Consider the following 67,257-nt stretch of genomic DNA (forward strand, 5'->3'; position numbering starts at 1 on the left):
AATCCATGCAGTTTATGGAAAGCACATTTTATTTAAGGTCATATGTTGTTTTAATCCCTTTTTACAGTAACTCCCAGTGAACCGTGCAGCGAGGGGAGCGGCTGCCAGACTGCAGGCGGCATCTGAATAACAGATCTGAACAAAGAAGCAGGTTAACCTTCAAGCTGCAGCCCACACTGATGCAGTGTTAAATATGCATTCAGAAGATTTATAGTCCTGCGTTGATAGGTCTGTGAAGTTGGACATACGCCACCAAAAGACGGTTTATCCCCTTGTCAACGCTCAGATCTACAATCAAGATAATCCATCATTGTGGCACATAATGCATGAAAAGATATTAAACTCACTCTAAGAAAATGTATTACCAGCTTCTGAAATGAAAATAAAATGCTGCTTAAGCGTTTAGTGAAGGTTAAAACAGGAGAGCTCTGCAGGTGACACGCCTCCAAACCTCACAATGAGAATACGAGTTAATTCATATTTTGATGGATGGATTTTAACTTGATTAAAATGATTTTGTATGTACTGAATCTGGTGACACACGTGTATAATCTGTCCTTAGAGATGACATGTTTATTGAAATAATCTGATGGTTAATCTCAGTACAATGATGTCTGTTTAAAACATGTAGCACAGATAAAACATTACAACCTGTTAGTAACTGTTATGAGGCCCAGTCTCTATCAGGACTCGAGCAAAATCTACATTAATGTGTCATATCTGATCAAATGTCGTACTTTCATTCTGAAATGAAGTGAAATAAATACAAATGGCTGCTAGAAGAAGACGATGCTCAACGTGAACATAATGAGGGAACAGATGGCGAGGCAGGAAATGAAGTGTGGAACAAGAAGGAATGACAGACGAGATCGGTCAAATGCAGATCGAGCAAACACACAACAAACTGGCCAACAACAATGCAGATGTTTTCAGACAGATGTTGGCAACTTGTGTCTGACATCACGAGGTGTGATCATTTGAAAACATGTATTCTTGACTCTGTTTATGAGGAAGATTCTCCTCAGAAATGTGTAAGAAGCAGAAGTACAGATCAATTACACCAGAACTATTTACAAAATATGAACGTGTGTGACTGTAAATACATCAAACAATGTGAGTGAGAATCACATTACTGTAGGCATGCATGAGGCTAGTATAGGTAGTATAAGTAAGTAGTATAGGTAGTATAAGTAAGTAGTATAGGTAGTATAAGTAAGTAGTATGGGTAGTATAAGTAAGTAGTATGGGTAGTATAAGTAAGTAGTATGGGTAGTATAAGTAAGTAGTATAGGTAGTATAAGTAAGTAGTATGGGTAGGTAGTAGGTAGTATAGGTAGGTGGTATAGGTAGGTAGTATGGGTAGAATAGGTAGTATAGGTAGGTAGGTAGGTAGGTAGGTAGCTAGGTAGGTAGTATAGGTAAGTAGGTAGGTATAAGTAGATAGGTAGTATAGGTAGGTATCAATAGGTATAGATAGGTAGGTAGCTAGCTAGCTAGCTAGGTAGCTAGTATAGGTTGGTAGGTAGGTATAGCTAGGTAGTATAGGTAGGTAGGTAGCTAGGTAGGTAGTATAGGTAAGTGGGTAGGTATAAGTAGATATGTAGTCTAGGTAGGGATAGGTACAGGTACTATATGCTGTAGGTAGGTATATACCTATACTAGCTGTCCTGTGGCTAAAGGAAACGCGGCCTTCCAGCTGTCTGCCCTGTTGCTCAACCCAGAGGCTCAGGTGTCACCTGACCTCTGACAGGTGTCCTGTGTGCCCATGAGCAAGAGACCAGCATGACATGCTGTGTTGAGGCCGTTGGGGTTGCACAGAGGCCGAGCAACAACATCTACTTCCTGACGTCAACGCTGCTGTTTACATGGAGCTGCACAGCAGCGTTCACGCTTTCAGTGGATTTCTTTTAGTGTTTTTTTCCCTTTCTGAATACAAATATGCAGACACACTCAACCGCAATCTGTTGGAGTCCATTTAGCTGCTGGATCGGAGAGGAAAGCTCAAAGAGCCCCAATGAAACCCACAGTTATGAGATGTCTGTGAGGAGTGAACAGCCATCAGCAGGACCCTGAGGCATCAAACTGAACCTTTTCCTTCATTGCTGAATCTTTTGATGAGGATGCAGCGCGGCCTTCACTGCTCAGCCAGAGACACGGCGAGCAACACGGCCACTGACGAGCTGCTCCTGTGAGCTCTAACCTGGCTGAAAACAACCACACAGTGTTTAATTTGTCTTTTCTCCAAATATCTACATGTTCAATGTCTGGGCTTCTGCCATGGAAACATCAAATACAAGTAAATAAAATACACTTGTTGTTTTTACAGAGATGCAGCGATGTCTGCTGCTTAGACACCAAACACACACAGATATCTATTGATGAGTTACAAAAACACATCATTTACTTAGTTAACACTATTATCTTTATCTCTGAACAATAGCTTTGTACAGATTATTCTTGTAGCATTTAAATTCTATATTATCTTTACATACATCATACACACATCATTAATATGTACATACATTGTGATCAGCGCTCAAGTCCTCAAGAATGTGTGTGTGTGTGTGTGTGTGTGTGTGTGTGTGTGTGTGTGTGTGTGTGTGTGTGTGTGTGTGCTTGTGGCTCCCAGAAAAAGTGCATCTGTGATTATTCATATCATTCAGAAGCGTGATTAAATATTCCTCATACCCTCGGAGCAGCGCAGCAAATGAACCGCGGCTTCCTTCTAACTGGAGCTGACAGATCTTTTAAATAATGTTTATTTATCGTCGGTAACATTTACGGCCTCGTTCGGCTCCTCTGGCAGGAGGCGCCGCCGCCCGGGGCCGGTGGCGCCTCCTCAGCCGACATCCCCTTCACTCTGCAAAGCTTTGTACAACTTTTCAGAACTTTGCGGTGTGTTTTTTCGGGGATTTTCTCCTCTTCAGTTCATCTTCAGAAAAGGATGTGAAAGAGAAGGAGAGAGGGTGAAGTGAAGGTGACACCGGGAAGGAAAGGACAAAGGAAGGAAAACACATATTCTACTGAGAAGTGGAGGAATGTCTCGTGTTTCTCATGTCTCTGGTTGAAATCCTACATTTTGAATTATCACACCAAACACACGATTCATGACATCAAAGAGAAGTTTTACGACTAAGTAACTAAATATAAAGGCAATCTAAATTGCAATTCAAACGTATAAATTAATAAATGAATATATGAACATATTCATCTGGTATCTACATGCAGATACATTATTCACTGCTTCCTCCTTTCCCCACCATGCAAGCAAGGGATATCATTATACTTCAATTAATACAAAGTACTCTTACCACTGCAGAACCAAACAGCTCTCTGCACAGGACTCGACTCTCAAGGAATGTCAGCCCTACTTGGGGTCAAAAGGATAATTTTGCAAGTTAAACCAGTATAAAAGCACAGCGGCGGGAGACGAGGACGCACACGGAGGCTGCCGGTGAGCAACAGGGATGTGCAACGTTACTCTGGAAGACTTCAGACTGTAATACAGAGCAAGAAAAGGATTGACTGTCGTCAAAGCTGCTGCGACATCTCAGAAGGAAACCAGAAGGTAAAGCACTCGTCTCTTTCTGCCTTTTATTGTGTTGCTTTTCTGTCTTTTAATTGTATATTCATGTCTGTTTTTGTATGGATGTACAACTTGTGCAGCTGTAGAAAACTGTGAAATGAACCTTTTATTTTGTAGTTTTTCGTTTCCTTGTCTCCTTGTTTCCTGACTTCTTGCTCCTGCAGCGCCGGCTGCGTTTCCTCCAACAACACCAGGAGGTTTTCTGCTCGTGTTGTTAAATCTCGGCTCAAGTTGAGCTGCAGCAACTTCAGCGAGACGTCGTCTGCGTTAACGTCCAGCCGCCGTGACGCTGATGTCTGTGCAGATGCAGCTGGAGTGTTAATAATGGGCCCGCATGTGCTTTGCTGCAATTTTAATACATAATACGTAATTTTCATAAATGTTACTCTAATGAAGTGAGGTTGCATATGAAGCAACTCTTATGAATACACATGAAGAGTGAAACAAAGGGAGTAGAAATCATTTCATGGTTACATTAGAATTGTATATTTCTTTTCTATTAAATATGGTAAACAGCGTTAGTGCTTGTTTATTTAATACATGCGCGCTGACATGCTTAAGACTAACAGATATGACAGGGCCCTCTTGTAAAGAGGCATTAATAAACATGTGTAACATTAAAAGTGACTGAGGCAGCAGAACAGAACAACGTTGTGTTGAGACGCACAAATGTGTGAAGCTGTGTGAAGTCAGGATGTAAAGAAACGCAGTTCAAACATTTTGCTCCTTAAAACATTGAATATATATACAAAAATATGGATAATCTGAATACTTAAAAAAAAAAGTTTAGAACGCTTGTTTTCTGTTAACATTGTAATAAATGTTTTTACATTGTAAGTGATGTAAAAATGAATTAATATGTTTAAGCTTACAGTTAAAGGTGCTTATAATTCACTTTGCATGAATGATTAAACATATAATTGTTTTAACATTAAATCATAAAAATAGACTTTATAAAACTGTTGTTTTGGATTTTACGAGACCGTACGGGTGTACCTAATAAAGTGGACAGTGGAAGTTAAATTCAATAATAGAAAAGTACATTTTAGAAAAACCCCAAATCAATATTTAGCAAAATAAGTCAAATTGAAAAGTCTTCCATGTATTACCTATAATGTCACGTTTCAGCGTGACGTCTCACTTCGTCAAATAAAAGAGCGTTTGGTTCAGACGGAGCGAGCGGCCTGACGTCTGCCTCTCCGGCGCCGGCGTGACAACGCTGCATAAGAAATGATATGCGAGAGGTGCGTTTGAATATTCATGAGCGACTCCATCGGCTGTTTGTACCGTAGCATTAATTAATTGCTGGAGGGGAAGCTACACCCGAATACTGAGCTGAAACAAAGCAAACCCCAAAAAATAATTAAAAGTGAGAGTGTGCAGAGCATCAACGCAGTATGGATCCCTCACGCAGCGGGAGATGCTCACGCTGGAAGATTTCAACAATATATTTAACACCCACGATAATAATTTAAGTGAAAAAGACGAAACTCTCTGAAGTGAAATAGTCTCTAACTCAGTCTTGAATGGAATCTCTTTGTTTAGGGTTTGAGAATACATATGTGTGTCATTTAAAAGGTATGAATATTCAGCAGGACGGCTGGTTGGAGAGTCCCCATCATCTCCTACACGGCAGCTGAAAGAGGGCCGCTGAGAGGAGAGGCATTAGCATGCCTTTGAAACAAGAGACCTTGAGTATGAACAAGGGCTTTCCATGCACACTTTGGAATGTAATTCATATGCACAAACTGAGGCGCGAGGCCAGAGGATGTGAGAGGGGCAGAAAGGATGCACTCAGTGCAGGTGGAGCGACCACGTTTTACCTGTTTTTACTGCTCTGCATCAGAGAGCTGTGAACTTACAGACTCCTCTGGAACTCAGCTGATCATATACATATATATATATATATATATATATATATATATATATATATATATATATATATATATATATATATATATATAGGTGCACAGATAATTGGTGCTCTGCTTGTACTTTCTTCATATTTCCTGTATGATCTTGAGGAATTTCTTTTCCTCATCAAAGATATTTCGTTGTCTCGAGCAGGCGACCGATGCAAAGTGTTGATAACTGTTTGTTTGATGACCTGAGTTACTTTTGGTGCCTCAGCCACCGGTGACCTATGCGTTCAACTCTTTGAATAATGCATGGTGATTATACAACGCGGCCCTCTGAATTGTAAATTCTCACAATTATACAGCCCATTGTCTATTCATTATTTCAAAACGAATGGGAAATTATGTAAAACTATCTCTAAAGAGGAAAGCAGCGTGTAATATGACTTGCCATATTGTTCATGCAATTCAAATACTTTGCTTTTTTTTCTCCGAGAGATGAAAGTAATCAGATTTGGATGAAATCTGACTTGCATGTCGTGTGGGATTATGATACATTTAGAAGATAAGCTATGATAACTGCAGCGTGCCGTGAGGTAAGCGCACTCAGGCAAAGAGTGTTTTCCAATTAACTTGAACTTCCTTCAAGGTTAAACATACAAGTGTTGACTGAGAGTCAAACTTCTGGTCTGAAGACGCAAACATTGTGGATTTAACTCACACGCCCCACATAGGACTTTCTTATGTTTGTGATGTTCGTTCAGGGTCTGTTCCTGCACACGTGTGTGAGCTGCAGACACACTTCAGGTGGAGCAGCAGCACTGTGCAGCCGTCTGCTCGTGCAGACTGAAAGCTCATTGGCTCTCAGGAGCTTCGGCTCTGCAACTGTTGAGCTTCATCCTGTTACTTCAGCCTCTAAATCTCTAACAGGATCCACTTTCTGTGTGTTTTTTGTTCTGCATTCGTTGATCTGCTTTCATGTCACTTTGAAAGAACTCCCTCAGAAAAGTGTTTTCTTTCCTCTGTTCAGAGTGATGAACGTGCAGTTGGACGATCCGTGTTCTCCATCTGCTGAACACGTGTGTGTGTGTGTGTGTGTGTGTGTGTGTGTGACATCACAGCGGTTTGGAAACGATCTCGGTTCAATATGCAGATGGGACACGAGGAGGTGGAAACCTGAGCCTCCTTTCTGATGTGCTGCTGCACATGAAGACACTTTTCTGTGACATCGTGTGCAGAAAACCTCTGAAATGAACAATATCAACTATTCAGACATTCTGGATTCAGCTTGAAAATAAACATAAAGCACTTTCAGTAACTTAAAAAGTACAAATAACGGTTACATTAAGTTTATAATGACTTGTTTTTGTACAATCTGAAGTCACATTTTCAAAACTCTCAATTAAAACGATTACAACAACGTCTGTTGTGGGTCAAACTATTAATGACATTTATGTTGTTTTTGACATTAAATGTTTTCGGTTAAGTTTCTAAAGTCATATAATTGTTATTTAATACAAACTAAACAAATACTAAAACCTTTCTTTCCTTTTCTTCTGCATGATTTTGACAAACAGGGAATTCTTTTTGTCAAAACACTCGACACAAATCAAACAACACAAGTGATGGAGAAGCTGAGATATTTTGCTAAATTAAAGAATAATTTGTGAAACCCTGATTGTGTCACCGTGTGACACACACACACACACACACACACACACACACACACACACACACACACACACACACACACACACACACACACACACACATACACACACACACACACACACACACACACACACACACACACACACAGTTCAAGGTCTCACACACTGCTCGTTCTACACACACTGTTAACATTTCTTTTTCTATAAGGATGTTGCTGGTTTGATTGACATGATGATCAATATGACTTTATTCCACATTGTAATATTAATCAATACGTCAATACATTTACAAAGTTTACATTTTGCACTAAACACGAAAAAAATAATGTGTGAATTACAATCACATGTAAATAAATAACACGTTATTTCAAACAGGCCTCTTGCTGCTTCTGGCAGCGATCACCTCGGTCTTTATTTATAGATTTTACATTCATGTCGAGGAGTTCATAATAATAAATCAGATGTTTGGCTCTGGCTGTTTTATAAAGAAGCAAATGACTTAATGACAGATTTCTGTTTTTATGCAGATAACTGTGTTAAAACACTTAGAGTTAGAACTAAAGGACGTGTTATTATAATAATTAATATTAATATTATGTTGGATTATTATTTAAATCATTGGCAATAATTTCATGTTGCTAATGCAGATGTTACCACAGAAATTATGTTACTGTACATTATATATAAAGTAAAAGATGATTTATTCACTTTTTGATCGTAACAGCCAGAAATGTTTTGCTTATTCACAGTAAAAGAAAAGAGAAATATAAAAAACTGGTAAAAAAAACATGAACTATGTGTAATTTTATCTTGCAGCTGTGATGAGTTTGGAGAAAGTAATAATATGAATATGATAATATATGTATATATATATATATATATATATATATATATATATATATATATATATATATATATATATATATATATATATATATATATATATATGCTATGCTAATCTGGAATAGCTTCATGAAGCTCCTCAGCGTCATGGCCTTCTGGCTTTGGTTGCATCAGGATCAGGTGTGAGCAGCTTCCTGTCTCTCCTCTGGAAGCGTTTCCTCTCCTCCTCCTCCTCCTCCTCCTCCTCTTCCTCCTCCTCTATCTCCCCTCATCCGCTATTCTCCTCCTCACCTGCAGCTGCACTCCATCCCTCTGCTGAGCAGCGCAGGTATTTGTTTAGGAATCTCTCAGTGGAAATTATACTCCATCTCGGGCGCTCCCTATCAACACACAATTATCACGGGCAATCATGCAGAACAGTGCTGGATTCAGCTGGGAGTCTGATGACATTACTGACTGAGAGGCTTCTGCTGCAGGTCGCCTGGACCACACCTGCATCCCCCCCCCCCCCCTCTCCATCACTCTCTCACTCTTGGATATGGATTGAGATTGTTTAAACATTTTGTTATCTTATTCGGTTTTCATTTAAAAAGGACCAGATGGAATCTGTCCTCCTCGGGGGAGTTGGGTGGAAGGACCGCTCTGACCTGACGAGAGCAATCCTGGGATCTTATCTCCATACCTGCCCACCTCTCTGGCCTCGTGCTCTCGCGCCTCACCTGGATGCACCTGCTCGTGTGGCCGAGCTGAAACTCGATGGCGCTCCTCTTCCCGGGGGCGTGGACAGAAGTTTGAACATTTCAGGAATTTGGAAGTGTGAATCTTGTCCCTCAGTGTCTTCTGTGAAGGCAAAGTCAATCTCACAAAGTAATCAATCCCGTACATTGTGTCGCCGCTCCTGCATTCTGACGCCAAGCACAGATGCATTTCTCTGTGTATGATAAGCATATTATGAAGCTGGAAAGGCACAGACTCGATACAGACGCATGAGAATCGACACAGGAGTCCATTCAGATCCTGATCAAATGCTCCATTCATGAGTGAAATTACCATCCGTCTGTCAGCCGAGGTGTGAACTCTTTCATCTACAGAACCAAACTCGGAAATTGTGATTAAATGCATAACGCCACACGCACGCCACATGGACTCCAGATAAGCACAATGGGATGGGTGGAGGCTGATGCGGGGCTGTAGCGCCCTCTGGTGGTGGTTCTGGTGAACGGTTTGTTTCCAGAGTTCATGGACGATCCCTCCAGGGCTCCTGGGTCTTCCCCCAGGTCTCCAACCAGATGGACGTGCAGGAAAACCTCTAATGGGAGGACAATATCCCACAATAATGAATTAATTTCATGTGTAAAAGTCCCTTTAATCGGTTATTGCTTCGTCTCACTTAGTGATGTCTAAATATCGATGGTCCTTTGACTGAAACGGTGTTTCTCTGAAATAACATCTACTATTTATCTGGATGGATCTGAAGCACACGTCCTTTCACAATCCTTGGCTCAATGACAAAAAGTATAAATGTTCTTACGTCAAAGCTTCGTCTCATCCTTTTTATTAGCAAAGAGAAAACAGAAAAACAAACAAATATCTGGACGGATGTGGAGTAAAATGTCAGAATCTCACAACACGTTGAGAAGAAACAGAAGACAGAAACCCAACAGATAAACATAACACATGAAAATAAATAAAGCTTCAAACATTAATAAGCTGTGAACACAGAAACCGGTTAAACAGTAAAAAATAAAATAAACAGTGCAGTTGCAGTTTTTTTTTAAAAATCCCCCCAAAAGGCCTTTGACATGTTCCTTTCTTACGATGGACTTTGTTATTTAAAACAATACAAACAAATGGGAGTGTTTTTTTCCCATTGCAGGAGTATGGTAATGTGTGTGGAGGTCTTTCTTCATTGACACAGCGGGGTGCGCTGAACACTGAGATATGCTGTCCTGTAAACACCAGAATATGAAACCAGTTCAGGCTGCAGATGAAAATAGTCCCCTTACTATGTGCTATCCTGTTGGAGAGAGAAGCGCCAAAGATGTTGGAGGACTATTGTTTGAACATTTCATCAGTTTTTAAATGTCTACAATATTCATTATTGAGCTTGGAGACGAGTGCCAAAGAAGTTTGGATTTGGTCTTTTCACAGGAATCGTGCACAACAGAAATGTAGAATATCGTCAGCTTTCCCCTTTAACTTGACTCAAGCTGCACACAAAAGCTTCTGCCAGGTGTCTTTGAACAAAAGCACACATTACTGTAAATGCAGAATATAAAAAAGCATCTCGCCACTTATGAGCCTTTTGCTCCTTTTAACGCTACATGTAAGATATATTAGAATAACTTGTTCAACCAGGAAACATCTTTTACTCAAGCAAACCAACAAATGCTCCATTTAACAGCAGCATTGATAACATTGGATTCCTGTGGAGCACACACTCATAACCCAATGATTCAAACAGCAACACGCAGGTATTTAAGCTGCCGCTGCAGGCTTCATGAGGAGAGCACAGAGCTGGATGTGCTGCGACGTCGCTCTAGTAGAAGGTTGTGATGTCATTTCTAAACTCAGTGGTTGCAATGATTTCATCCAACAGACTCAAAACAACCATCTCAAGCTCCCTCTAACCCGCGGCTGCTCCGAGTCAGCGGCAGTTAATCTGGACGGTTCGGCCGATGAGGAGGAAGAGGAGGCCGGCCAGGAAGCAGAAGAAGATGCCGACGGGCGCGAACATGAAGGACAGCCCGTAGTGGAGGGACAGCTGGAAGTCTGGACACAGCGCAGAGCGCTGGTGGTCCACGTAGACGTCCACCACATCCAGCACCTGCACCCACAGCACGTACATCACCACCACGCAGAGCAGGAAAAGACCTGGAGACAGGGCGGCACCGAGGCAGAGAGGAGCATGAACCAAAGGATCCAAAAGCATGAATACATATTGAATCAGTTCCTTCATGTCAGTACATCTTGTCCTCAACGTCTCACTTCAGGAGAAACACAGTATCGTCAGCTGGATACGATGTTCTGCTGAAAGAGGCCCGTGTGAGGGATTATATGAGATTATTAGGTTGTTAATACGCCTGCATCAGTGACTCAGGATGTGCTGGATTACAAACGGTCTCATGATGCATCTGTGAACGTTTGACTATCCTCAAATCTTTTCTCTTCCGTGAAATTTAACTGTTTCTTCTTCGGGCCGCGAACTTTAACGTGAAGTAAACCATCTGAGGAGTCTGCAGGGGAAGCGTCTCCTCTGTGGAAGTATTAATAACTCATAGATATCTGAGATGTGAGAAAGGGTCACTGCTTTGGAAAGTGTCACAAGTCAAAAGGTTTTAGGATCCACTGGTTCAAAACTAAACAGTGTCACAGATCTATGAACTTGTTATTGTCTAAAATCCTTATTTGAACATTAAATAGTTCCTATCTTAATAAAAGTCAATTACAAGTAGCTCAACGTGCTACTTAACAGGTGTACTTGGTCACTTTTCACCACTGAAATGAACAACATTTCCGTACCAGAAGCCAGGAAGAGGCCGCCTCCGGCCTTGTACAGGCGGTGGCTGGAGAACGGCGCCGCACAGATGATGAAGAACCCGCCGAGCACCACGGCGGCCACACCGATGAGCATGAAGATGCTCCAGAAGCCTCTGTAGACTGGACCACACAACCACATCACCGAGGAACATAAACTCAGAGAGACACATCCACACAGATGAGAAGACACTTACTGATGGCCGTGTCGTACTCGGTGGCGTTGTGGCTCTGGTGCGACACGGGGAAGGGGAAGAGGTAGGCGTGCACGCAAACCTTCGAGTGCGGCTGGTTTGCTGGAATAAAGAAACGCAGAAAATGAATTAAATGTAATGTTAATAGTGAACAAACACAGTTGGTTATGCGTTACAAGTCTCTCATGGATTAAGATGTGACTAAAGTGTGTCCATAGTGTGAACAGGTTGTGATACTATTGACTTTGTCTTGTATTTTTGTATATTCTTTCCTCCTCTCTTCTCTTCCACCATGTGAAGCTCCTCAGACCCTCACAAGGCCTTTAGTGCTGGAGGCTGTTTCTGACAATGAGCCACCATTCAAAGACCCATCAGAAGATGAAGGACTGCTTATCACCTGACAGACGACCAGGATAGCATCGCATGGCGCTTCCTCTAGCAGCCACATGAGAGGGTGTCTATCATTAATGCAGCGAGTAGGTTTTATACACAGAATAACAGGAAATAAAATGCTTTTATTTATTCTGCGTAGTGATGCCATGTGATCCTGAAGAAGCTAACGCTGGAGGGAGCGACTAGCTACTTCAATACTTCACTTCAATACTTCACAGATATACAGTGAGACAGTAAAGCCAGCGGCAACAACAAGCACAAGGTTCAACCATGAGAGCATGTGTTACTTACTGAACCAGAGCTTCCACATCAGGTCGTTGTCCTCCATGTCACCTCCAAACGAACACCTCCAGAAAAACCCTTCATGGTACAGAGTGACATCACCAGGGCCCTCCTGCACCACCACGTCTCCACGCTGAACGAAGGAGGAAAAGATAGAATAATGATTTATTTCCCAATATATTCTGATTCAACAAAGTCTGCAGAACAGGGTTGGTATGTGCAGCTTCATGGACGGATCTCCACGGTGTGTGTTGATGTGGTTAAAGCCTGGAAGCTGTCACCGGGCCATGCAGGCAGGTGTGGCGCCGCAGAGGCAAAGAGCAGCTGCTCGCTCAGGTCAAAGGTCGAGTTGAGCAAGCAGCTCCAACCTCATGTTGTACGGAGCTGAGCGGGCGCAGGCCAAGAGTGTTCCCATTCAGGAGGAAAGTATCTCTGGCGGTCGCTCTCTTTGCACGAGAGCAAAAGTCCTGAACTGTAACGTCCGTCCAACGCGTCTGATGGCAGCAGAACGAGCCGGCTGGGACGACGCTGGACCTCCAATGTCCACCTGTCCACATCAATCTAATCAGAGTTTTATTTTGAAATCAGCTTTGTTACACAAGGACAGAGGTTCCCGACCCGGAGGTCAAGAACCCCGAAAGGAAGGCGAGGTAAACCTGAGGGGTTAATGAAGTATTTATGTGATTGCAAAAAATGGTTATGTTTTTCTGACATCCTTTTTCCTATGAAATAAGTGAATAGTTTTAGCATTTTTGGCTATATATTTAAACAAAATTACTTAAGGGAAAATCACTTATTGAATGGTAGATTAAATAAAGTTGAGGACAAATGCTGCAGGATGCTAACCATGCTACTAAAGATGAAGAATCCTGTACTTTTTTTCATGTTACTGCACTACAAATAATACTTTAGTCAGTTATTAACTCAACATAACAAATACTCACATTGTTTTAAACTAAGTGCTACCACTCTGGTTTTATTGTGGCGGTATCATGTCTCCGTTCCAGTTTCAGTTCCCACCATAAAGAGCGAGGTATGTTTTCGTCGGTGATATTTAAGACAGGCTCGTACCACTGGGACTACTGGAATCTGTATCTCTATCACAGGGGCTCAAGCTATTTCTCAATCAGCCCATAGCTGCACACACACACTGCATTAAACAGTGTCTGATTACATGAAGCGGCCTGCAGGGATGCCGCTCCACCCTGCAGGGCCTTCACTGAAAGAACCATTAAAGCAACTGATCACAGTCTCTAAAATAGAAGAAGTGACTTTGATGCTGGTTTAAATATCCACCATTAGACCTTACACGTTTCAGAGAGGAATACTATATAATTACACTCTGTGGCCCAACAGTTGACCTTCTTTTAGTTGGTGGGTTTACAAATATGATCATGATAACTAATATTCAAGATGAGAAAGAGGCAACAAACAGTAAGTGAAGTCCAACACACACCTGGATGGTCACCCCACCCGGGCCCACAGAGCCCTCCGGGTCGGGCCGGCAGCTCTCCGAGGCCAACAGCCAGTAGTCGGTTCCAAAGGAGAGGAGGATGAACACGGCCGCCAGCGCCCCGAAGAGCCCGGCGAAAAACAAGGCCACGCTCAGCTTCATGGTCCGGGAGAGAGCAGCCTCTTGGCGCTCAGTCTGACTTTCTTCTCCAACGACAGTGAGCGCAGAGGAGGAAGCTCCTCGTACAGTTCATCCGCTGGTCCGCTCCAGCTCGGTGATGCTGATACCGGATCCTGACTCCTCTCCTGGCCCTGTGTCTGTGTTATGGGAGGACAAGGTTGAGCACATGACTCCTGTGCTGGGGTCTGCAGTCATCATCCCCCCCACTCACCCACACCCTGGTCTATTTTTGGGGCTCGACTCCCAACAACCCCGCCGTGGGGCTGAGTGTGTGCAGCAGTTGCAGAGTGTGAAGGGAGGAGATCATCGCAGAAATAACCGGAGGCAACTGGACACCCATCGCCTGCACGGGAATGTGAGGGAAGGGTGAGACTGAAAGGACAGAAGAAGAGTAAAGTATGTCCCACAACCCACATGACCCGCACGTAAACACACAGCAGTTTTCATTTCCTGTAAATGAGGCTGATACAAATTACAGTAAACGCAGCCTTACTTATTGTCAGTTATATCACAGCACTGGCTTTATGAACAGTTAAAATAATCATTATAGACATAATACTAAAACACATTGGGAGGATTTCTCAGAAAAAACTGCAATTTTACAGTTATTATGCACACAAATGACATAAATTGTAAATTACCGTGTCAATTTGAATCATAACAACAGTACAACTTGAATGGCCTTGACAAGCAAAGCTTTTTAGACATTTAGCCTTTAAGGTTATTTAGCTAGTGCCGTCAACACGTGTTGAAGGTATTAAAACAAACAGCCAGTAAAACAAACAGGCAGTGTAAATTGAAGGGAATCTCTGGTTTAATATCATCTTCAGGGGGACATTTAGCAGTAAACCTATATAGACACCGACACATTTACACACTGATGTGACGCAGGCTTTCCACTCTGCAGTGTGTGTGTGTTCAACGTGGTGAAAAGTGTGAGTGATAGGTTTATATATATATATATATATATATATATATATATATATATATATATATATATATATATATATATATATATATATATATATATATATATATATATATTTATCGTTTCCTAGTTTTAACTGCATTGCACTCAAATATTGTATATTGTTGTAAACACATGAAACTATATTTGTGGTAGTGATTGTACTACTTTAAATGCTTTATGAACTACAGTAAAGTATTACAAGTACTAACGTAGTAAAGTTGTTTTACTTTATGATACAATGTGTGGTTTTGCTGTAGAACAGAAATATTAGCCATAGCAGGACGTTACTATATATTAAATCTTTGCAGTGTGGTTCATGATGTGTTGAGTTTCCCAGTTAGTCCAGTAGGTGGTAGAAAAGAACCTCGGTCAGTCAAAATGTTACAGCTGAAAATAATATAATAAAAATCTATATTGTGTATATGTTAACAATAAAATAACTAAAATCTAAATTCAAGTCACATTGGTATTTCAATATTGCATATATTGTACATATGATTATAAACACACACACACACACACACACACACACACACACACACACACACACACACACACACACACACGCACACACACACACACACACACACGCACACACACGCACACACACACACACACATACACACGCACACACACACACGCACACACACGCACACGCACACAACGTTAATTTTTTTAATTTTAAAAATAAAAAAATACAAAATATTACAAAAGATGCAGATCAACATTTGGGTTATAATTCATCACAACGTGTTATATAAAAAATAAAAAAAAGTAAAAAAAATAAAAATCTGAATTTCGCTCATTTGTTGATGAATACGCTTGAACCCGTTCGGTTATGTGACGTCAGCGGGCGTCGGGCGATACCAACTGTCAGCGCAGTTGAGGGGTGTTCACACGAAGACAACGCGGCAGGTCAACTCCCGAGAAATCAACTACGACTGCAAAAGTCTGTGTCACCGCAGAACGTTTGTTGCCTCTTAAAAATCCGCCATATTTCACACCTGCCACATCCAGGAAGACGTTGACAACCGAGCCGTGTCCCTCCGCCTCCCGCCGGTGGCTCCTCCGCCGGGCGGGCAGACGAGCTGCGCGCTGCGTTCGGCTCGTTTACGGTCGTGCGGATGAACTTCCGCTTGTGCTGCAGCCGCGCTGTCACACCGGGAGGATGAAGGACCAGAAGTGTAGATGCAGCCCCTTATTCCAGAAACCAAGAGGACGCACGAGGATTATACGATGCATCTACGTGGTGGGCTTCATGGTGAGTAGCGAACGGAGACTTGACGGAGTGAAGTGAGGCTGTGTTTTCATAACTCAAAGGTATAATGTAAAAAAAAAAAAATCACATTTCACAATCAAGATATTAGAAATGAGCTTCATGTTCAAACTATACCAACTCTCCTCAAGGGGTTTGCAGGGGATTGAGATTGTATGTATGTCGTAAGCAGCAAAGACAGTGTATTATATTGCCTTTAAGCTACATCTTAGCCTCGCACTAGTGACAGGCCCCTTCACACCTGTCACTCTTACCTGCAGTACAGGTTTACATGTTAAAGTGCATGGTTTGTGACAACGTTTGTCTGGATTTGTGTTATGTCGACTGGTCGTATTTTCTATCTGCAACATAAAACGTCTTTCTATGGAAAGAGACTTTATGTATCGTGTGCTATAATAATAATGGAAAGTGGTTATAAACCCAGCATAGAGATCACATAGATTAACATTGGGCTGGGAAAAATGCGTCAAACATACTCTCTGCCCAAATTTCAATAAATGATATGTATGTAATCAAAACCACTTATATGCATGGACATATATCGCCCTCAACTCATCAGGTGTGTAAGGGAGCAGGTATTCTACATGCAGGCTGGTTTGACATCCAGGGTTTCCTCTTCGTTTCGTCACTGTCAGTAAACTGTGTTGCAAAGAGGACTGGCACTTCCTTGAGTTTAAAACATGTTGAAACCTCATGCCAGAAGGCATAGCAGTTATTCAATTAACATTTTTGTAACAGCTGATCTGCAGTAATTCTTCAGAGGACACATTTTACATTTCAGCCTGTTTTTCAAGGTCGTCTGATCAAGGTGACGACAATAATCCAGGCTTTTGGCAGACATTACCAGCTGAGGACAGTAATTCCTCTGACAGTTAAGCAGTTAGTGTAACGAGCAGTGCCAGAACTCTGCATGAACCGCTTCGTGACTTCAATAACGAGTTTGGCAAGAGCTTCACTTCTAACAGCAACGTGATGCGATTCTCAGGCTGCTGCAGCGTTCCTCTGCGTTCATCACTAGACAGGTTTTCAGGTGTTTCCTTCCCTCCACATGTGTGTGTGTGAGATACAGTCCTGATAACAACCGCTGGCTCTGAGCTCACCTCTGCTTTCTTTCTCCCTCACTTCCTGCTTTTCTTTAGGACTTGTTTGGCGTGAGCATGATCATACCGCAGCTGAGCCATCACGTGAAGGCCCTCGGAGCGAGCCCCACCGTGGCTGGGGTTGTAGGTAAATAGTCATTTGTTAAGTTACACCCAAAGGTATGCACGTTAAGGCAGCGAGCTGACGAGCTCTGAAAAGTGTTATGACCGACTAGTTATCTCCTTGACGGAGTTAACACGGCAAACAATCTAAAGCTGTGTCAAATTGTTTGCCTTTTGCAGGGAATTATTGTCATGAAGACGCAGATTAAAACATGTGTCTCCAACTGTAAATACTGGTGCTGAAACAACCGTTTATTTGTTCTATTTGCTATTTCCTTCTTCAGTTGCAGCGCGCCATCAGCGCTTCAGGCTGTTTGACCAAAACTAGTCATTTGTTGTTGTGATTAATCGTATAGTTAAATTATTATTACATGTGTAATCGAGAGGAAATAAATCCACGACAGAAAATAATAAGTTGATGCAGCGCAAATAAATATTATGTAAAAAAACATTGTGCTCCAAGCTTCAGTTAGATTTGACTTACTGTATGAAAGTGTGTGTGTGTGTGTGTGTGAGATAACCAATAATGTCCTGTGTTCCTGTGCTGTAATTGTTGGTATCTTTTATTGTGTGTGCTCTAACTGCATTAAACCAAACGTGGACCTGTTGCAGGCTCTACTTATGGGATGCTACAGCTCTTCTCCAGCACAATAGTTGTAAGTATTGACTTTCTTTCTTTCTGACTGGTCTCTGTCTCTCTCCTGCTACACACGGCATGCTCACAGTTAGCATCCCAAATATCACTATATCGTATCCTCCCACCCTCTGACTGGACGCAGCAGTCCTTTAACCTTTGTGTGAACGATGGAGGAACAATCACAGCCTCGATGATTGAAACCTCGTCCAACCTGTTAAGACGTTACCGAGACCCAGAAGAACGCAGCGACAGCACGTTACAATACGCATGGCGTCCGACACAAGACTCCCAGCCGTCCACGGCTCTCTCCTGCAGCCTGAAATGTGTGTAATTCTCAGGGGTCATGCGACAAATTAAAGAGATAAGGAGTGGACTGTTGGTTCCCGCGTGCAGACCGGCTGAATCCTGATGAACGGAGGGAAACATGAACAGCTGGGTCTCTGTGATAATCCCACCGGGCCGCACCGAACACAGCAAACTCAATTGGTCCTAATTTCGTTATTTCATCAAGTGTGTGTGTGTGTGTGTGTGACAGAGAGAGAGAGAGAGAGAGATTCAGGGCGAGACTAATAAAAGCTGCTTGCTTGAGAGGAGCTCAGGATTGTGGGATTTCTGCTTCATTTTAGTTTCCACATTCACGTCCAGTGTTGTGATTCGTTATTAATCCTTTTGAAGTTCAGGCCTCGTCTCCACCGGTCCAGATGTTTCATAAGAGGGTTCACAATCTTTCCACTAAGTGTATTTACTAAACGTTAATGCAATCCAAACCTTCCTCGATCTATCTGGTGATAGAGCTAAACATAGATCTATCACATCAGATGAATAGTTTCATATTCACGTAGTGAGCTGTAACTCTGTTACGTTGCTCCTTCTGGTCACATGACATCTGTTGCTTCTGTGCATCCTGGTAGAGGATCCTCTTCTGTTGCTCTATGAAGGTTTCTTCCCTTTTTTCCCTGTAAAAGGGAAGAAACTAAAAGTAAAAGGGAAGATATTATTCAGAATATAATGACAAATAACTAAAACAAATGATGAAGTAGACAAAGTTATCGTGTCGGGTAGAGGAAAGCCGACAGCGTCGTCCTCCGCCCGTGGGGACGCGCCCAGAAGCAGCTGATGGTCATTTCCTGTTTGCTCTGCAGGGGAGCTGGAGCGACGTGGTTGGCCGGCAGTCCTCGCTGCTCACCTGCCTGCTGCTGAGCGCCGTCGGCTACGCGCTGCTCGGCATGTCCAGCAGCATCGCTCTGTTTGTGCTGGCACGCATCCCCGTGGGTGAGTCCTGAACCGGGAAGACATGCTGTCATGTCACCCAGTAAATAATACAAACATTTAGCTCTTTATTGGTAATGTTGTGAGTAATATCTGTGCTGTTCATACTCGACAAGTCAACATGTGTCATCTGTGTCGGTCAAACAGGAATAAAAACTGTCTTTCCAAATAGTTTTGCAATAGATAAAAATGGAAATATTGATTTGACCTTCATGTTTTTTTTACTGTGTTGCTAAATGCACCAATATGTATTTTCACGTTATAAATAGACGATTAAATTCAATAATTTGGGAAAAGTTTACACTCATTTGATGAAGTTATGAACTGAAGATGTCAAATCTTCATTCAAGTTGTTAAAAACACCGTCGCTCTCTGTTCCTTTGCTCTTGGGGACAATAAAGTGAATGAATGAATGAAAAGTACTTTATTAATCCCCAAGGAGAAATTTTTTGTTGTAGTAGCAGCATCCCACACTTACTAAACTAAACTAAACACACAAAATAAAATAATAAAAGACAATAAATAAGAACAGGGATAACAGATACATACATAAATATATATATGTAAACAAATGAATATATAAAGTCCTGACTCGCGGCATGAGGACGTCTGTGACCACGTGCTCATGCTGAGCCCTGCAGCTGCGTCTTCTCACTGTGCGTCGACTGTTTCCCGTCTCAGGGCTGTTCAAGCACTCCCTGTCCATCTGCAGAGCGCTGCTGTCCGACCTGGTGAGCGAGTCGGAGCGCCCTCTGGTCATGGGACACTTCAACGCGGCCTCCAGCGTGGGCTTCATCCTGGGCCCCGTGGTGGGCGGCTACCTCACGGAGCGTGAAGGCGGCTTTTATACGTCCTCCTTCACCTGCGCCGTCATCTTCCTCACCAACGCCGGTGGGTGGACGGAGGAGGGAGACGACCGCTTCACTGCACTTGGAGTCTTTCTCTGACGGTGTTTTTTCTTGCAGGGCTGGTGCAGATGCTCCCGTGGAGCGAGGCGTTAATTCACCGCGAGGACGACGACGCGAGCAAAGGTTGCAGTAAGTCGGTTCGCAATGGCTCGCATGCTGAGCCCGGCTCCACAGGTCCAGAGAGGCTCCAACAGGATCTCAGGTGGTGGGAGGTGTCCCTGCTGCAGCCTGCCTGGAGGCAGCTGTCCTCGGTGGGCTCCAAGATCGCCACGCTGGCCTCCTCGGACATGTGGGACCTCTTCCTCATGCGCCTCCTGATGGCTGTCGCCATCATGCTTTACCACAGTAACTTTGCTCTGGCGATGGAGGAGCGCTTCTCGCTCAAGCCGAAGGTGACGGGCTACCTGATCAGCTACAGCAGCACCCTGGGGGCCCTGGCCGGGTTCCTGGTGGGTCCCGTCACGCGGCTGTACGGGAGCAACATGCCCGCTCTGCTGCTCCACTCCACAGTCCTCACCTGCTCGCTCATCTTCCTGTACGCGGCCGCGCCCAGCGTGTCGCAGGTGCTGCTCAGCTCCACCTTCTTCGCCATTTCCACCACCATCGGGCGGACGTGCATCACGGACCTGGAGCTGCAGAGGGGAGGGGCCCAGGCCAGCGGGACGCTGATCGGAGCCGGGCAGTCGGTCACGGCGGTCGGCCGCGTCCTGGCGCCTCTCCTCTCCGGTCTGGCGCAGGAGTTCAGCCCGTGCGGCCCCGCCAGCCTGGGCGTGGTCTTGGCGCTCGCGGCCGTGGGTTTGCTGCTCATCAGGATCCCCACGTGGGACAGGAAAGAGACGACGAGGAAAGCCCAACTCTGAGTGGCCGACTGACTTTACGATCCTTCCAGATCTACACACACAGAGCAGCGCTCTTATTTTGAAGGCAGCCAGTGTGACGATGAACAGCGAGAACACCTCTGGCCGTCGTCTCTGTGGACGGGACGGCGTCTCAGGGTCTGAACGGCTCGACACCACCAGCACTGATCTCTCAGGAAAAGCTGTTTGAAAACTCACGCACGCCTCTGAGGTGAAGTTCCAGCTGAGAAGTGTAGTCTGCGTGGTCCTGTCATGAGGTTTGACCCGACAGGACCATGTGGGCCTCGTGTCGGCTCACGCTCCTTAAAGCGACATGGAAACAACGCAGACTTTAATTTTAACTTCATTCTCTAACCACTACTTAGCACAAAGTCCCTGAAGTTATTGTCAACGTGCTGACGACACTAAAGATCAGAATAACTTCTGATTCATCCAAATACATGACGATCACCTTTCAGGCCGCATTGCTGAGATCATGATGAGCTCGTCCTCGTTGCTGTGAGGGATCAAGCCGCCGGGCCGCCTCGCTGTTATTTAGCAAGTTTTACCTCAAAGCCTCTCGTCTCCACGTCCAGATCGGTTCCCACGGTGGTACACGACCAAACGTTGGTTCTTCATTTTACTGTTCCAGGTTTGTTCATTTTTATTAGGATACGTTTCATAAACAGAATGTTTTCCTTTTGTTTGTTTTTTTTAAAACATCTTTTTCAGGCTCATACTTGTATTTTTGGTTTCTACTAGAATATTTTTTCATGCCGTCATGTTTAAAACACATCGTCTGTCTTAACATACCTGTTCTCCTCCTCTAAGCTTCGGTCTCTTTGAGCCTCCAGAGAAGCTCAGGTACTTTGTGAAGGTCGTTCTGGATGGAGACATGCAGGTTCTCCTGAGCCTGCATGTGACACAGGAAGTGATCCAAAGATCCAAATCTGAACGACGTTTAGTAATCTAAAGACTGACTGTTGTCTTTCTTCAGTTTGTGGGTGAAGGATTAAATGATCAGTCTGTTTAGTTGCAAACTGAGCTTCACTGTTTAAAGCTTCTCCTGTTCAGAGTGAGACTTTCATACATTTCTGCAAAGATGTCAGTTAATCCATGAAGTCCATGCCAGACTCACAGGAAATAATGTGTGTATGCAAGTCTGGAGTTGTAAATGAAGGATAAATGTGTCATGTGTCTTATAAACTGGTCTTTCTTCTACATTTCACATTAATAAACTTGCATCGTGTCCATAGTTTGATTGAGAACGCTTCCAACAACATAAAACATTTATTACAGATAAAGAACACAATAATAAAGTGAGCCCAGTGTGTGCGGTCCATCAGTGTAACAGACACACAAAAGGCCTCCAGTTAGTCCCAAGAGTACTTTGTACTGCGCAGCAATAGTTCCTCATGTTGAACTAATATGGCTTGTATATAAAAAACAACTCGTACCCTCAATTGTACAACTGTCACACAAAAGTATTTACATCCAAGGAGACAGAAATAATTACTAAAAATGAAATGTGTTAAATTACAGTCTTTAAAAATCCTACAAGATAAAGTATTGACAATCGTCCGTTAGTGAAACACCTGCACAGGTACAACATGCAGGAAGTCACTCGTTCACAGGAGCTTCACCAGGTGCGCTGTGCTTCTGTGCAGCCGACACGTCGAGGCTTCACTGTCACTCCTCTGAGGACGGCTCGCCCTCCATGAGGTCCATGATCAGCGTCTGTGGCGTCTGCAGCTTCTCTCGATGGGACGCGTTCACATCTTGGGGTTCCACTGCGGCCGCCTGAGCAGAGGGTTTCTGGCGGCGTGGTCTCTGGGTTCGGCGGCCCAGCCCGGAGGCGGCTGCTCGTCCTCCTGAGGCCCGCCTCCAACGCCACCAGCTGATCCCCGTCTGTCGTCCACGCGGCGGTGAGGAAGTGGAATGTGTGGACGAGCGGCGGCGGCGGCGGCGCCACGCCCCGACCTGCCGCCGTCCGGTTCCTCCCCGGCGCTCTCGTCCACCATGTTGACGGCGTGCACCTCCGTCAGCGTGTCCAGCCGGCGCAGAGGCATCATGGCTCTGGAGGAGGAGCGCGAGGGCTGGCCGAACCGAGAGCGTCTGGAGGGGAACGCCACCTCCGACATGGTTTCCTCATCTGGGACGAGACGACGCGATGAGGAAGAAATCATGAAGTGATGAAACCTCAATGTATTAAACCTCAATGAGCTGCAGGCGGGTCAGCCAAACGGTGTTAAAATGCTAACGTGTGCATGCTAACAGTACAGCTGAGGCTCATGGGAATGTCATCGGTTTTGCTGATATTTAGTCTTAAATTTAAATTCATCTTGTGAAGGGATGTGCATGTTTGTTAAGGTCATAGCTCCAGCTTGGCTAAAAAAAACACCTGATCCAGTTCCAGTTTCTGAGAAAAAACTAATCTTGTGTTTACAATAAGTGTTCCCACCTTAAAGCTATGCAAGAGACCTTGAAATGGAGGAAAGCTAAGAGAAGATAATCCTTTATTGGTCCCTCAGTGGGGACCTCAAGTGTTTTCTGAAGCTTACCCGTCGGCCTCACGGGGGGGAACTTTGAATCCAGACTCTTCCCAGCAGGAAGAGAGAAGTATTTGTGGGATTTGGGAACCACCTGATGACAACATGGGAATAACGAAGCAGAATGAAAAGAGAGAGAGAGAGAGAAAGGAGAACAAAGAGTCAGTAATGGGAATATAGAAAACAAACTTGTTTAATTTGGGACACTTTTCATCATCGCTGAGATAATTAACCTGCTTAGGTTCAGTTCTGTCCTCACTTTGAACTGAGAACATACTGTCTCCGGCTCATAATGCAGTACCAAGTACCTCGAGTACCTCGAGTACCTCAAGTACCTCGAGTACCTCGAGTCATCGCCAGCCTCAGTAAACGAGCCGCCTGCTTACCGATGACTGGAAGCTGCCCGGTCGGATGCTGCGGCGGATGCTGGCGTGGCGTCTTATCAAGATCTCTCTGCTGTGGCTGTCGTTGGGCAAGGCATGCTTCGTCGTGTACGCCACCGTCTGGTTACAAGACCAAAAGGTACAAAATACATTATTATTATTATTACTAGACAGCCGATTGAGACCTGAAGGGCTTGCTGCTCTCAGATGTTGGCATGCTGGACGTGTCCAGACGTGAAACATCAGCCAGGACGCCATTATTTACTGTGAAGGAAACTTCACTGTTAACTCGCTCTCAGAGGAGCCGGCGTTCTTTAAAGCTCGGATTACTCAACCAAAACTAGACCACGCCCGTCTGGTCTGAAAGGGTCCGTGTCTCTGTTTGACCTCTGTTCTCTGGAGACAGATAACACCGAGCTGAGCAGCAGCTCGGCCCAAAGCAAACACTGAGAACACTGAGAACAGTCTCATGTCAACAACAAGACAACAAGAGATCAACATCAGTTTGAACGTTCATCTAATAACACGTCTAATAAATATAAATGTTAAATTCCAGCACGGAGCTCTGAAGACAAGCAGATAAGAGCAGAAGCTGCATGTTCATGTCCACACATTAGAGCGTCTCTGTGGGTGATGTCATCGCTAATGGAAACAGTGCTGCAGGTCACAGTGTGTGTGTGTGTGTGTGTGTGTGTGTGTGTGTGTGTGTGTGTGTGTGTGTGTGTGTGTTTAGGCAAAGCAGCTCTGGCTTTCGGTCCTGCGGGTGAACACATGGTGTGTTTGGTGAAGGCGTCACAGGAGTTTGTCAAAAGGAGATGAAAATAAGATTTTACATAAGACTTCCTTTTCATGTAACTAGAACAAAGGATGTCAGGACTCCTGCATGTGGAACAAGTCCTCCATTAATGCAACTCTGGAAAACTTGCTTGAGTATTATGTGAAGAAGAAATGTACTCGTTTTGCAGAAATTACTTTTGTACTACTTAATATCCTGATCACCAGTTTAGTCAAATGCAGAATTTGCATTCATTTGTGTGGAACCTTTCTTCTACTATTTGCTGTTTTTATAAAATATTAAATTATTTGACCTTTTTAAGACCTAATAAGAATGAACCATGTTAAAATAAATACAGGAGAAATGTCTCTTTGTGAAATGTGAAATCTAAAAAGTGTTAAAGATCTAGTCAGAGTAACAACAATGCACTTTATATTCAATAAGCGTATCATTTGCTGCCAGGTGTATGGAGTAGTAAAAACAATAATGCAATATTTAACTCTGAAAAGTAGAAGTATAAGATAAATATAGTAAAGTACAAATATCTCAGAACTGTACTGAAATGTATATTTAAATACGAGTTACTTTCCACCACTGAGGCAAAACAAGACTAGACAGAAAAAGGGAGAAAAGTCAAATGGCGAGTTTTCCTGCAGGATTATGGGATGTCTCACCCGCTGCCGGATCCGGTACATGTTCTTGGACAGGAGGTCGTGCATGTGCTTCAGGTCCGGAGCCGGGAACTTCTTCCTGGGTTTCATCTTCTCCTCACTGGAGACAGAAGAGAGAAGAAGTTTTCTCTCTGAACTGCAGAGACGAGGTGTTGTGATGGAAACATGGTGATACGAGAGCGCCGTACGACAGCGAGACGATGGACGGAGCGGCGCTGACGTCTCCGGACACGGTGTCCAGGATCTCCATGGCGTTCTGCAGTTCCAGCTTCTTGTAAAGCGCCACGATGCTGGACTCGGCCCGGTTGTCCCGGATCAGGATCTTCCGCAGGACTCGATTGTTGAACTTCATGAACCTGAAACAGAAAGAAAGTTATCGTTAAATATATTAAGATGGACAGTTAATGGCGGTTAAAGAATAAGTCAACACGTTCGTGTTATTGGCAATTTTTAGTTGTCGTCGTAAACCACAAACTCTGCTGGAGAGAAATGTCCAATTCATTCTGACTACAGTGTGAACATGAACCCATTTCAACTCTAAATTAGGGTTTTCACAAAAATAGATGAATAAATATGAAGTTATTAGTTACTGCAGGAGAGTACCATGCACCAAAGCGTCAAAGAAAAGTCAAGTAAAACATTTCAGAGCTTTAAGAAGAAAAGCAGAAGCAACTCGACACCAAAGTCTGACGAGCCGTCAACGTTCACACAGTCTGTGTTTTGTTTGACGCTATTGTTCACAGCAGAGGAGGAAACGGAGAGCCGGGAAACTGAAACCGCCGTCGCTCTTCCAGTTTCACAGCTGATTCTTCCCCTCCAGCGTGACGAAGCAACGAGTCCTTCACGTCGTGACAGAGGAGGTTCTTACTTGTCCTTCCAGTAGAAGTGGCTCCACTGGCCACAGAGGTCCTCCAAGCCGGCCATGGTGTGCTCCATGAGCTGAGGGCCACAAGAGAGCCGTTAACGCTGAATAATGACAATAAAACACGCAGCGAAACACATTGACGGCAATGAGCAGCGCACCCGGCAGTGAACCTCCACGTTGATGGTGTCGAGGTTGCGGTTGGTTCTGCGGACGTTGATGAACTCAATCAAAGGCCGGATGCTGATGCCCTGAGGGGGAGGAAGAGAACCAGGACTTTTACAATCTGTCAGGAGATGGAGCGCTAAAGACATTAAAAGATAAAGAACCAAGAGGCCGGACTGCAGCAGCAAAACTGCCTGTTAGACATTATTTTAATCAGAAATTGAGCTGCAGTGCGAGATAATTATATGCAAAACCCACAAAAAAATGATAGATAATGAAATTAATTCTGGATAATGTCGTGAAAAGATTCTCTCTGACTGAAAGCATTTGATTCAATACCAAGAAAAGTTCAAAAGAAGCCGGCGTGAAAGGTCTGGAGTGTCTCCTCTCACCTGGAGGAAGACCGTGAAGAGGATGACAGCGATGGTGGCAGTGATGAAGAGCTGCTTGCGGCCGATGTTATCAGGAAGAGTGAAGACCAAGGCGAACGAAATTGCACCTCGCAGGCCACCGTAGGCCAGACCAAATTGATCTTTCAAGTTAAACGGGATGGTGCGGAAAGGGTTAATGATCTGAGTCAGCACCAGGACGCCTGAAGCAAAGACGGAAAGAAGAGCGGCGTCAGGATGATACTTAGATTATTAATCTGCATCAATGTTGTGTTTTTGTACACAAGAGCGATTTATTATGAAGAGGATGGAAAACTGTTCAGCTGCCGTCTAGTGTTGTTGTTGTTGTTGTTGTTGTTGTTGTTGTTGCATCACAAAGCCAAAAGCTTTTTAAATGTTTTGATATTTTAGATGAACAGTAAAAGAGTTTTCTTGTAGTCAATGTTCTTTACTGAAATGTTCTTAATGCTCGTCAAAGCAGTGGAATGCATTTTCTTTATTATATTTTAAATCTGACACTGCTGATTAGCAGTCTCCTTCCTCCTCGCCTTCATTGCAATGAAGCCAATCAAAGTGTGTGTGTGTGTCCTTGAGTGTGTGAGCGGCACACACTAAACATGGACCGGGTCGTAAACACTTTGCTTCGTGGGCTAACCCTGCGGTCCTGATGCAACAGGACCCCCAGACGGCGTCCTCACCCAGGCCCCTCCACACGAAGGCGAACAGCAGCGTGAACAGGATGTAGCCCCAGTTCCACTCGTGCTCCGTCGTTATGGTCACGACGCCGAGGAAGAAGAAGATGAGGGTCTCAGAGATGGAGCCCAGCATCTTCACCACGTGGCGGATGGTCGTGCAGGAGCGCTGGGAGACGTTTTCCTCCACGTAGTACTTCATGGTGAGCGCGCAGGTCACGATGCTGCAGGGAAACACCACGCATGACGTCCATGCAGCACCGGACCGTCTGCCTTTTAAATATCTAAACCAGGGCGATGTTCAGATCTACTCACGCCATGATGGAGGAGATGGCGAAGAGCTCGGCCACCAGGTAGGCCAGGTAGCTGTACATGAAGATGAAGAGCGGCTCGATCTCTCGCACCTTGGACGTGAACCTCGTGGTGAAGGCGGCCGTGAAGCCGAACAGGACGCCGAAGCCCATCCCGCCGAGCCCGACCACGAAGAAGCGCGCCACGCCGAGGAAAACGTCCACTGGCTCCACCACCGGCATCTCCGCCACAAAGTTGAACATGTTGTACAACACCTGAAAGCACACACACACACACACACACACACACACACACAACCATGAAGCGCTCATGTTGACGCACACAGTCCTCTCTGTGCACACACACTGCGAGGTCGCGGGTGGTGTCAGGGGCTGCGGCCTCTCACGACACAGTTGCAGATAACAGAGATTTGTTGGAATATTTACTCTGCGCTGTTTGCGATTTGATAATCTCATTTCAACAAGCGCCCGGAATGAGTCACGGGAACGCGGCAACAAGCGGCTTTGTTCCTTTTCCTCATGTTCTCACAGAGAACCAGAGCTGCTGCTTCAGGTCCACATGGAGCCGTCTGACTGCGCTGACTGAGGCTTCAAAGAAAGACAACGGTAAAGTATGTGGAAGACTGAAGCATTTTAAATGACACGCTGCATAGAGCACATTTAATGCGGTCGAACACAACCCAGGAAAAGACCAGACCAGTTCCACATCTTGTCAGTCTCCATTTGTTCCCCAATACACTTGACTTTGTTCCTTTAGAAGGCAGCAGTATGTCCTGTAACAGCTGGGCATTGCAGTGAGAGGAACATGCCAACAATGAGGCACGAGGCAACAAGCGTTGCTGGTTTTCAAAGATCCTGACACAATCTGCAGGGCGGAGCTATGAACTCTGGGACGTCAATGTTCAATAACAGGATCCTACTGGACGTCTCCGCCATCTTAACCCCGACGAGCGTCACCAGCTCTCCCCTGGCGAGAGGCCGCGGTGCTTATCGGAAGTTTTTCTTTACTTTTGGCAAACGTTGCATATTGTTGAACGGGTTCAATCCTGCAAAACAAAACGCCTTCCGTGCAGCCCAGAGCTGGAAATGTGTGTGTTCACGCTGTGCATCAGCTCTGCCACTGTGTACTAAACAAAAAGGAACACCACCGCTCAGAGCAGGGCGTCGTAGGCGTTGGTGTGTGTGTGTGTGTGTCTGTGTGAGCGAAACTTGAGCACGAGTTCAGTAAAGTTCCAGACGATGTCCTGTGTGTGTGTGTGTGTGTGTGTGTGTGTGTGTGTGTGTGTGTGTGTGTGTGTGTGTGTGTGTGTGTGTGAACTCCTCCCTCACAGCCAAAGCAACAGGAACCTCACAAACTGGTTTGGCAGCATCTGAGCCAACGAGCATCCGCGGCTCCGCTCTTCCTGCAGGCGTCCGGTTCTTCTCTCTCACAACATGACTTCACTTCCAGCTTTGAGTGTTTTTATCTGTTCAATCTTGCCAGAGCACAGACACACATGATGTCCTCATGCCGGCACACTAACCCGGAAAGGAGGGAACTAACTGTTCAGTATCCCGAAACCTGAGCCGAGCCGTTAGAGAAAGAAGAGAAAAGCTTCAACAAAACAATAATGGATCTGCAATTTTCATACAACAGCGGTCGAGGAATTAGGGATCCACACTGAATGGTAGGTGGAGTCCTGATGTGGGGAACAATAAGTGTGTGATTCTGACAACAGCTGCACTTTCCCAATGAACCTTTATTCAACCCTCCAGCTGCAGGGCCCGTGCTGGACTCCTGCAGGGCCTCCAGGTGGATCCAGTGCCTTCCATTAACACAACAAGAACAGTTTGTAACGACACCTTGCTCATTGTTCTCTGTGTTTTCATCACAAGCAGCAGGAGGAATTTAAAGTGGACCAACGCGTTGCAGAGTCTCAGTTTAGAGTGAAGACTCAACACCCTGACCCCTGACCCCCGGTGAGGCCTCCGCCTCGGCCCACTCACCACAGTGACGGCGTCGTTGAAGAGGCATTCTCCGAACACCACGATGTAGAGCTGCTCGTTCACGGACACGTCCTCGAACACGCTCAGCACGGCCACGGGGTCCACGGCCGAGATGATGGTGGCGAACAGCAGGTTCTCCTGGAGGTTGATGTCCTGCACGCCGAACGCCTCGATCTGGCAGATGGCGAACAGGGACATGCCGATGCCGATGCTGTTCCACAGCGTGCCCACCACCGCGAACCACAGCACCTGCACACACAGACAGGAAACACACACGTTGGAGAAGAAGACCTGGAATCCGGCTCAGGGGAACTGCGGCCGGTCGGCAACGGACCGTGCCGATGTTCTCGAAGAAAGGCCTGGTGGGCATGAAGTAGCCCGAGTCCAGGACGATCGGGGGCAGCATGTAGAGGAAGAAGACGTTGCTGCTGAGCACGGCAGGCGGCTCCTCGTGGACGGAGTGCATGATGCCTCCTACGATCAGGCCGATGGTGATGAGGAGGCAGGACTCCGGCACCCAGACGGTGATCTGTTTGTACACATGGAAACCTGAGGAAAGAGATTTGGTTCAGGAACATGGCCGCCTGAAAAGGTCACACCATGATCAGAGGCGTGGATATTAGTCCATCACTAGAATTATGTGTTACTGTTATTCACCAATTTTTGCGAATGAAGCCAGCAGCACCCACATGGTGATCTCAAAGGGGATCTGGATTCGAGGGTAATCCATTGTAAACACGGGCAGGTTCGCCTTTTCCGCGTCTGGAAAGGCCTGCGGGCCATTGTCGGGGTTCACCGGCGGCAGGATCGTGACACCGCCGGTTGGCTTGGGAGGGACCTCTCCTCTGGAGACGTGCACGAGACCCGAGCACGCGAGAAGGATGAGCAGAACTCCCGCTGGACTCGGACAGCTCGACTCCATTGCGCACCAACGCAAAGCCGCGAAGACGTGAATATCAATCAATGCATCCACGTGCAGGCGAAACGGGATGAAAACAGCTGGTAGGAACACGCGCAGCTTCTCCTCTGGAGGTGGATGGTGTAAACCTGCAGTCACTCCATCCCCCACAGGCACGCGGTCCTCCTCCGTCCTTCAGCTGCGTGGTCCGCAGAGCTCTCCTTCAGACTGCCGGACAGCGCACCTGTACCTGCTCTGCGCGTCCACCTGTACCTGCTCTGCGCGTCCACGAGTTCCGATACAGGCCGGGCACGGCCGCGAGCTCCGCTCTGATTGGGTGTCACCTTGACGCTGATAGAAAGGGTGTGTCCGCGGTGAGTCCGCGAGCCGTTCAGGGACCACTGAGGAGTTTCGGTGACGCGAGTTTCCTGAACAACTCGAGTTTCAACTTTGTGACTCAAGAAGTTTCACAGATTTATCTGAAGTGGTTCACACCGCAAAGGTTAAAAAGGACTAAAGTTTGCAGAATAAAACAAATTGAATAATGTGAAGCGTTTGTTTTATTCCTTTAAATATGAATTATTTAATCAGCTGACCTCTTGAATGCTGAACACGTGACCTCTGAAAGGAGTTTCAGCTTCATCTGTCTCAGCATGAAGGCACATTTTCACAAGAAATACAAAACAATCAGGTGTAAATGTTTGTATTAATCAAAGTATTGTAAGATATGTCAATATCAGAATGAAGTATCTCTAAAACATTGGTAGTTATAACCAGTAGAACTTTACAATGAAAGTTGATTTAATAACAATAATGTTGGAAACATCTCATGGTTTTTAAATCACTTTGAAAGTCTGAATGTTGACTTATTTTCATGAGGTTGCCTTTCAACTCAAATATTGTGATTTCCACATTTCCTTCAAAGAAATTGTTTACTAAATGTCGCAAATGTAATATTTAGAATCTAATCATTTTAATTCATTGAACATATTGACATTATTGATATGTGTACTGATGTTGAATCTCCTTTTTAATTTAATTTAAAAAGGAAGTCCCACTTTCTTTGGACCCTCATCTTGACATTACTCTCCTTCAATTTCTGAAATGGATCTTTTATGATAAACAACAATATAAAAAACGTATTTTTTAAAAAAGAGCTGTTTCATCCAGGTCAACAGTGAGTATTTATTATTCTCATCCATCGTGACTTTTGCTTCCTTCGTATTCAAATCACAGAGATGTTGTAATTTGAGTCAATGTGCAAATACCCACGCGTCCTCACGCACGCCCCCTACACAGCGGCAGGTTGTGTGCAGTGACGGCAGCGCTTCTGCAGACCGGGCCGACAGCGGCCCCCAGCGGCGGGAGGAGGAACTGCGGCCGGCGGAGCCATTACGTCTCTGTGTGTCAGAGGGAGTCAGGGCGAGTCCTGACTGCAGACATCGTCGAGCAGCAACCAGGACGCGCATCACTATGAGAAGACACCTTCACGTCTCTCTACACGGTATGACACCTTTACATTTGTGTGTGTTTCTCTTGTGACATCTCGTCATTTCTCGGTGTGTCGAGCGCGTTTGTTCATCCCGGCGGATGCTGACGCACAGAGACAACAGCGGCTCGCAGCAGGAGCGGAACAAGACGTGTTTACAGCCTCACGGCCACATCTCAAATGTCCATTTGTCTGTTTCTGTGTGGTGTGTGTTTCGGTGTGTGTTGCTCTGTGTCCTGCTGCACCATGCGGCAGCGCACCGAGCATCAGCAGACATCATGACGCAATAGTTGTTATTGTCCGAGTGTCAGAGGATAAACCCACACTAGAAGTATAATGTGTTACTGGCCAATGGTGCCATAAATAGATTCCCATTGGGCAGCTCTGGTGCACACACAGGCTGCCAGGAGGACGGGATGACACGCTGTGTCACGCAGACACACAACGGCTATAGAAGAGTGTTCATGTAGGATTATGGAGATAATGTGACATATATGTGTGTTTTTTGTTGTCATGCACGTTACGTCCACCGGATGTGTTGCTCTTGAAGCAACGTGTCACGCTGTCAGGCCTCCAGAGCAGAGAGGATTACAGCTGATCTGCTGTTTGTTTTCACTCCTTTCATGATGGAGAGGAACGAAATTACCTTTTGTGTGACTCGCATGCAACTGTCTCCTCTTTTTCCGTCTGTCTCTAGCATCTGTGTGTGTGTGCGTGTGTGCGCGTGTGTGTGTGTGCGTGTGTGTCTGTCTGTCTGTGTGTCTGTGTGTATGCTGATGTGTGTGTGTTGATGTGTGTGTGTTTCTCCTGATCCCTGCAGTAAAGACCCGCCTATTGTACAACTCTGTGTGAGATCCTGTAGCATCATTAAGGAGAGTTCATTCATCATCATCATCATCATCCTCATCATCAAAGGTTCCTCAGTGTATTGCTGTCGTCTTGGAAACAAGAGCGTTACTTCCTCCTCACACGTGTGTGTGTGTGTTTGTGCGTGTGGATACATGTTTCCCTCTTGGGGTATGAAGACTTTTGCATATTCTGCTCCACGATCCAGAGCGATGTGCAGCTGTGTGACGTCGTCAGGCGTCCACGTGTCCATGAAGTAGGCGACTGTAGATCAGACTCAGGGCGGCGGGTCAGCTCGTCGGCTGTGGACCGAACCACCGGATCAATAGATTGAAACGGAGAAGGACACACAGGGGAAGAGGAGACGGCTGCACAGCACAAAGCTGCAGGGATGATGACAACGCAGGAGAAGGAGGACATTCAGGGAGATTTAAAGGGATGAGGAGGAGGTGAGTTAAGGATGAGGACATGAGAGAGACGCTGCAGTGCAGCCGGTGCTGACAGCGTCTGCAGGGAGCCAGCTGTGCGCTAACTGGGTCAGTGTTGCGTCCACATGTTCCACCTGAACCCTCTCCTCCACTCCTACTCGCTCACTTGCATCCTTGCTGCCTGCATACTTTCTTTTCTTCTTCTTTTGTTGAAGCTGTGAAACCATCGCAGCCTCCCACTGACCTGTTTCCTGTCTGGGGTCAAAGGTCACCTTCAGGGCGGCGACTGTGACGCTGGTCAGCGTTCAGCCTTTCTGCTCAGCGGCTCTCCATCAGTGCGCAGCAGCCAATCAGAGATCAATCGTTTGTAATCGAATAATCAATTCAAGTTATTTTCAGCTTCTCATGGAAGAGAATGAGCTGCTCTGATAATTATAATAATAATGCGCTTCATTTATTTAACGCTTTTCATAATACTCACTTTACACAACATTTGTGCAATAAAACTAATAAAATAATAAAACAAATAAATAAAAACAATAAGAACATCCACTTTATAGATTAACTGATTAGTCAGGAAAATAATCAGCTGTTTAATGAATAAAAAAAGAAAATGTTAACATTTTCATTTATTTTACGATTGATTGATGTGATTAATTAATTAGTAATTTATTCCAGAGAATGTGACAGGATGTCTTCACTGTCCATAGATATTCAGATATATCTATAATAATGTAAAATAAAAGTTCTCGTTAATCAGTTTTACGTCCCCTGATCAATGAATGAAGACGTTCCCGCTCCGCTCTGCGGGCGTTTTGCCCTCCGTCACGCAGACTTGGGGGCTGACATGAGGAAGCCTGAGGAACATGAGGAAGAGGATGATGTCCTGCGGCCTCCATCAGATCTTCATCAGCTCTTCATCAGCTGCTCTGTGTTTCCTGGAGAGCTTCCTGCAGCTTCCTGCAGCTTTGAAGCGCCCACGCGGCGTAATGAGGCAGCGCATCGGCGCTGTGATTGTCATCAGTTCTGGTCTCCCACCAAGCTGCCAAAACAGAGATTACACTGGCAGCCAGCGTCACGCTCACACACCCTGTGTGTGTGTGTGTGTGTGTGTGTGTGTGTGTGTGTGTGTGTGTGATATATGCAGATGACGTTGAGTTCATGAGCGCGGTGCGTGACGTCAGAACACATTCACAACGTGTAAAAATAGACCTCCAATGGCGGAGCGCTTACACATGAATGCACAGTGGTACACACACACACACACACACACACACACACACACACACACACACACACACACACACACACACACACACACACACACACACACACACACACACACACACGCGCGCGCACACACACACACATTTGTTCTCCTTTTGTCAGTGTGACGGCAAATGAACAGAATAAACACAAAAGGCAGAAAGACACTCACGATACCAGAGATGCTCTCTGAGAGGCTGAGAGGGAGAGACAGCTGATCACTGAGATTACACACACACACACACACACACACACACACACACACACACACACACACACACACACACTCACAAGCCTGTAAGAGGAAATGTTAACAGGAATTGTAAACATTCACCAGTTTGAAGCCCCGTTCCGTTGTGTCTTGCAGAAACAGAGGATCAATAATCTGACAGATTGATCGTCTCGATGCTGATTCTCTCTGACTGCACGCCAGCGTTCACACTGGGCTCAGCCTGCGTTTCCTCTCTCTGGTGCTCATTTAACACGAGCAGCTCGACGCTGTGGCTGTGCAGCGTCGTTCAAAATGAGCGTCAGACTTTAAATCATTCAGCGAAGGTTGCACCTGGAACGGTTGAATAATGTGAATTAAAAGTGATTTTATTTAAATATCTGTCAGATGTTCAATACGGAGAGGTTTGAAGCATTTCTAGTCAGTTTCTTTAACATCAAGTCACTGTTTTAAAGCAGCATATTCACAAACTGCACGTCAGATCACATCACATTTGGTATTTATATTCATCTTTGGTGATTTCAGTGACCTCCCTTTCCTCAGGTCAACATGTCATGAGCACTAAGTCAGAGTATCACAGTACATTCATGTGACATTTTCATGTTTCCAGTGTTGCTCAAGGATTTGAAAAATGGGGCGTCAGAGAAAATCCATGTTCCTGGAAAGAAATCCTTCTGATTTGAATGACTTATTGTTATTTAGTTCACAGAAGGAACAACATGTACACACAACACATACGTCGTATACAACCGTTTAGTGTGTGCGTGTGTTGTTGTGGCTGCTGGAGGAGCTCTGATTTCATCATGTGGAGCGGAGTGGTTTAATGCATTCAATGCACTCCTTATAGATATAGATATATAGATATATATAGATATATGTGTGTGTTTGTTTGCTGTCAGTCCTCCACAGCACCAACAGGAGACAGGAGGTGACGACTCGGTGCTGCAGCGTCTGTTTCGCTTCCTGCAGCTGTGAGAAGTCTGATTTGTGTCTCTGCTTCTATTAGCACATGAGACGTCAGCCCTCACAGGAAACCACTCAGCGCTCCATCCTGCTCCTCTCAGGGCGGAGCCTCGTGCCAACACATCCACCTGCTGGTGATTCATGGCGTCCACCTCGCGTGTGGGAGCAGTGAGACGGCGGTGTCGTGGCCTCCATGCTCAACACCAGCAGCTCTCTCGTTCCTCTGCCGCCTCAACGAGGACGACGCCGGTCCGTCCGGTCTGATCCTCCGGGGGTGGATGGTGATCACTCCGTCGTCTTCTTCTTCCAGGCCCATCGTTGGTGAACGCGTGAGCGCTCGACGCACGAGGGGAACCAGACGGCGGCTCAGAGAACGGACTTCAGCCCCTTTTCGCTCTCGGCTCCGCCCTCGGCTCCGCCCGCCACCCCGCCATGTCCGGGAAGGAGCGCAGCCCCCGCCACCGGCCGTGGTCGGTCTACCGGGCCAACACCTTTGATCTCTCGGCTGAGATGATGGGGCTGGCTCTCTCGGGTAACTAAGTAACTGCTCCCATGGTAACCTGTTTACCACACCGCCGATGAAACGACCGGCGATAAAACATCTTCCCTTCTTCTCTCCATCCTGCAGGAAACAGTCAGGATCCAGACGAGCCCGTGCTGGAGTTTAGCGTGGGTAAGTTGAAGGAGACGAGTACGAGGTAACACACACACGACACGGGGACAACAACACACACACACACACACACTCACACACACCACCTTGCTGGTCTTCGTGGTCTATAAGGTGACGCGTGTGCAGGATTTGCCCTTTTTTTTCCGGTGAAATGAGTTGAGGATGAGGACCATGAATGCACCGCACACACTGGCTGTGTGTGTCAGCGTGTGTGTGTCAGCGTGTGTGTGTCAGCGTGTGTAGACAGAGTCCGCTTCGTTCACACACTCGGCCTCATGAGTGGAGGTAGTTGAGCGTGAACAACCACTCGGGCGCGTGTTGTCTGATGCAGCTCGTTGCTCTTCGTTGCTGCTCACAGGAACACACGAGCATCTTTATTCATTATGATGCGTTTACTCAACAGCTGTTGTGGTAAACACTGAATAGAGCACCAGATATTCATTAAGCTCCAGATAAAACATGGGCATGTCCTCTAGAAATGCACATTAATGAGGGTTTTTAGAAAGGAAAGGCAGATGAATGCAGCGTTGGTATGAATATGCAACAGTTTGCTAACATGTTCACCGTATTAGTTTAAATTAATAATATATCAATATTTACAGCTGGCCAGAATTAGGCAAAACACATAATGTGATGCTTTGGATGATGTTGACACGAGGCCACTGATTGGCTGAAGAGTCATTTGTGTGCCACGACGTGTTCAATGTGTCGTTGTTCAACGTGAGAGCATCCCTGTAAACAACTGAAACACACTGCGTTACAGTTCTCTCATGGAGGATTAGCATCCCACCGTTAAATCCCACCGTCTCTAATCCTGTGTGTCTGTGCAGCCTGCAGCGAGCTGCTCACGCCCTCTCTGGACCGGAAGCCCACCAGCTTCGTGGCCATCAGCTGCACCACGCCGCCTCAGGCCTTCTGGACCAAACACGCTCAGACTGAAATCATAGAGGTGCTCCAGGGTTCTCTTCCCTCCAGCTTCCTTCCTGCCGCTGCAGACGACACACCCGTTCACCTCCTTCTGTCTCCCTCTGCGTCCAGGGCACCAGCAACCCCATCTTCCTGAGCAGCGTGGCGTTCTTCCAGGACTCTCTGATCACGCAGCAGACTCAGGTCAAGCTGTCTGTGTACGACGTGAAGGACCGCTCTCAGGGAACGGTACGACGCCGCCGCTGTCTGAGTGTGTGTGTGTCAGCCGGTGAAGACGAGTCACGTCCACTAAATCCTGTGTGTGTGTTCATGTGACAGATGTACATGCTCGGGTCAGCCATGTTCTCTGTGAAAGAGCTGCTGCAGGACAAACACCACCGGCTGCACCTGATGCTAAGGTAACAGGCTAACACGACACACATCCCTCTTCGGGCGACTGCACTTTGGGTTTCGGGGATGTTTGATTTCCTCTCTGCGGGTCAGGTCGGCGGAGAACAACCGCGTGGGCAACATCACCGTCATCGCCTGGCAGATCGAGGAGAAGCGCGAGCAGAGAGCTCCTGTCGCTCGGCTGCAGAGAGGAGACACCGTGAACGGACGGGTGAGCGTCTGCAACATCAGCTTTAATATTGATATGAGACTCACCAGCGACACTTTTTTATATTCGATTCAGTGAAGTTATTGTTCTTGCAAAATAATAAACATGCAGTTCCAGCTTCTGCTTTTGTCTGATGTGATGGAACAAGTTTCTGTCTGTTGCTCGTACAAAACACACAACAATGACGTCACATAAAAGTGTGATTTTAACCCAAATTATGAAAATAATGTGCTGATTAATTGGTGATAAATATAAAAGTAGCAGACCGAGAAGATATCTTCAACCTCGCATTGTTTTGCCCGTCTGAGCATCACCACCCTGACTTTCATGACATGTTGTGTGTGCACGTGTGTGTCAGATGGTTCTCCCTGTTGATGAAAGCCTGACTGAGTCCATGGGCATCAAGTCCAAGTCCTCATCTCTGTGTAAAGACCCGTTGCTGAAGGCTGGTGAGTGTCCGTCCATTTGAACTAGATATCAACCTGCAAGCGAGCGTCCAGTAACCGTCTGCGCTGCGAGCTTTGTGACGGTGACGCCCGGCTGTGTGACGCCCGGCTGTGTGACACCGGCTGTGTGACGCCCGGCTGTGTGACGCCCGGCTGTGTGACGCCCGGCTGTGTGACGCCCGGCTGTGTGACACTCGGCTGTGTGACGCCCGGCTGTGTGACGCCCGGCTGTGTGACACTCGGCTGTGTGACACTCGGCTGTGTGACGCCCGGCTGTGTGACGCCCGGCTGTGTGACGCCCGGCTGTGTGTCGCCCGGCTGTGTGACACTGGCTGTGTGACGCCCGGCTGTGTGTCGCCCGGCTGTGTGACACTGGCTGTGTGACGCCCGGCTGTGTGACGCCCGGCTGTGTGACGCCCGGCTGTGTGACGCCCGGCTGTGTGACACCGGCTGTGTGACACCCGGCTGTGTGACACCGGCTGTGTGCTCTGGTCCTCTTCAGTGTTTGGGGGCGTCATGTCTCGGATGTACCGGCTTCCCACCACCGACGGGAACCACCTGCGCATCCTGGAGCAGATGGCGGAGAGCGCGCTCTCGCTGCACATCCCTCGGCAGTTTGTGAAGCTGCTGCTGGAGGAAGACGCCGTGAGGTAAAGTCTGAATGTTGTGGGTCAGATGAACGTCTGTGCAGAGCAGCAGCGACGCGTCACCGCAGAGCGATGTCTAGCTCACTGGGTCTGGTTGTTTAAACTACTCGACCGGCGAGTTTCACCTTTTACAGCCTTCGTCTTTTTATTTCTTTCTCTTTTTCCTTTTTTTTTATTTAACTTCTCGTGCACGGCTCATACTAACATCAACAAGTGCACAAAAGTGTAAAAAAACACATATTTGTGGTATAGTTTAAGTTGTTTAATTTGGGAAAAGAGAAATAGTTCATTCTTCATCTTGAAACCAAGAAATAAGGAAAAAAAAGAAAAAAGAAATCTACATAAACAGCTGTGAGGTCATCGGCTGGATGTCTTCATCCTGAATGTGTGTGTGTGTGTGTGTGTGTGTGTGTGTGTGTGTGTGTGTGTGTGCAGGGTGTGTGAGCTGGAGGAACTGGGCGAGCTGTCTGCATGCTGGGAGAACCTGCGGAGGCAGATCATCACTCAGTACCAGACCATCATCCTCACCTACCAGGAGACCATAAGCGACCTGCACGAGTACAAAGGTGAGCAACACAAACTGCACACAACAACATTTAAACTGCACCAACACAATGTCCAACATGCATGCCAGAGTCAGTCAGTCGCACTGCGAGCTTTGGGTTTGATGTCTGTATTCAGGGAAGGTCGAACGTAAAGATGCTTCTGAAGAGACTGTAGTGCCATCTAGTGGTGTGGCTGCAGATTGCAACCTATTGAATCGCCCGACGCTGATCTGTTTTTTTATTCTGAGATGAAAACACCGTCTTAGTTTCAGGAGATTAAACAATAGTGAATACACATAGTTACATTTCTGCAAAAGGTCCCTGAAAGATTCTCACATGATGGAAAGAGTAGAATTCAGTGTTTTTGGAGCTTAACCTTCATTTTGGGGCTGAGCTTCAGTCTTTTCCACAAAACAAAACAAGTTGTCTCTCACAAAGGTCAATACTCAGTTGTTGAGTTCTCTATTAAGTTCAATGTATAAATGCAATAACCAATGCAACAGCTTCCATATTTAAACTTGTGTTTACAGATATAAGAAACCTTTCTCTTACTTTCTGCTCAGGTCCTTCTTTTAAGTCCAGCACCTTGAAAGCTGAGAGGAAGTTGGAGTTTATTCCCACTAATCTGCACATCCAGAGGATGAGGGTGCAGGGAGAGTCTGGCTATGGTGAGTATTCATACTGCAAACACGTCTCAACAAGGTTTTACTACCATTGTTTGGTCTCTGTCTCATTCCCTCGTCTTCGTGCGGTCCTCCTGCAGACCGGACGTACGATGTGGTGAGCATCGGCGCTCCTGCAGCTCATCACCAGGGCTTCAAAGGCTGCGGCCTCCGAAAACTACTGCACCGCCTTGAAGAAGCCAGGAAGACGTGAGTAGAGGAAGAACAGACACCAGCAGCGAAAAGCACAGGAGAGTTTGATTATACGAGTGATTAATTCATCTTTTTGTTGTCGTTTTGCTTCACTGAATCAGCACTTTTGAGGAGGAAAGGTGAGGTGAAGGAGTGTCCTGTAAGATTCTGCTGTGTTTTAGTGGCCGCTGTCTCTTCCATACTGATCGTCTTCATCTCTCTCTTCACACCTGAAGCTCTGCTGCTTCTGGCTCTAAACGAATGGCCTACCAGCCGCAGGACGTCGTGAAAGCGAAGGAGCTGATCGCTCAAATAAACACTCTGAAGACACAAGTGTGTTACTACACCGAGCGTCTGTCCAGAGCCGCCAAGGAGCGCTCTGCCAACGCTCTGGAGAGAACGCTGGCCATCCTGACGGAGAAGGTAGAGGATGAGGACCATCATCCGGGGCTGAGATGTGCAGATTAATCCATCGAACTCTTTCACAACGTCTGCTTCTGGCTTCTTCCACCTCACTGTTGATGTTTTAATGTCCACACGTGTTGTCTGAATAGAAATGAGAAGCAGTCCTTTGGGCTAAAAATGTTTTTAAATGAAGTTTCTGCAGCTGAGTGGAGTAAAACAAAAGTACTGATAGAATACTGTGCAACAGATAAAACAGAAATGTTTTCAGTTTTGCAGACACAATAAGCGTCACCGACGTACTTAAGCCACAGAAACACTGTCGCACGAAGATATGTCATTTAATTTAATATCTTTTGGCACCATCGCGTCTGCTGCTGTGTCCTTTAGTGAACAGAAAGTTGTATTCTGCATTTTCTCCCTCATTTTAAAGTCTCGGTTATTAAACTTGAAAGAGCATTTTCCCCCTCAGAGTAACTTTAAAGCTCGTCCACGCTGCGGCGTCTCACCAGCCTCCATGTGTCCCTCGTCCTCCTGCAGACTCGTCAGCTGGTGACGGTGTGTGACTCCAAGCTGCTGTCCTCGGCCATCCTCGCGCTGGCGTCCGCCCGCCCAGAGTCGCCTCAGCCGGGCGTCCCGTCCCCGTCCTCGCTGTCGCCCTGCTCGCGCTCCCCGTCGCGCTCGCCGTCCCGCCACCCCGCCTCCCCGTCTCGAGCCGCCACCTCGCCTTCTCGCCTCGCGACTCCTCCAGAGGGCAGCGACGGGAGTAAAAACAAGCGCTCCTCCTTGCAGGCGGACGTGCACGAGGAGGAGTGGGTAAGAGAACGCCCCGCTGCCTTCTGGGACGCCGGTGTTCATGTGTTTGTGGACGTTAACGTGTCTTGTGTTTGTGTGCAGGATAAGGTTTGGCTCAACGTGACGAAGAGCCTGGAGAGTGTGATCCAGAGGGTGGACGGGCTGCTGCAGAGAGACAAGCTGCAGAGCGACAGCAGCTCGGAGGACGTCTTCCTGCTCGCCAGCGAGGAAACGGAGAACACGAAGAAAGGTGAACAGACTCACTGCTGTCATGAGGTAGAAACCAGCATCATCATCATCATCATCCTCTCTCCAGATGCCTGCATGCCGATCTCAAAGGCTGCTCCTCCTCGTCGTGCTCACCGCTTCAGTGTTGCTGCAAGTTTTGATTATGAAATATAATGTCGTGCAGAAGATGAATCTTGTCCTGATCTAAACAAACTCTCTCTCACTCGTAGACATCAGCCCAGAGGTAGAAAAAACATCCCCAGGTGAGAGTTTAAATGATACGAAAAAGAAAAGTCTTCCTGCTATTTGATTATTGTTTGAAATGATAAATTATGGCTTTATCAATATTGTACAAATATTTAAGAAAAGAAAAAGATGCATTTAAACATTATGTTGTGAATTTTAACTGATAACAAAAGAAGAAAATATTTCTACAAACGTGTCATAACAAATGTGCAAATTGAAGATGTTTGCAAAACCTGCTGAGTTCAGTGTCTGCCCCTCCCTGTGTGTGTGTGTGTGTGTGTGTGTGTGTGTGTGTGTAGCGGTGCGCGTGGCGTCTGCAGGCGAGTGGACCGACGCTCTGTCCCCGCTCCTCTCCTCGCTGACGGACTCTGCGTCTCTGATGAGCGACAAGGCCAAGAAGGCCATGGTGTTCCTGCTGATGCAGGACGGCGCCCCCACCATCGCCATGAGCCTCACGCTGCAGTACCGCCGCGACGTCGTCTTCTGTCAGACGGTCCGTCCTCGCGCGTCTTCCTCGACCTCCCCTCCCGTGTCTCTCACGCGTACGTGGGCTTTAAGGAGAACACGACCGCGTTGATGCCAGTTGTGCTTCTTGCAGCTGTCGGCGCTGATCTGCGGCTTCGTCATCAAGCTGAGGAACTCGCTCTGCGACGGCGGCTTCCTCAAGCAGCTGCACACCATCGGCTTGCTGGTGCAGTACGAGGGCCTGCTCAGCACCTACGGTAACCTCAGCCAGATACACGGTCCTCATGCTCACACCGAACGAGACCTTGATTATTCACAGTAGACTCTGTGAGATCGGCTCTTCTGCTTCTGCCTTTCAAAATAAAATACAGCCCTCAGCTCAACACAACTCGTGTCGAGCCTGCAGAGGGAAGCAGCTCATTGCAGCCACTAACACTGGCTCACATATCTGCACTAGCTTGTTTTCTTTGGCACAGGTTGCACGTTATTGTTATCTTGAAAAGATATTCAGTGCAAAACAGTTTCATTGCAAGCAAAATACGCTATTTTTTGGGCCAAATATTAGTTATTTTTTCCACAGATAACTTAATTTATATTGTTCTAACAAAGTTAGTTTGTTTTTCTTTGTTCTATTATTTGAAAAAGCACAGATGGAGGAGTCACAAAAAGTTAATTTAATAAAAATTCAGCATAACTTTTCACTGGAATCTGTCCAGCATGTTTTGTGAGAACCAAACCATAAGATTCCTCCCTGAGGTGATGACGTCAGTGTCCTCTGTGCTTCCTCTCTGTGATGCCTCCTCATGTCCTAAAGGAGAGGAGCTGGCCATGTTGGAGGACATGAGCGTCGGCGTGATGGACCTGAGGAACGTCACGTTCAAAGTCACTCAGGCGACCTCCGGCTTCGCCCCGGACATGCTGCCGGTCATCACGGGGAACAGGAACGGCTTCAACGTCAGGGTTCCCATGTCCGGGCCCATGTTCGACACGCTGCCGCGAGAGATCCAGAACGGGATGCTGCTGCGCGTCCAGCCCGTCCTCTTCAACGTGGGAATCAACGAGCAGCAGACGCTGGCCGAGAAGTGAGTCACTGAGATCTGAGGACGAGGGAGAGGAGGAAGGAGGAGGAGGAGGAGGAGGAGGAGGAAGGGAGAGGAGAGGAGGAAGGTAGAGGAGGAAGAGAGAAGAGGAAGGAGGAGAGGAAGGGAGAAGAGGAAGAGAGAGGAGGAAAGAAGAGGAGAAGAGGAGAGGAGGAAGGAGGCGGAAGAGAGAGGAGGAAAGAAGAGGAGAGGAGGAAGGAGGCGGAGGAGGAGGAGGAGGAGGAGGAAGGGAGAGGAGAAAGGGAGGAGGAAGGAAGAGGAGGAAGGTAGAGGAGAGGAAGGGAGAAGAGGAAGGGAGAGGAGGAAAGAAGAGGAGAGGAGGAAGGAGGCGGAGGAGGAAGGAAGGAAGAAGAGGAGAAGAGGACGGGAGAGGAGGAAGAGGAAGGGAGAGGAGGAAGGGAGAGGAGGAGGACGAGGAGGAGGAAGGAAAAGGAGAGGAGGAGGAAGGGAGAGGAGAGGAGGAAGGGAGAAGAAGAAGGGCGAGAAGGAAGAGAGAGGAGGAAGAGAGAGGAGGAAGGGTACCAGAGGGGGGAATGGTAAATGTCGCTGGATATGTACATCCAGGAGGTTGAAGTAGAGCGGTGACATATAAAGTGTGATCGTCATAAAATACGTCAACTCTAACATCTGGAGTGTTGGTCCAGGTTCGGGGACACGTCGCTCCAGGAGGTGATCAACAAGGAGAGCATGACTCGCCTCAGCTCGTACTACGACCAGTTCAAAGAGGTCCTGCCAGAAGACTGTGAGTCCTCCTGCGTGATGCAGACACTTTTCTCTGAAGGAAAGCGTATGTCCCTCTGGTGTAACTCACCTCTCTGCTCCTCTGCGCCCCCTGCAGGCCTGCCGCGCTCCTGCAGCAGCACCAGTGTGACCGAGCTGCTGAAACAGCTGAGCCACAACGTCGGCGCCAAGCGGAGCAAGAACGTGGAGATCTTGTGGCAAGCGGCCGAGGTGCGCCTGCCTCTCCTGTCTCCTCCGTGTTTATGCACAGGCTCCGCCTTCCTCCTCTGACGTCTTTTTCTCACCCCTGAAGGCTTGTCGCCGCCTGAACGGAGTGCGCTTCACCAGCTGCAAGAGTGCCAAGGACCGCACCGCCATGTCCCTGACCCTGGAGCAGTGTCAGATCCTGCAGCAGGACCACGCCCTGGCCCCGCAGGTCTTCTACCAGGCCTTGGACTGTATGCGCAGGTCAGCCCACGACCACGAAAGTCATGAATCTGCATTCATATCTGTGTCATTAGAAAAGTAAATGATGCACAGCTTGTGCTTCTCCACAGCGAGGGCTGCAGGAGAGAGAACACCATGAAGAACGTGGGATGTCGTAAATACGCCTTCAACGCTCTGCAGCTCAAGGCCTTCCCCAAACAGTACCGCCCTCCAGAGGGCACGTACGGGAAGGTGGAGACCTAAGCGGACCCCTCGGACCGGAGGAAAGACAAAAGACTGAAGGCGACGATGATGATGATGATGATGATGACAGCACCACACCAACAAAAAACACCAAACACTAAGTGGAACAACAGCTCTTTGTTTTGTGCTTAGTCACTGTTAAGATGATCCATGTCAGAGTGCCAGTGCTGCTGTACATAGTGTTCCAGCGGTTCCTCTCCTCCAGTAGCGCTAGAACCACACCGTTCACACGTCGGGCCAGAAGACGTCTCTCTGTGTTGCATCGTAGCGGCGTGCAGACGACAGCGTTGCTGCACCACTCGTAGCATCAGGAAGCGTTCAGATGACTCATTTTAACTCCCTGAGAAAGAAGATGTGCAAATGTCTCCGACTTCAGAACGACGAGGTGTTGCACGTCCTCACTGCTTTTATTTGATCTGATCAGATTCAGTTTCACTCATATGCAAAACCCAGACTTGCATTGAGTTGATCCTACTGGCTGACACAGTTATTTATTGCCACAAAGCTCTTCCTGCTTCATGGGACGCGTTGCAAACAACAGTGCCCGCTGTTTAGGAAACAACTCAAACTTGTACTACATGTGTTTCTGTTTGTGTTAGAAATGGTTCACATACGGGGCAGGGAAGTATAAAAGTATTGAGAAACGCACAATCCACTGTTGGCTTGACAATAAGAGAAATAAAGAATAATAACACCCTTTAGAACACTTTTTATAAAGGATTATTTCCAGCCCACAGGTCTGATCAGGACAAGAGGGGACACATTTAGGAAAATGATTTTTTGCAAATTTCTCCTATAAATATGTTTTAAAGTAAGAGACGTCGTCTTTCTGCCACGTGGAGCCGCTCCATGAGACGTTTCTCAGCTTTCCTTGATCAGACCCTCAGGTCAAAACACGTCTTTGCTTCTTAACTTTCTCTGGACCCAAAGTTAAAGTCTCTCCTTCCATCACACACATATCCTCCACTGCATCACTATATCAGCTCAGCTCTCCTACATATCTCACGCCACTTCCTGCCGTTAGTATCACAGCGACGTCTCGTTGCTTCTGCTGCTGCTGCGCTGGAAGCATCGACGGGTTCACAACACATCATTCTGTCAACATTTCTCCAGATATTAAAGACACTTCTGCAGGATGTATGCAGCACTATAGCCGTCCGATAGCCCTTCAAACTTTATGGTTTTTTATTCTTTATTTCAGTTTTACAGCACTCACATGAATTATGCAGAACTCTTTGATTGACATTGGATAAAAAAACTTTAAAAAGTGTGTTAATTTAAGATGCATGAAGAAAAGAAAACTACTACTTTATGCTATTGCAATTGTATACTGTTGCGATTACCCATGAGCACCTGGTGTTGTTTCTGAAGTGAAATAATGCACATTGTGTTTTTCTACCGTCAACAACACATCATCTGTTGTCGACCTCCTCTGTCAGTTTACCAGCTCCGGCCTCCAGTTTACTTAATTGTATAAAAGTTACATAGACAGAAATGTTATTTTGCTTCCAGGTATTTCTGTTATTTATGGCTGTTTTATTTCTCTCCGTCGCTACTGAGGTGAGAACCTCATCCTGATAACTTGTATGCACACAGATTGGACCTAGAAGTTACTTTGAGAGCCTGCACCCACAGAGCTGTGACCTGCAACTGAATAAAGGCTTGTCAATGCCAAGAGAGCGTGTCAGTGTATGAAATTAGAAAAGATGGTTTAGACTTTGAGCTTTTAAATTAGTTTTCAGTATTTATTCATGACTGATGCTTCATGTGGTTTCAGCCTCACTGTTTTTAGTTGACGCATCAGCGTCAGTCAAATTATTTAGTTTTCATGTATGAGCTTAGAAATAGAGATCTCAACAATATTAGTATGTTTTTTAATTAAACAATTTTTATTTAGAAAAAACAACAATAAAAATAATAACAATAGTGAAACATCAACAATATTAGCACCATGGATGAAAGGAGAAATATACATTTATTTTCCTTTAAAAGGTTGTGATGCTTTATGTCTTTGAATGCAGGTGATCATCAGCACAAAACACTTTATTTACATAACTGGTGTTATGAATTGCAGCAACATTCAATACTTCAAAACCTACTAACTGTAGCTCACCGAGGACGCTGTGAAATTTAATTTAGTCAAAACAAATCCCACCGCGGGGACTGAAGGCCCAATATTTGTAACTCTTATGAATAATTATACTGCCATTACAACTAAGAATGTATTACATTATTATTATTACTGCCTACAAAACAGTTACAGAACATCATCAGTTGAACTTCAGATTAAAAAGAGTAAGTAAGAATACATTTAATTTAATTTGTTTCTAAATAATGTTTTGCTTTAACAGATTATTTAACTGAAACACTGCTTGATCTCTGATGAGTATGGTGTCTTTATTTGACCTTTATTTGACCTTAAAGCAAACCTTAAAACATACAATTAATATTACATTCTTACTCTTTGAATCTCACTCGTTGGAGCAATTGTCAGTGAGCAACAAATATCCAATATAATGCGTTTTATTATTTCATTCTGACCCTCACATGTTGTGAGCTCATCACTTGCTGCATAAGAGTTCACCCCAAATCACAGCTGACCCGTCCATGCATACGTCTTTATAAGGTCGTGTAGGTTGATCGCACTCTGTATTTAGCCAATTTTGTAATGTTACAGTTATCAACGTGGGAGCTTGAGAGGTTTAGTCATTGCATGTTACACAATCAGATGTGTGTTAACTTCTAGACGTACAAACTGTTGTGATGCAAAGCTTCCAATGCATTGCCATTCTTAAGGTACATGCTTGCCACCATCAATCAAAAGAGAGAAACTGAATGCATACAAATGCTTGCACGCAAAACAAACATACATTTCAAAATGAATCTGCCTTCATGGTCATCTCCTGTATTTCACATTCTCTGCTGCATGGGGTAGCTGCCAGTTTTGAGGAGATGCAGGAACAAAATGTGCCTTTGTGTCACCAGAACTGTACAGTTGGTTTCATCCTCTTTGGCGTACACTTACCATGTTCCCTTTATATGTTTGGATAAATTGTACCCTTGTGGGTTTTTGGCATGCAAATACATCTGAGGACCCACCTTTGAGGTGTTCTTTCAATGCCTTTTTATACACGCTAAGCTGTTGGAAAACACCTTTGCTCTCCCATCACGCGGTTATAAGGCTACACAGTATCAAAGCTGCTGTGCATACAGACCGGCATACTCTCACTTCTCACCACAGCTGACAAGACGTCACGATTTTGTTGACTTTACATTACAAAGAAGTTGATTTCTGATCATGTTTTATATTCTACAAAAATACGCTCCCACTTCGTTCTCCCTGAAGCTTCTCGCTCGCTGCAGTTTGTGGTTTTACATCGGATATAACAAATACCCAGAAAAGGAGGAGTGCACATACTGCCCAGCATAAAGTCCTGAGGCCTGATCGGAGGGCAGCTGAATGTACACAGTGTCCCCAGGTTGTAGTGGTAGTACTGCACTCCCTGATGCTTGATCAAGGTATCCCTTTTTGTATTCATCGTAGGTATACATCACCGGCTCATTGTTCCTCATCAAAGCAACCCACACATTAGCTCCTTTGCAGTGAACGTGGTAGGCGAAATAATAAATGCCGGGCATGTCACAGGTGAAAATTCCTGTCTCAGGGTTGTAGTTTTGGCGACCATTGTACAAGAGCTTGTCAAAGATGACCGGCGTGCCCACGGGTGGAAAGGGAGTTGTGACTACTGCTGTGAAAGCTGGCATTTCCAATCCACTGGCACCCATGACTTCAGCCTCATTGCCTCCATACTTGCCCTTCTTACCATATCCACCAGCTTTAACACCATCTAGCTCAGGGCCCATCTCGGAGAGCACTCCTGACATGTCGGGAGACGCCCCGGACGCTCCAGGTGGGCCTGGTGGTCCAGGAAGGCCAGGTTTCCCAGGTTCTCCAGGGGTTCCTGGTGAGCCCTCTTTCCCTGGGGGTCCTATTGGTCCAGGGAGCCCCAGTTTCCCCTCACCGGCAATACCTGGTTGACCTGTTAGACCTCTATCTCCCTTTGGCCCAGGAACGCCAGGAGACCCGATCGGTCCAGCCGTGCCATCCATTCCAGGGATTCCTTTGGGACCTTGAGGGCCCACCTCACCAGGAAACCCCCCTTGTCCTTTTGGCCCGGGAAGTCCCGGAGTACCTGGGGTACCAGTTAGACCTTTATGTCCACCGTCTCCTTTGGCACCACTTGGTCCTGGTGGGCCTCTTTGTCCTGGCTCTCCATTCTCTCCAGGCAGACCATCGTTACCAGGGATCCCAGAGGTACCAGGCTCACCCTGGGCTCCGGTAAGCCCTTTAGGTCCTCCTACTCCACAGACTCCTTTAGGGCCAGGTAAACCTAAACCTCCTGGCGTTCCTATAGGGCCTGGAGGACCTGGTGGACCTTTTGGTCCAGGGGGTCCAAGCATACCGGGCAGTCCTCCGTGACCCTTATCTCCTTTTGGTCCAGGGAGTCCTGGGGACCCACCCATACCTTTATCACCCTTTGGCCCTGGTAGTCCTGGCTTACCAAAACCAGGAAGCCCTGGCTTTCCTGGCAAACCTGGTGGTCCTGGATGGCCCTTTCCACCGGGCATTCCTGGCTGGCCTGGCAGGCCATTTGGACCAGGCTTTCCATGACCAGGTTGACCTGGTGGGCCAGGCTGCCCTCCTTCACCACTTGGCCCAGCTGGCCCTAGCTCTCCAGGGTATCCTTTCACTCCTGGTGGTCCTTGTGGCCCTGGTGCCCCATTCAAGCCAGGTTTTCCAAAACCAGGCATCCCTCGTGGGCCAGCAGGTCCTGGGGTCCCTGGGAGCCCTTTGTGGCCAGGTTGTCCTGGCAGCCCTATTCCTTTATCACCTTTGGGTCCAGGTAATCCCGGTAGTCCTGGCAGACCTTTGTGACCTGGCTCTCCTTTGGACCCTGGTTGGCCTGGCAATCCCTGAACCCCTGGTTTACCTATTCCTGGCAGCCCAGGTGGCCCTGGGGGACCCTGAAGCCCCGGCTGCCCGTTTGGCCCTTCTTCACCCCTGGGACCCATTTCTCCTTGTGGTCCAGCCTCGCCGCTTCCTCCTGGCTTGCCTGACAGTCCTGGTGAACCTGGTTTTCCTATTCCCATCCCTCCTGGTGGACCAGGAGGTCCAGGTTGTCCTTCAGGTCCAGGCTGTCCATTCCCTGGAGGCCCAGGAGGTCCTGCAGGTCCCTCTGGTCCTGGTGGCCCAGCTGGACCTTGCTCTCCTTGGGGGATTCCCTCTGCCCCACGAGGGATCGTCAGACCTGTGAGGAATGAGATATTCAGCCAGAAATTATGAGTTAAAATATACACAGAAAACATTTTGATTATCAATTGTAACTGACACTAACTTGGGTACTTCCCTTTAATATTACTTTTTAAAATAAAAAACGATTGATCCCTTATTGGGTCTGAGCAGAAGTGTTCAGGATGTGAATATATGTTCATGGAAGATAGTTGATTACTCACCTTTATCTTGGCCGCCGTTATAGCCGCCTCCTTTATGGGAGGTTTCTTTGCCCTTGTGCATTGGCATCTGGGGCAGCTCCTTCCTGTAGTGGGGATACTGCATGTAGGGCACCTCTTTGCCATGGTACTGTTGTTGGGGAAAGTTTTCTTTGCCCATGTGCTGCAGGTGCTGCATCGGCTGGTATGGCTGAGGGTGCGGCTTGTGTCCGTAGTATGCCCCAGAACTCACATACGTCAGTACTGCAATCTGTAAAAGTGTCAGCAGCAGGGGGATGGGAAGGGGGAACATGGCCAAGGCCTGGATGGAAGGAAGAGAGGACCAAACATGAGCAAGCCATCTGTTTTTAAATCATTAGTGAGTAGATCAAACATTGCTATGCACTTCAGTATTTCATGAAATGTGATGAACCTTCAAGTTTATGAGACAAGTTGACAACCTTGTTTTCAAAATGCTGCTACAGGAGATTACACTGTGTCTCCCTCTGCTGGACATACATTTGAACTACACAATCAGTGTTTTTAGATAAACTGCATTGACTATAGTTGTCCACAAGAGGGAGCAAAATTTTAATGTCACATCAAATCTTTTATTTAATTTTTTCTTTCCATGTACACAAACTTGATGTAATGTGAACCTGTGATGCCCTGAGAGGCAACCGGCTGCAGAACCGTACATACCAGGCCCTTAATGAATCAGTAATAAATCCCACAGTCTGAGATGTGTGGCGACGTTATAATATGAATATTCATTCGTTGTCTGAGTATTTCTGCGATCTGCTAGTGAACTCAGAGGCGTCCTCACCGCTCCTGCAGCTATGGACCGATCCTACCAACACATTCTCATTCCCAACATGTCAAATACCAACTCTTGAACCGTGGCCTCCGGCCTCAAACCTCTACGCGCTGTACCTTTCTAGCCTCACGGCTGGTTTCCACTCATTACATGCATAGAGTCTTTTTCTAAATAAACTTCCGTCCTCACAGGAAGTTGGGTTTGGGCCATAAAACCACCGACAGGTTAAGGAATAGAGCTTCTTTGACTGACTAACAAGTGACAAACTAATCACTGACGCCACTGACAGCTCAAGACACCATTGTGACAAAATGTCAATGTTGACTATTAGTTTTGCACTAGACATGAGCAGCGGTCTCCTAGGTGAAAGTCCCATGTTTGTTTGACCCTTTGACCCCATGTGGACTGTATTGCTCTTCATTCTCTGACTGATGACGGTTCTGGTGGGTTCACAATGGAGCCAGTCGCAGTACGTTGGTATCAGACTCGTTACGCGCTGATCAAACAACAATATTTGACGAGTTGGGAGCGAGACCGGGATGTTTCCACGAAAGTGCATCGCTCGGCAACAGCTTGGGTCCGCGTTCACTTCCTGTCAGCGGACGCCGTTCACCAAGAGGCTGAAACCCGTTTGTAACGTCTACTTTTACAGCTGTGAAATGCTCTTTCAGCCCCGGCATTTGTTGTTGCTTCATTGCTGCAGAACCTTCAGTCAGTTATCGGACACAAAAAGGTCTTGAGACAAATCAAGTGAGGAGATTCAATGTGAAGACAGACACAGCGGAGTTGTGCTTTCAAACCGTATATTTATGTTTCAGCCAGAATAATAAAGCGCTCTGCTTTAAATGGTCAGTATCGGAGCGGTGCAAAGCAGTTTTATACACTCTGTATACACTTTAATACACTGTTTTATACGTGTTTTATATGTGTTTTATACTCTCATTCTTTAGCGTCACTTCCATCCCAGTGTCAGGTCACTTATCTCCTGCCACACTTCTTTTTTTTATTTCTAATTCACATCCTAAAGCCCGTCCTTAGTGTCCACTCCATCGCTGGCTCGTTGGATCTTTTCTGACCTTTGACCTTTTCTCAGTCGAATGGTATTTCTGACATATCCGTGCCACTGTCTGTCCCCATGAGAGCCGTTCTTTGACAGAGGTCCACCTCGTTCCCTCGGCGGCAGAAGCCAAACATGCCAAAGATTCAGAGGAATGCTGCTGAGCTTTTCCCAACGAGTAACCGGGCCTATTTTTATCTGCTCGGTGGAAGCTGTGGTCTGTTCCCAGTAACCCAATAAAACCTGTGAGGTCTGAAGGAAATACACGTAAAGAAATGGAAGAAAATAATGGATCTCTGAGCTTAACTGAGCATCAAACCTTTCCTATTATCTTCAGGATCCAGAGGTGTTACTAATAATCATCGATTATTAAGTCTGAAGAGAGACATATAAGAATCTCTCTTAAACTATTAATAGAGATCTATAACACTGCAGCACATTTAAAGTATGTAAATGAGGATGATTCTGGGTTTTAAAACAGATAACTAAGATGGATGCAGAGAGAATCACTAACCATGAACCTTAAGAGGCCGCTGCTTGTGGTTGTTAATAAAAGTTCACCGATCCTGAGACATTAGTCAGGTTAAAATATTCAGATACACTTTTACTAACAAATGGATTGTTGTGTCAGGAACAGACACTAATCTATGTTTTATACAACACAACAGAGAAACTCTTAACACAGCAGAATGATTTCAATGATAACAAACGTATAAAACATCTCTTTTGTTCATTTTAAATCTGATATTATTGCCGCTCCGCACACAGCAGCGGAAACAACTTTCAAAATGAAAAAAGCTTTTTAAATTATATTTAATTGTGATTAATTGTGATGGCACAGCAAGAAGTGCACTTTTTCATAAAAGATCACTTTACAAAAACATTTGTTGGATTTTCCGTGAAAATATATCATGTATGTATTGATGTACATATTTAACAAGGAAACATAAAGGACAGTTTTACTGCCTTTTAGGAACATCTCAGCACGGTGTTGGTATGTGTGTGTGTGTGTGTGTGTGTGTGTGTGTGTGTGTGTGTGTGTGTGTGGGAGGGGGGGATTTAAAGGGTTGGAAATATTCTGACAAAACCCTCGGCCACACAAGGAGGCTCTGTTCGGTGTCACATGACCACATGGAAACCGCCTGTGTCTTCACCTGCTGCGCTTTCCTCCATCACACACGCGTGTTTCCTGCAGAGAGGCGTGTTCATGCAGCCGGGCCGCTTTCAGACCGACAGAAACATTTACCAGCAAATTTCCACCTTTCAACAAAGTGACCATAAAGAAGTCTTTTGTGCCCGTCGACTTTAAAACGCACGCGTCCTCGTGCAGCGCAGGCGTCAGACATGAAGTCACTTATGAAGCTGTGAGCAACACGCCGGGTGCTCATTCTTTCATTTTGTGATATTTGCTGTTGTTTTTTTTACACCTTGACGTGAAGCTGACTGAAGAGCAGCGGCGGCCATGTTCTCTGTCTTCAGATCGATCACTTCACACAGATCACTCTCTCCGTACGGTTCATTCAGGAAGAGACACGTTACCATGAGATGCTGCTCAGCGTGCTAACAAGCTAATTAATGCTAAACACAAAGGACAGCTGAGGCTGATGGGATTGTCCGCAGTTTTATTGATATTTGGTCATAAAACAAACCCCTTGTGACCTGATGATGATGCTGCCAGAGGAGAGAGGAGTCTGTGTTTCACCAATATTCAATCTATCAGAAGGTCGTTGAGATGTTTCCTTCATCAGGAGTCTTCCTCTGGGGATCATGAATCCGTAGTCCAAATGTTTTTCAGATATTTCAAGCTGACATTGCATCCTTCGTACCGTGCATTGGCTCAGCTTATGAGAGCAACGATATAGAATATTCATTTGATATACATAGTAAAGTGAAACTGCATAATTACTCATAAACTTCTTTCCTTCAGCTCCGTCGCTCAAAGTCAAGCCAACACATGAGCGATGACAACGAGGGACAAATGTCCACGGACTCAGATCTTTTCAACATCTGCTGCCAAAATGTGGAGTCGCTGGTCATCCACCGCTGAGCGCCCAGCGTGGCCCGTCCGGCCCAGACGCTCCCACAAATAATCAAAACCTGAAAGTCGTGTACGTTGTGGATGGAGACGTGTGAATGTGTCCTCCTCTGTTTCCACAACTGCTTCCAGATGTCCATCTTCTTTTTTTTTTTACATTTCACATAAACGAAGAGCAAATTGTCCGTCCGGCGTCGACGTGAGAGGACTCACATCAGATGTTGATGTTGATGAGTCGGCTGCTATAGTTCAAACCTCCAGAATCTCATTAAAGCTGCAGCAGCTGTGCAGCCTGAACCAACGGGTCCCTGAGAACGAGGGATAGCGTCACTCTCTGGATATTAAGTTTCAATGCTTTGGAATAACTTCTGTGTTGTTTATCAATGTGTTTGTGGCACCAGCACAGCGACCATGAAACAGATTATTAACGTGGAGTTACAATGAGAGAGATGAAGTCAACAAGTCAGGAACATTACTTGGTTCGGCTAACTTATCCATTGTTAGCAAAACCAGAACTGTCTGATTGACATATTCAATGAGACAGATATGACGACGTTGCAGCTGAAAATGGAAACTCAAAAGACTTCCCAGTTAAAATATCAGCAGCTTAACTTCATCACACTTCACTGCGTCTGTGTAACACCATCGTCTCAAGTCGAGTTTTCTTTTTAATGCTGCACTTGAACTGGGAAGTTGGTAAAGTTCCCAGTTCAAAATGGAACTGGAACGCCGCCTGAAGCTGAAGCCTGAAGCTGAAGCCTGAAGTCTGAAGTAGGATGAATCCCACTAACCATGACTTATAAATCCAAGACAGTCGCTCAAAAGTAAAACACACTGCGACAATATTGTGTTTATTTGCATTTCTGTCTTGTTTGTGTCGTTAAATCTGTTGTGAATACTTTCCAACTTCTAACCCTGGAGATTTTTCTACAAAACACAATAAGTTACAGTAAACTCGTGATGCTAACAAAGGCTAACAATAGCTAACCTGGACTGTGCAACGCAGTACAGGTGTGTGACGCCGTCTCAGCTTCCCAGAAAGATTTATTGATAAGATACGTTCAGTTTTTTGGGAAAATAGCCTGCGATCACATTGCTAATGAACGTTAAAACCCAAGAAATAGCAACACACACACACACACACACACACACACACACACACACACACACACACACACACACACACCTCACAGTGTTGGACAGAAGCAAGAAGACTAGAAAACAATAGACACTAATGATTTAGAGCGGCTGCTGGCTGAGTCATCACTTGTGGAAACAAACCTGTCTCTGGTGTGCTGGCTTCATGTTGCTCACACACACACACACACACACACACACACACACACACACACACACACACACACACACACACACACACACACACAAACCCTGGAGCTCATCAGTGACAGAGTTGAGGCAGCGTTCTTCCTCAAAAGCAGCTTCTAATCTCTCCTCTGGTGCATCAGACTGAGACGGAAACATCCTCTCACGTCTGCGATCCTCGCGTCTGCAGACACATCTGTCTCTCCTCCCTCCTCTTCGTCGTCTCCCTTTCTTCCTCTGTGGGAACAGAGCAAAGACTGTTCTGCACCGTCTTCTCCCTCCGCCTCAGGTCTATCTGTCGGCCTTCTTCTCCCTCTGGAAACATCCGGGTTCAGCGACCTGCAGCCGCTCGCTGACCCTGCAGACTCGGTGTGGAGCTCAGAGTCTCTTTAAACCACAGAACCGAGACTGTAACTGCAGACAGGTCCAGTGGTGAGATGTGAGAAGTCACACGGCAATGAACACATGATGTGCTCAGATGGAACAATCCTTTTGGTGTTGAACTGTGTCCATGAGCGCACGCTGCATGTATTTATCTTTTACAGGAGCATTTAGCACCTGAACTATTCGTGTATTCAGCCGATTTAGGTCTCTCTCCTTCTGCAGCCCGACCCAAAGCCAGTGTTTAAATCACAGAGCAAACCGCGCTGCTTTCCTCTCTGCGCCGCAAACCATTTACAAACTCACACACAGGCCAGCGGTGCGCTCGCACTCAATCTTGGTGAGCGGCCTGACGATGTGGTTTCTCAGTGAAAGAGGGGGGAAAAACATTTGCAGCGCCGCGGCGCCCTAAACGCAGCTTTTATCACAAAGCAGCCCTCGTAAAATGAACACCTCCTCAAGTCACGCTGCAAACGTCCTCGTTCAAACAAACCTCGAACACACACCAGAGGAACGGAGCTGCACACACACACACAGACGGCCACAGCTGTGCAGCTCAATGAGCAAAGTGTTTACCTCCTCGCCACGCCATTACTCTGGCTTTTCATTGGGTCCTTTTGTCCGGCGCATTCCTGAAGCTGCTGGAATAATGTGTACAGGAGGAACAATGTGCACACACACAAGAGCAAGCACGCACTGCGTCTGAAAGGTTACTTATTGCACACGGGACCGGCTTCTGGAGCGCTTTCACACACTCAGGTCACTGGTGCTGGACCATGATGCAATGCAAAGATCACCATGTGAAGGATGGAGAAGCTTCATGTGCAACAATACGAGGTGAAGGATGTGTGATGAGGTGATGAGGAGTGATATGCACACAATATAATGTGTGTTTTATTTCAGGTCCCTGAACAACAATAAAGACAAAACTACACCGAGAAAAAACTAATCATCACGCAAACAAGAGAAGAGAAGAAGAAATAATTGATAGTAGTTTTCTGAGAGCAGATATGTGTTGATTCCATATATATATATATATATATATATATATATATATATATATATATAGTAAAAGGCTTTGCTTTGTGAGGCAGATCTCCTTGAATGGCTGAAGTCCTGAAGACACTGTGTGATATAAATGTGTTTCTAGATCAGAAGAAGAAACACACGTCAGCTGTAGCTTCACACTAACCGGCCTGAGGGATAAACATAATCTCATTGAAGATTCAAATGAATAGATTTCCTCCTGAAGCAGGTGAATTGTTTAATCGTCGCTGTGACAAGGCACCGAACCGACGAGCGACGTCAGAGAAGAGAGAGGCCGGAGAGACGGAGATGTTTGCTCTGCCGTCTCTTCTCACCACACTGCTGCTCTCGGCCGTCACACATCTGGCAGTTTGGCTTCAGGAGAAGCAGAGAAAGTATCAGGATGCAGCTCAGAAACAGCATGTGAGGAGATGTTCAGCTGCTCTGCAGGATGAGGAGCTGCAGCTAACTCCACGGACGAGGGTCACGTGTACGAGAGCTTTTAATCCACTGATGTTCTGTTTGTGTCACTGAGACACAAACACACGCCAGAGGACTTTAGACACAAATACAAGAATGATAAACATTCATGAACTTGTATCTGTTGTACCTATTATTCATCATGTCATATCTAAGTCACAGCTGTTTAAAGCGTACAGGTGTCAAAATGAATCCTCCCATTTTAAAAAAGAGTGAAAAGAGGAAACAACATGTTTTCACCATGCATTCCTGCCTCATTAGAGATGTGTATGAAAACACACTTTAAGTGAAGTAGTTAGAAGATGTATTGGATTATTTAGTGGAACAACAAAGAATAAATAAAAGCAATAAAACCACAGCATACAGATGCATTAATCATACAAATACAAGCTCAGAGTGTGAAGAGAGGAGCGCTTACCTTCAGGGGAGTTTTGAGTTTCAGGGAAATAATCAACCAGCCGGACGACAGAATAACACACAGAGGGAACCCTGAGATATGAGCTCATAACAGACACACACCTTGAGGACACAACTTATATCTGCTGGAGGGCGGAGCCACTCGGGTGGGAGGGGGAGAGAGAGAGAGAGAGAGAGAGAGAGAGAGAGAGAGAGAGAGAGAGAGAGAGAGAGAGAGAGAGAGAGAGGTGGAGGCTGGTCTGAGAATAAATATAGAAATATACAGCATAACCTCCAAATTCACTCATTAATGTTGAGATATATACACGGGACACACTGCAGCTGGTTGTTAAAGATGTCCACACACACACACTCACACACACACACATTAGACATTAAAGTACCTGCATAATCAGAAACAGTTTCTACATTCAGGTGAAATGTATATTTATCTTCGGGCGCTGACAGGAAGTTATCTGTGAACATTTCTTTTTGTGAGTCTTTACTTTACTGATGCTCTCTTTCATTATGTTACATCATTATATTACATAATTCCCTTTTTCTGACAGCCGTAGTTCCAACACGAGGATTAAGTAAACACATGAAAGTGAATGTATCGCTGTAATTAAACCTTAGATTAATCATCCTGCCACGACAGAATGAGAGTATAGATTATGTTAATCTCACTTATGAGCATATTCACTTCTGTGATGTTCATTCAGTTTGACTGAAGGGCTTTAGACTAAAAACAGAATATTTTCACTAAGACGTTTTCTGACCATCCTCCACCTGAGAAACGTGATGTCTGAACAAACAAAAGGTTCCTAATCTCTGCGTGAACACCTGTCTCAGCAACAGAGTGAAACGTGCTGCAACGCGACCCGATGAGCTCCAAACGTTCAGTCTGAGGACTAAAAATACTCTTTTCCTCCTCAGAGGGTCTTTGTTGGTGACGACAGACACTTTCCACGGCAGGTTGGACACCTGCCTGCAGCAGCTGAGCGGCTGTGACGTGTGCAGCCGCTCAGCATTAAACAGTGTGTGCACACACAGCGAGGCCTGTGCACGCCACCTCGACTATGACCGTGTTTTCTCTTTTATTTCCTCCGCGTCAATCACTCTGCTGCTCGCTCACGGGCTTCAGATGCAGAACACAGGCCGGCACTGTGTCCTGCTCCAGGGTGGACTCGCGTGAGTGAGTATGTGACTGAGTGTGTGTGTGTGTGTGTGTGTGTGTGTGTGAGAGAGGGATAGTGGGTGCGTGCGGTTCCAAAGTGACACGGTGGTGTAAAAGGGTGGATGTCCTGCTGCCCCTCCGACAGCCAAGTGTCAGCTCAGTCAGCTCGCCGCTCTGTGAGGACGCTGCGGCTCTTCAGACGATGTTCTCAGAGCTCTTAGATATGTTTGTTTCCATGTTCAGATGGTTTTGAACATTATTCTTTTTGTTGCATGGTCCTGAAAACTATCTGAAGGTCTTAAAGGTTAATAATCTTTATTGTAATAATGTTTGCACGTCTAATGAAACCCCAAAGATCAAATATCATAATGGAGTTTTCACCTCTTGATAGCTGGTAATGCTTCCCCCTCCGCCCACTCAAACACAGAACTCATATAAAGGCAATTAATGCACCACACACACACACACACACACACACACACACACACACACACACACACACACACACACACACACACACACACACACACAGACTTAGAGTTGCGGTGTGAAAGGTACACGATAAGCAGGGGGTAATGAGTTGTGTGTGTTTGCCCTTGTGCTTCAATTCTCTTCCTGTTCCATTAATGAAGCTTCAATGGGCCTCACGACTGCCTCCATGCTGCTGCTGCACCGCGTGCTGCTGCTGCACCGCTATGCTGCCGCTGCACCGCGTGCTGCTGCACCGCGTGCCGCTGCACCGCGTGCTGCTGCTGCACTGTATGTACAGAAGTGCAGGCAGAACACTGGACCGTCTCTGTTTTCCCAGCAGCTGCTCGCCTCCCCTGCAGCCTGAGAACCTTTATGATGCGTGTGATGCGTGACATGCGTGTGCTGCGTGTGCTGCGTGACATGCGTGACGTTGGCCAGAGCTCCTCGCTGACAGTGAGTCTGGGTACTTGTGTTCCTGTGGAGCCGCACTTAGAGGCTGAATGAAAACACTCATTTGGTCGTTCCATAAACACGCTTATTAATAGTCAGAAGAAGTAGATGGCAGAAGGAGAGGCATTCAGTGTGTGTGTGTGTGTGTGTGTGTGTGTGTGTGTGTGTGTGTGTGTGTGTGTGTGTGTGTGTGTGGAAATGTGCTTATCAGATGTATTTGTAGAGCAATCTGTCTCCACTGTGTCATTCATCACTGTCCATCGCTCTCCAACTTTCCCACATTATTTCCTGAGTCCTCCACGTTGTGACGCGCTGCATCTCTGCATCTCTGCATCTCTGCATCTCTGCATCTCTGCTTCAGAGCAGCAGCATCTTTTAGAAACCTTTGCACAGCTGCGTGTTGACATTTTACATGTCATAAAGCGGAGACAATCGTCCCCGTCGCCTCAGTGACTCTCTGTTTAGAATCTGTTTCTGAGTCCCTGTCACTTATTCAGATGAGTTTATGGCTCCTGGGTTTGTGAGGCGGACACATTCCTGCCCCCTCGCTGCTTCACCATGAGGCAATCTTGGAATTTGCAGAGCAAACAGGAGCAAACATCTGAAAGTGTCCGTGTCACCTCGTCCGCGGGACGGAGAGCTGTGGAATTTAGAGCTGCCTAAAAATACTAGTGATGCGTTCAAGGACCTGCGTCAGCAACACGAGATGGACTTTATACTTTATACTTTTCGGCGATGCAACCAGAGCTTTCTTTTCTTTTAAAGAAGCGTGGAGAAGCGCATCTCCGAGCTGCAGCATCACCTCAACATAACAGGAGATGTCTGAGTCCCTCTTGCCAGATTCTGATCTCACTGGTTAAATATTGACCTCTGCATGATGTCATCCAGCATCCAGCTGCTGGGGGATCAACAAGTAAATCAGGGTTATGCCCACAATGCTTTCCAACAAGTGTGTAGTCAGCTTCTTTCTTTTAAGACTTTTACTATTCTGAACTTTTGCCCCGGTGCCCAGAGCCGTGAACCTTGACCTTCCTCCGCTGACCCTAAAGGTCACCGGAGAACAACGGAGGGCAGTAAACCAAGAAACTGCAAACTACGACCAGAGAATGTCTTTATCACCACCAGCAGGTCATTTAGCATGCTAACATGCTAACATGCTAAGCCGCTGCGCCGCTGCTTTGCTAACAAACACACAGTTATGCTTTTTAATTGGGCATCAGGCATGTTTACAGGTAAGTGTGTATTGTCAAAGATAATTTACTTGACGCCTGAATAAACTCTTTAAGTTGTGGTTGCGTGTTGAGGTGGAGCCGCAGCAGCTGGAGGAGACATCTGCATTTATTAAAATGAGCGTATCTGTTGTGGGGGAAATCCTTAAAATCCCATTTTCTCAAAATGATGAAAGAAATACGCCAGCGATGCGAGAAAATATCCACAAATACAAACTACTTCAGATGATTTGTGGTGTGAATGCCAAGATGTTGATGTGCACAGATTGTCAGGCAAATTTGTGATTATTTGGTCTATGCAAAATAAGTGAATTGAATTGAACAGATTTTCCTTATTCTGCTTTCTTTCAAGAGTGCAATGCTTATTTCTACACTTCCACTAACAATAGTGGGAGATTTTTGTATTTTATGGGTCAAATTAAGACAAAAAATGGTTGTTTTCTTTCTATAATGGGATATTTCTTGAAAATATCCACAAAACTGGATACTCAGGCAGCACAGTCTACAGTATGATCTGTATCCGGCTGCATCCCTTGCAAGATAAACAGTTTTTTTGTCTTGAACCGGGTTCAGTCCGGCCCTCCTCATCGTGTAGACGACCACGCCGCCGCCTTCAGGCCACACCTGCTGCGCTGGGGGCGGGGCCTCGCTCCTCGCCCCCCTCGGCGGGCGGAGCAGTAAATCAGCGGCTTTAGGAGTCCCATGTGTCGCTTCAGAACCGGCCCTCTCACCACCGACAAGGCCCGAGGTTTGTTATTCTGTTTTTTAAGAAAACAGGCTCGTTCCTCCTCCTCCTCTTCCTCAGAGCTCATGAAACAAACGTCCTCTGTGGTTTCAGACGCCCGGCGTTCCACTGGGGTCAAAATCCCACAACCTTTACTTTATCTCAGAGTAATCGTCCGTCTATCACGCGTTCAGTATTTATATTTACTACATTTAGGTTAACCTCCTGGAAACACTGCAAAAATCCTCCCGCGTCCATTTTAAGTCCCAGCATGCCCCATTCAGACAATCTTTTGGCATAAAATACGTCATTTTTCCATTTTTTGACCGATTGACACATTTTCTGACTGAAACTTCTTCCTAACAGACAAGACTTTGTTTTATTGTGATTGTTGTTGCAGGTTCTGATTCTTTAGGTCCTAATCTTTCCATAAAGGTGTCTTATTGACGCTCCAGGAGGCTTTTTTAGGGAATCTGGCTCATATCTTGCTGGATGTTCATAGTTATGATCAAAATATCTTTTAAAAGTGATTTTTTTTGCAGACATACATTTTTTTCCCAAGACTTTGCTGAACAAATACAAACTATAAACACAAGTATTGGAATTAATTTGGAGTTTCTAAGATGATTCAAACAGGGAAAAGGAGGTCTGGAGCCAGTAAATGTATTCTGCTAGAACACAAAACACTTGATCGTATATTTTGGGTTCATTCTCTCCCAAAGTGGATTTAAATGTGTAACGTATCACCGGAGGCTCCATGGCTCAGACACCATGACCAGTCGCTGTGACCCAAACCCCCTCAGTCTCCTCTCGGTCTCCCCAGAGGGAATCCGTGCAGCCTCTCCGGCTACACAACCATGTGTGCGTCCTACTGTACGTGCATCTGAGCTCCAGTGGGCTTATTTAGTTTTGTGCGTTTGCTGTGAATGTACAGGACGGTACACACACTCCCCCGCTCACAGCTGGCCTGCACCCAGACAAGTCTTCACACAGCGGTGTTGCAGCAAAGCCCCCGTACGTGCACGTAGCCGTGCACATGCACAAACATGTGCATGGCCTCTCTGCTCACAGTCTCTTCATTCCACACGTTAAAGAACACACACACACACACACACACACACACACACACACACACACGCAGCGCCGGCCCACAATCCTTTGCCTCAGTCAACAGGCTGTAACATTCCTGTCTCTCACCCGGGGTTGTCCGACGATGACATCACTCCACCGAGAGAGAGAGACGGGCACGCCGTTTACACGGTGTGAGGCGGGTCGGCGGTTCGAGCCCGATGCAAGAGGCTCTCGTCTCTCACGGTCTCAGACGGGGAAGAAATGGTTTATCCATAAACAAATCAAATTTAACAGGACATCAAAAAACAAACAGAGTGCCTGTGGGCTTCAGACCGAGGCCTTCAGGAAGGCCGGACCGTCACGGACGTCACGGACGTCACGGACGTCACGGCGGACGGGGAGCAAAGTGTCTCTGGAGTTACTGTCACAGACGACACACTCAATACACGGCGCGTTCATACATGTGTATATAAATATATTTTTAATTATAAAATAGCTATAACTTTGTGCTTCTGTTGAGGCCTCCAGAGAAGGTCTGACGGTGTCAGCTTTCTCCTGCTGGAAGGTTCCCTGCCTGTGAGGATGAGCGATGTCGTGCCTATTTTATAGAAATGTCCCAATTTGGAAAAAATACATGTATGTGTTTGCGTCCTGACATTGACGTCTGTGTTGTCGATGTAGACGAGGAGAAAGATCTTCCTCCAAAGCTTCCTCTGTACGTTGAACATCTCTATCTTCACCCACACGGACTCAGAGACATGCCATTGCCAGGTTTTCTATCCCTCTGTCTGCAGAGACTCAACCATCAGTATGGCCACGCGAGCTGCACAGACGAGCTGACCTCTTCTTCCATACATTGGTGTTTTGACTCATCTCTCTGTGTGTGAGCCAGACGCAGTGTCCTAACCTCGTGCAGATGATGTCGTACACGTGGACTACGTCCTCATCGCTCTCCTTCCATCGATCGATATCGATGTGACAAAGTAATGAAGCGTTTTTCTCAAAAGGTGGAACTGTTTCTTGAATCCTGCTGCCGTGACCCTGTGCCCTGCTTCAGCGAGGGAGTCTTTATGGGAATGTAAAGTCACACCTGCAGGATAATGTAAAACACGCTGCAGTCACACATATGTACAGAACCTCCCAGACTCCCTCATCACACGCAGGTACGACCGTCTGGTTCCTCTGCATCTGCATTCGCAGCGTGGTGAACAGGCCATGAGACGGATGAACTGAGAGGCATGAGGCAGACAGTCTGCCTCTGACATGACTCACAGTGAGTCTCTGTTTTCCCTCTAATGGATGTTCCTGTCCTCTGCTATTGGTTTATCATCTCTCTGCTGGTGTTTGCTTGAAATAACACGTTTTTGACCTTCGACGTCAGGAACATTTTCCCATTAATTACTATAAATGTAATTCCTTTGATTTGGGTTGTTGAGAACTCTTTTGATTATAGACTTGTGATATACATACAGCCAGGACTCATTACAGCATGATACACACACACACACACACACACACACACACACACACACACACACACACACACACACGGACCTCACTCGTACCTTTTTCATGTTGGTCGTGGTGGGATTAATAGTTTTTATAGCTTTAAAGCACATTGTGTGCATTGTTTTTAGCTCCAACCACCAATACACTCTGTTGTTATTATTATTATTATTATTATTGTTTCACTCTGAAGCAGAAATAAACTGTATCTTATGTTACATGATGAACCCATAACAGCCAATAATAAAGAATGGATGTGAGGACGGTTGTAATCTCTTGGTTCAACACACAGATTGCATCTTTTCAGTTTACATCCCCTGGAGGAGACGTCTGCTCGATGCTTCATAATGAATAAAGCATAAAGACCTTCTGATGGTTTCCTGCAGCGGCTCGTACCTCTCGGCCCTTTCACAAAGTCCTTTCACCAGTAATGAAAGCCATATTGCCCACTGGGTGAAAGGGGAAGGTATTGAGTCATAAATACAGGTGCTTGGTGAAAGGCATTGTGGGTAGGGTATTCTGCAGTGAGGTGTTAGTATGCGTGGAATGTTCATAGGACTCGGTGTTGACCTGGGACAAACAGAGAGCATGCTGGGATGCAGCATGTGGACGGGTCTGGCTTCAGCCGTTCACCATCTCACCAGCTCTGTGAGCGAGTGAACAAGAACAGACTGAAGAGACTGCAGAGCATGGATTTATAATGAAAACATGAGGACAAATGAATGATTCTAGATGAAAGATACGCGCACAATTATGTCCTCAAAACTTAAAATGATTCCTCGTTTGACTCCTGAACGTGTGAGTGGAACAAAACAACCAAACCGAACACAACAAGTGAATTTTACAGTCTGACAAACTTTATTTGATGAAACGCAGCCGTCCATTCTGGAGTCATGTGCACTCACACAAAGGCACTATTTCATATGTGCACGTCTGATGGTGACTGTACATGTTGGCTGTGCTGGCAGCGGTGAAACAGTTAATGTGGTCCACAGCACACACACACACACACACACACACACACACACACACACACACACACACACACACACACACACACACACACACACACACACACAGTATTAAACCCTCTTTTATTCCACCCTAAACACACGTTTCCATCATTAATGTCAACAGCGGACTCGTCTGGCAGCACATGCCGTCAATAACACACATGGAAGAAACGCAGAGCCCGAATGTGTTTTACAGACTTTTGTTTGTTCCAATTTGTTTGTTTGCATTTTAAACAAAGTACACCATCATTATGTTATTATTATAACATTACAATACAATTTAGTGGAGCAGAAGAATGAAGCGGCACACGATGGAAATACTCCAGTAAAGAACCTGGACATGTTGCTGGAGTACTGAGGTACTCTCCATCCTCCTGATTGGTTGGCTTCATTGCACTCGATATAAAACAGGATGCAGCCGTAATAAACTATTTACAAATACTTTACTCAGCTGTGTTCAAAAACCAGGCCGAGCCCAACTGTGCCGGCGTCGGTGCCAGAAAGCCTCTCCAGCTCTCAGGTCCTGTAAACAGCTGTGAGCGTCCTCTTCTGGGTCCAACCGGCCAAACACAACCATCTGAGTCTGACTCCTCATGTGGAAGTATGAAGGGATGAACTGCAGTCAGACCACAGCGCTGCCCACACGACTCACCATGTCATAATAATAATGAAAACGATGCCAGGGTCGTGTCCACAGAACATGATCAGGAGGCTGAGATGGAGGGAGGTGCACATCGTCACATTAAACACGTCTTTATAAATGTTTGATGAGAATTAGAAGTATGAGCTGAAAAGCAGAAGATCCGTCTCCTTTAAGATGTTCTGTGTCTAAATAAAAGCTAAACCGTTGTTTTTAATGTTTTTGTGAGAACGTGAGAGGAGAATATTTCTGTTTTGATGTAAACTTATTGTCCATGCCGAAATGAGAACAAATGGTTTAAATTTCAGGATTTCAAGTTGTGCATAAAAGATAAATATCACTTAACCAGGAGCACCAGGAACTTCCCTGTTAGATGTTTTATCATCCCGATTAATCACTTCTGTATTCCTGACTTTACAAGATGAGAACATGAGACCACACACACACACACACACACACACACACACACACACACACACACACACACACACACACACACACACACACACACACGTAAACATGTTCCATATACAGTACACGTTGTGTTTGAACAGACAGACCTCCTACAAGTTGACCTTTGAACCTCAGAAAAGTATATATATGTATATATATATATATATATATATATATATATATATATA

General features: G+C 46.0%; 5 protein-coding genes across 5 annotated transcripts; 2 read left to right on the forward strand and 3 right to left on the reverse strand.

The window, feature by feature from the left end:
- Window positions 1–9,489: 9,489 nt before the first annotated feature.
- On the reverse strand, window positions 9,490–14,185 carry tmem182a (transmembrane protein 182a). Its single transcript, XM_068572607.1, has 5 exons — window positions 13,818–14,185; window positions 12,371–12,494; window positions 11,690–11,788; window positions 11,478–11,615; window positions 9,490–10,829 (listed from the first exon to the last, which is right to left on the reverse strand). Exons 1-5 carry the CDS (start codon window positions 13,974–13,976, stop codon window positions 10,603–10,605), a joined length of 747 nt encoding a protein of 248 aa, XP_068428708.1. The 5' UTR covers window positions 13,977–14,185; the 3' UTR covers window positions 9,490–10,602.
- Window positions 14,186–16,095: 1,910 nt separating this feature from the next.
- On the forward strand, window positions 16,096–22,328 carry mfsd9 (major facilitator superfamily domain containing 9). Its single transcript, XM_068571906.1, has 6 exons — window positions 16,096–16,225; window positions 17,380–17,467; window positions 18,055–18,098; window positions 19,222–19,351; window positions 20,030–20,239; window positions 20,314–22,328. The coding sequence occupies exons 1-6, from the start codon at window positions 16,133–16,135 to the stop codon at window positions 21,114–21,116; spliced, it is 1,368 nt and encodes a 455-aa protein (XP_068428007.1). The 5' UTR covers window positions 16,096–16,132; the 3' UTR covers window positions 21,117–22,328.
- Window positions 22,329–22,864: 536 nt separating this feature from the next.
- slc9a2 (solute carrier family 9 member 2) lies at window positions 22,865–30,797 on the reverse strand. The gene is made up of 13 exons (XM_068571905.1): window positions 30,533–30,797; window positions 30,210–30,424; window positions 29,876–30,124; window positions 27,894–28,144; window positions 27,585–27,802; window positions 26,890–27,089; window positions 26,494–26,583; window positions 26,339–26,409; window positions 25,659–25,826; window positions 25,474–25,570; window positions 24,028–24,144; window positions 23,654–23,735; window positions 22,865–23,244 (listed from the first exon to the last, which is right to left on the reverse strand). The coding sequence occupies exons 1-13, from the start codon at window positions 30,795–30,797 to the stop codon at window positions 22,865–22,867; spliced, it is 2,403 nt and encodes an 800-aa protein (XP_068428006.1).
- A 1,365-nt stretch (window positions 30,798–32,162) lies between these two features.
- Window positions 32,163–46,980, forward strand: inpp4aa (inositol polyphosphate-4-phosphatase type I Aa). Its single transcript, XM_068571904.1, has 24 exons — window positions 32,163–32,277; window positions 36,305–36,526; window positions 36,623–36,667; window positions 37,498–37,616; window positions 37,706–37,822; window positions 37,913–37,992; window positions 38,078–38,195; window positions 38,551–38,641; window positions 39,141–39,288; window positions 39,721–39,851; window positions 40,394–40,498; window positions 40,594–40,702; window positions 40,807–40,824; window positions 40,921–41,107; window positions 41,627–41,902; window positions 41,984–42,131; window positions 42,340–42,372; window positions 42,655–42,848; window positions 42,954–43,077; window positions 43,635–43,902; window positions 44,565–44,662; window positions 44,759–44,871; window positions 44,954–45,108; window positions 45,198–46,980. The coding sequence occupies exons 2-24, from the start codon at window positions 36,427–36,429 to the stop codon at window positions 45,328–45,330; spliced, it is 2,910 nt and encodes a 969-aa protein (XP_068428005.1). The 5' UTR covers window positions 32,163–32,277; window positions 36,305–36,426; the 3' UTR covers window positions 45,331–46,980.
- A 1,722-nt stretch (window positions 46,981–48,702) lies between these two features.
- Window positions 48,703–58,417, reverse strand: col8a1a (collagen, type VIII, alpha 1a). Its single transcript, XM_068572727.1, has 3 exons — window positions 58,358–58,417; window positions 50,845–51,142; window positions 48,703–50,639 (listed from the first exon to the last, which is right to left on the reverse strand). Exons 2-3 carry the CDS (start codon window positions 51,131–51,133, stop codon window positions 48,703–48,705), a joined length of 2,226 nt encoding a protein of 741 aa, XP_068428828.1. The 5' UTR covers window positions 51,134–51,142; window positions 58,358–58,417.
- Between the last annotated feature and the right edge of the window lie 8,840 nt (window positions 58,418–67,257).

The sequence above is a fragment of the Clinocottus analis genome, unplaced genomic scaffold (genome assembly GCF_023055335.1).
Source record: "Clinocottus analis isolate CAN_PGR_092001 unplaced genomic scaffold, fCliAna1.0.p SCAF_12, whole genome shotgun sequence".
Classification (NCBI taxonomy): Eukaryota; Metazoa; Chordata; class Actinopteri; order Perciformes; family Cottidae; genus Clinocottus; species Clinocottus analis.

Coding starts and splice junctions, on each gene's coding strand:
- col8a1a (XM_068572727.1), bottom strand. CDS start 51,133: ATGTTCCCCCTTCCCATCCCCCTGCTGCTGACACTTTTACAGATTGCA. Junction 50,640..50,844: donor TAACGGCGGCCAAGATAAAG/GTGAGTAATCAA, acceptor CATTCCTCACAG/GTCTGACGATCCCTCGTGGG.
- tmem182a (XM_068572607.1), bottom strand. CDS start 13,976: ATGAAGCTGAGCGTGGCCTTGTTTTTCGCCGGGCTCTTCGGGGCGCTG. Junction 11,789..12,370: donor GATGTGGAAGCTCTGGTTCA/GTAAGTAACACA, acceptor TCTTTATTCCAG/CAAACCAGCCGCACTCGAAG. Junction 10,830..11,477: donor CGGCCTCTTCCTGGCTTCTG/GTACGGAAATGT, acceptor CCCTGTCTCCAG/GTCTTTTCCTGCTCTGCGTG.
- mfsd9 (XM_068571906.1), top strand. CDS start 16,133: ATGAAGGACCAGAAGTGTAGATGCAGCCCCTTATTCCAGAAACCAAGA. Junction 18,099..19,221: donor TCTTCTCCAGCACAATAGTT/GTAAGTATTGAC, acceptor TTTGCTCTGCAG/GGGAGCTGGAGCGACGTGGT. Junction 20,240..20,313: donor CATCTTCCTCACCAACGCCG/GTGGGTGGACGG, acceptor TTTTTCTTGCAG/GGCTGGTGCAGATGCTCCCG.
- slc9a2 (XM_068571905.1), bottom strand. CDS start 30,797: ATGGAGTCGAGCTGTCCGAGTCCAGCGGGAGTTCTGCTCATCCTTCTC. Junction 26,584..26,889: donor TCTTCACGGTCTTCCTCCAG/GTGAGAGGAGAC, acceptor CCTCCCCCTCAG/GGCATCAGCATCCGGCCTTT. Junction 24,145..25,473: donor TGTACCGGATCCGGCAGCGG/GTGAGACATCCC, acceptor TCTTGTAACCAG/ACGGTGGCGTACACGACGAA.
- inpp4aa (XM_068571904.1), top strand. CDS start 36,427: ATGTCCGGGAAGGAGCGCAGCCCCCGCCACCGGCCGTGGTCGGTCTAC. Junction 37,617..37,705: donor CTCAGACTGAAATCATAGAG/GTGCTCCAGGGT, acceptor CTCTGCGTCCAG/GGCACCAGCAACCCCATCTT. Junction 38,196..38,550: donor GAGACACCGTGAACGGACGG/GTGAGCGTCTGC, acceptor CGTGTGTGTCAG/ATGGTTCTCCCTGTTGATGA.